General features: G+C 58.3%; 1 protein-coding gene and 1 long non-coding RNA gene across 4 annotated transcripts; one reads left to right on the top strand and one right to left on the bottom strand.

Annotated features, from left to right (window-relative positions):
* Positions 1-16,930: 16,930 nt before the first annotated feature.
* On the bottom strand, positions 16,931-60,443 carry ELFN2 (extracellular leucine rich repeat and fibronectin type III domain containing 2). 3 transcript variants are annotated; one of them, XM_060164785.1, is made up of 2 exons: positions 60,309-60,443; positions 16,931-20,091 (listed from the first exon to the last, which is right to left on the bottom strand). In XM_060164785.1, exon 2 carries the CDS (start codon positions 19,629-19,631, stop codon positions 17,175-17,177), a length of 2,457 nt encoding a protein of 818 aa, XP_060020768.1. In that variant the 5' UTR covers positions 19,632-20,091; positions 60,309-60,443; the 3' UTR covers positions 16,931-17,174. The 3 variants fall into 3 exon arrangements, with proteins under 3 accessions (XP_060020768.1, XP_060020769.1, XP_060020767.1); XM_060164786.1 differs by lacking the exon at positions 60,309-60,443 and adding an exon at positions 28,509-28,603; XM_060164784.1 differs by lacking the exon at positions 60,309-60,443 and adding an exon at positions 20,542-20,625.
* On the top strand, positions 24,590-34,700 carry LOC132528740 (uncharacterized). Its single transcript, XR_009543281.1, has 3 exons — positions 24,590-24,847; positions 25,172-25,447; positions 34,348-34,700. It is a non-coding gene; the product is annotated as an uncharacterized LOC132528740 (long non-coding RNA).
* Positions 60,444-70,222: the final 9,779 nt, after the last annotated feature.

Genomic DNA, 70,222 nt, shown 5'->3' with positions numbered 1-70,222 from the left:
TCTTTCTAATTCTCCACCAAAGTCCTGTCTCCAGCACGTGCTGTCCCGTCCTTCTCAGTTTTATCCAGTTTCTGCGACTGCTCTGGTGGGGACAGGGGGCGGGCACTAAGGTCCTCAAGGGGAGGGGAGGAGCAGAGCCCTCATGGGGTCTAGCCCAATAGTGGCACTTATGAAAAAACAACCAGGGCTTCCCTGGTGGCGCAGTGGTTGAGAGTCCGCCTGCCGATGCAGGGGACGCGGGTTCGTGCCCCGGTCCAGAAAGATCCCACATGCCGCGGAGCGGCTGGGCCCGTGAGCCATGGCCGCTGAGCCTGCGCGTCCGGAGCCTGTGCTCCGCAACGGGAGAGGCCACAACAGTGAGAGGCCCGCGTACCGCAAAAAAAGAAAAAACAACCAGACCTTTCACACTGCAGAGATTAACCTTCGGCCAAGGGTGTTCCTTATCCCATACCTTATTATCTAATGCTAAGAGTGGCTGTCACCTTCTCAGCCTTGAGCCGCTTTCAAAAAGTCTCCCTTCTATGACCTGAGCCTGGATGATACCCAGAAAAGGATGCAGCACTGTGAATGAAGGAAAAGCCACACAGTGGGAAAATATATTTGCAAGTAAGACTTCGTTACAAATCAATGAGAGAAAAGGAGATAACCTAATAGAAAAATGACAAATGACTTGAACAGGCATTTCACAACAGAGGATATCCAAAGGGTCAGTAAAGATATAAAAAAGTGCCCAACTTTATTTACTCAGGGAAATGCAAATTAAACTCGCAGTGATTACCAATTCATACACCCACCAGAGGGGCCAAAATGAAATCACTAGACCGCATCAAGGGTTGGTAAGGACTTCCACATACAGTTGGGGGACTTGTAAATTGGTGCAAGTACTTCAGCAGCTCTTTGGTCATATCTAGTAAAACTGATCATACACACACCCCCTACGGCAGAATGATCTAGTCCCAGGTACACACCCACCAGGAGGGAGTACAGATGCCACCGAAAGATGTGTGAAAGAATGTTCATACCAGCTTCATTCATCACAGTGCCAGACTGGAAACCACCCAAATGTCCGTCAACAGGAGAATGAGTAAAGAAATTAGAGTATATTGCACAGCAAGGGGAACAAACTATTGTGACACTCAGCAACACGAATGACTCTCACAGACACACCACTGAGGGAAAGAAGACAGACGTGAATGAATGAACGCATATACACAGACATACACACTGTGTGATTCCGTTTATACGAAGTTCAAAACAGGTTAGCCTCCAGGAGAGGCATTATCCTTGCAGGGCGGCGAGAGACTGGAAGGGGACATGAGGGGCCTCGTGGAATGCTGGTCATTTTCTTGGTGTTCATCTGGGGTGTCTGTGTCATGGGTGTGTTCACTTGGTGAAAAATCCATCATTTTCGTCTATGTACTTTGTGTGTGTGTACATATATATGTTAACTTTAATTACGGTTAACTTCAAATATATTAACTTTAAATAACTCTGCAGAAGGATTTAGAGTGAGGAGTATATTCACTCCCTACCCCACCTGACTTTGGAGTGTGACCTCCATAAATTTAGTTGGAATTTTAATGCATATGGGATTCCACTGTATCTTACTGGGTTGTTGTTTTTCATTTCATTACGGGGGTCCTCAGTCTTGGCACTATGGACGCCTTAGGCTGGATCCTGCTTTGTGGGGAGGGCAGTCCTGTGCCCTGTGGGATGTTTGGCCGCATCCTTGGCCTCTACCCACTAGTGCCCTCCTGCCAGTCGTGATAACCAGAAAAGTCTCCAGACACTGTCAAAGCCCCAAGGGTAGGGTTGCCAGATAAAATACAGTACATCCAGTTAGTATGCACGATCTGGGACTTTTTTATATACAAAAATTATCCACTGTTTACCTGAGATTCATATTTAACTGGGCATCCTGTATTTTTACTTACTTAATCTGGCAAGCTACCTGGGGACAGAATCATCCCTGGTTGAGAACCAGAAGTATCCCCTGTGGCTGGTTCCCTTCCTGGGTGTGAGGATCCCCTTCTTCTTTACAACGGCTCTACTGTGTTCCATAGCACAGAAGTGCCCTGATTTGTTAAGCCTTCCCTTCTGATAGACATTTTGCTTGTCCCTCTGAGGTTTCTTGCTGCAAGCAACAGAAACCCCTGCTCGATCTTGCTGTGACCACAAGTACATCCCTATTTCTGCGCAGCAGGAAGCCTGGAGTGAGCTTTGGGTTCCTGGACGCAGGAAGCAGCCTCTTCCCTCATTTTGCTGACCCCCATCTCATTGGCGTTGCAGATGTCACCCCCAAGCTGGCTGTGTCCATGGACTCCGCAGCAAGGTCCGCGCCACTTTCCCTGATGTTTCATTGGGTAGGGTTGGTCACCTGCCCACTCCTGACCTATCACCGGCAGAGGGTGTGGTCCCCCTTAGACCAATCAAGAGCAGCAGTGGTGGTGGTGGTGGTGGTGTTTCCTGAAGCACCTGTTGGAGGCGGAAGGAGCCAGAATGGGCATGGTTACCCCGAGGAAAAAGGCGGTATGGGTGCTTGTGGGCAGCAGAGGCTACTCTGCTGATTCTGAGTTTGCCTTGCTGCCACTAATACTCCCATCCGCTCCCCGAGCGACAAGCAGATCGTGGTGCTCCCTGCTTGAAGTCCCTCAGTCCATCCCTCTGCTCTTTCTTTTTTTTTTTTTTTTTTTTTTTTTGCGGTACGTGGGCCTCTCACTGTTGTGGCCTCTCCCGTTGCGGAGCACAGGCTCCGGACGCGCAGGCTCAGCGGCCATGGCTCACGGGCCCAGCCACTCCGCGGCATGTGGGATCTTTCTGGACCGGGGCACGAACCCGTGTCCCCTGCATCGGCAGGCGGACTCTCAACCACTGCGCCACCAGGGAAGTCCATCCCTCTGCTCTTAGAAGCTAGAAAACCTTCACCAGGGCCTGCTCCCATCTCTCTGCCAGCCAGCTCTTGTGCCTTCTACCCCTGTGGCTCCTCCCCAAACAGGTCAAACGCCACGCAGCCTCAGGGCCTTTGAATCTGCTCTTCCCCCACGCCTGGACCATGCGTCCTGGGCTCCTTCTCCTTGTCAGCTCTCTGCTCAGACATCTTCAGAGATGGGCCTCCCCGGAGCACCCCATCGTATGTAACCACCCTGGGATCTCCTTCCCCAGTGTTCCCAGAGGTCAGATCACCTTGTTTACCTACCTGTATTTATCGACTATTTCCTCCTGCTTGGATGTCAGCTCCTTGAGGGCAGGTCCTCAACGTGCTGGTCGCTGCTGTGTCCTCGGGGCCTTCTGAGAGCAGTCCATGGTCCCTGAACATTCTCCACTCACACTGACTGAACCGGGCATGAGCGCGCGCACCTTTGTGTACCAGGCAAGTACGGGCCGGTCCCTTATCCGCAGCCATAAACTCCCAGTGCTCGGCAAACCTTCTCTTTACCTATATGGCAGCAAACCTGAACCAAATTGATGTGAGGCCATTTAGAGTCTTTGTTTATCCCACTTACTATGAATATGTAGGCAGCTTGCTGAAGAAATACTGTGTTTCATTAGGGGGTTATCCTGGGCTGGGCTCCCCAAAAGCAGAGCCAGAGACAGGACTTGGGTGCTGGTGGTTTATTTGGAAGGTGATGCCAGGAAGCAGGTGGTGAGGACTGGAGAGAGTGAGCTAGGGACAGGGAGATACCAAAACAAGGGTCATTGTCAAGGTCACTGCAGAGGGGAGGTCAAGTCTTCTGGGACCTCACGAGCAGCCTGGACCTCATGCTCGCCTGAAGGATGGAGGCTGCTGGGCACTTACCCACCTGCCCCTGGGCTCTAGCTGAGGGTTGCCCCAAGGAGCATTCACTCCCCAGAACTTCCCAGCTGCACCTGAGGTGGAACCTTGTCTGCATGAGGCTGAAATCAAAAGTGGGCTGAAGACCCCAGCACGGGACACCCCCAGACCCTGCGGGAGAGTGACAAAGAATGTGGCATATGCACTAAATTACCTTCTTAAAATCTGGAACAAATCTGGCCCCAAGGATTTCAGGTTCCTAGAAGTAGAATTACTCCATTAGAGGGGACGCTTAGAAAGAGTCTTGCATGTACTTTTAAAGTTTTAATAGATACAACCAAGAGCCCTTTGGAATGGCTGTCTACATGTTACACTTCCTCCACCCAAGTCAACAGCAAATGTGACAGCTAAGTATCAATACTAAGGGCAGACACATTAGCACATGCACTTTTCTAAGAATTTATTTCTCACGATGACACTACAGACTAGTACTGTTTTTTGACAATCATTTTTTTCAGGTAAGGAAACACCTGAAAGAGTCATGAGGCACAGAGGTTACATACTTCATCCAGGTTTCCATAGCTGGTAAGTCCAAGGCAGGAGCCCAACCCAGGTGCGATATTAACCACAGGGCTACACTGTCTCCAGTGACATAATAATCATTTAATTCTTACCCATCTCATAAGTGGAAAGTGACAGTTCATTTCTTATTTTGCATTTCTCTATTGTCATTTTATCAGTTAGGATTAGGCATGGGTACAAATAACAGAGACCTAAGCCAGAAATGTATTGCTCAAGGAAAATCTTGAAGTTGGTAGTCTAGAGCTGGCATGGCAGCTCTACTCCACGGTGTCAATCACTCAGGCTCCTTCTCTTGTTACTTTGCTGTGTGTGATCTCTGTTCCCAAGATCTCTTCACAGTCCAATATGGCTGCTGGAGCCCCAACCATCATGTCCTGTCTTCCAGCCACAGGAAGAAAGAAGGGATAAAGAAAAAAGAGACAAAAAAGCACCTACCAGCTGTCTTTTCAGGAAGGTTCCCAGAATCTGCTACTTCTCATTGGCCAGAACTTGGGCACATGGCCTCACCTAGATGGGAGACAGGGGAATGCCTTTTTTTTTTTCTTTTTTTAATTAATTAATTTATTTATTTTTGGCTGTGTTGGGTCTTCATTTCTGTGCGAGGGCTTTCTCTAGTTGTGGCAAGCGGGGGCCACTCTTCATCGCGGTGCACGGGCCTCTCACTATCGCGGCCTCTCTTGTTGCGGAGCACAGGCTCCAGACGCGCAGGCTCAGTAGCTGTGGCTCACGGGCCTAGTTGCTCCGTGACATGTGGGATCTTCCCAGACCAGGGCTCGAACCCGTGTCCCCTGCATTGGCAGGCAGATTCTCAACCACTGCGCCACCAGGGAAGCCCAGGGGGGAATGTCTTTATTCTAGATGATCACGTGCCCAGCCAAAAACCCAAAGTTCTTCTCCTATGGAAGAAGGGAAGGTAGACTGGAGAACAGCCTGTGATCTCTGCCACACTGGAGGAGTATTTTTGCACGGGTTTCGTGGCCATTTTTAGTTCTTCACCTGAGAATTATCTTTTCATCCTCTTCTTTTTCTGTTGCATTGGTTGTTATTTTTAGTGATGCTTCTTGTGGGGAACTCACTACTGTAACAACGATGCTTGGCTCTAAGGATTTGTGTCCAAATCAAATGGGAGACACAGTGACGGGCCTAGCTCAGCACCTGACTCATCTTAGGCACCCCACAAATAGCGTCCTTCCCCTAAGTCAGGGGTCGCCCACGTTGGCGTGTATCACAGGCCCCTGGAGGGCTAAGAAGGCAGAGGCCGGGACTCATTGAAAGAAGACAGGGACTGGACCTTGTGGCTTAACCAAGTTCCCCGGGTGAGAATGATACCCGCCAAAGTTTGAGTTTGCCCTAAATTGTTAGCAAACCTCTTTCTGCTGTCATTCGCTTCCCCTTCATTGTCTGGAGCAGCACAAACATGGCCGGTGTCTCCTCCCTTCAGCAGCCCCGCACACATCTTGAACAGAGTAATGAGGCCTCCCCGAGCCTTCTCTTTGCCAGGCTAAAACCCCAATTTGCTCACGTGTCCCTTGTCTGACAGGATTTCCAAACCCTTCCAAATGGTATTATTCTCAGGAGATGGACCCCAGTGGGTCCTGGAATTGACCACAGCCTCTCCAGATGGGTTCTGGGCAGTACAGAAGAGCAGAGAACCCTCACTTCCCCCAGCCTGGACCCTATGTTTCTACGAATGTGGCCCATGGCCGCATCAGCCCTAGAAGCAGCTCTGTCACTCTGCGAACTTACACGGAGCCCAAATCTACCACAACCTCCGGAAGCAGGAGCTACACGTTGATGGTGTCTATCTGCATACGGCGGCAAGTCACACAAAATCCCTGCTCAAGCAAGTTCAAGCTAAAGAGACATCATCTCACGTGAGAAGCAGAGGCAGGCAGGTCCAGGCCCACTGCGATCCTCAGCTCCACCGTTTCTTCAAATATGACCTTTGTTCTCTTTCCATGTGGCCTTCCTCGTGTGTCAGCTTTGCTCCCAGAGAAGGCCCTCGCGGCCACGAGGCTGCAGTGGTTCCCGTATCCGCATCCCAGTAAGATTCAACAAGGGCATCCTGAGGAACACAGGAGACCCTTCCCCCCAAAGCTCCCTTATAGGTTTCCTTCCCTTGGTAGGAAGTGGGTCACGTGGCCATTCCTAAACCAATCACTGGCAAGGGGGGGTAGGGCCACCATGATTGGCTCAGCCCAATCCAGATTGGCCTGGAGCTGGGGGCAGGGCCATGTCCAGTGGTGTGTGTATGTGGGGAAAGCTCTCCTGAGCCTAATGAGGGTTCCTTCAGGGAAGGTAAAGGGGAAACATGGGGGTTCGGAGGGAAACCCCCAGCAGACAGAACAGCAGGTGCAAAGGCCCAGAGGCGTGATTGGATGAAGGGCTTTCTCAGCCTGGCTGAAGGAGGCGATGAGATTATTTAAACAGATGAGGAACACAACCACATGCATGCCCACCAAGGTCCCTTTGGCTGCTTCAAAGAGAGGGGCTGGGGGGGCTTCCCTGGTGGCGCAGTGGTTGGGAGTCCGCCTGCCGATGCAGGGGACGCGGGTTCGTGCCCCGGTCCGGGAGGATCCCGCGTGCCGCGGAGCGGCTGGGCCTGTGAGCCATGGCCGCTGAGCCTGCGCGTCCGGAGCCTGTTGCTCCGCAACGGGAGAGGCCACAGCGGTGAGAGGCCCGCGTATCGCAAAAAAAAAGGGCTTATGAGAAGGATTGCTGTGAATCCGAAATGCAATCTAGATGTTCTTCAAGAGAGCAGAGAGTGGCATTCCTCCTTCGTTGCTATTTGATGGTGGGGCTGTGCTGTTGGGAATGGTACTCACTTCAGAGACTGAGCCACATGAGGCCCCATTATCTACTAGGGTTACATTCCCAGTATTCACTCCTCACCTGAAGAATGTGAAAGGAACTTTATAAATAGTTAAGGGATAATCACATCCGGCAGCTCCCATGCTTGGCCCTGGCCAGTGTGCTCCTCCCAGGAGCCAGAGGCCATGTCTCCTTTAGGTTTCTCCACTGCAGATGCCAGCCAGGGCCAGGGCCCCAGACGGCACATAGAGCAAGGCTTGTGGGTCGACCCTCAGAGTAAGAAACTAGGAAAACCACCTGCGCTGGGGATTCTGCGGAGCTGCAGAAGAAGGAAGAAAAAATAGGTGTTTTACTCAGCTGATAAAGGCAAAGGGAGGACACACCCCAAATGCAAATGGCCTTTCTGACCTCCCCTTATCCCTGCCATCGCTCCTCCCCCAGAAGCCAGTTCCTTCATCCCCCCTCTCCTCCAGGAGGTCAAAGTCCAGCACCCCCCAACTCCTGGGCCCGAGCTGTGCCGTCTCTGCTCCCATCTCCTCCCCTCTTTGCAGTGTCATCTCCTCCTCTGTGACTGGCCTTCAAGCCCACCCTGCTCCGGCCCGGACACAAAAAAGCAAAACCATTTCCTCATCCAAAGCCATTTATTGAGCTTTTTCCTCCAAACAGTGGGTCCCTCCCCCAACCCTTCCCCGAGGGCTCCCTTAATCCTGAAGCCCAGCCCCTCCCCGCCCCTCCCCCAGTGCTTGCAAGACCTGGGCAAGCTCAAAGGGAAGCTCAAATACTGTAAGTCTAAATATTTAAGGGCCACATCAAGCTAAGAAATCATTAGCACATCCTCCTGCTTTGACAAACATGCCTCATAATGACCTACAACAGATCTGAATTCAAATTCTTGGACTCGTTGAACGCGGCAGCCCAGGGGAAGCAAGCCCCTGTTTTCTGGCCCACCGCACACCCCTTCTCTTCTCACTCCAGCGCTGTCCCACAACTTAAGGGGTCTCACGTGCATGCACGTAGCCCCCCAGCCCACACATCTAGGCTCTGCCCGCACTTCCCACACACGGCTACCCCTTGGCCTTCTCTTGTGCCCACATGGGTGGCCCTGTCCGCCCTTGGAAAGACAGATCCTGGAAGCAGACCTAAGGCCACCTGGGCAGACAGTCCTGGGGATCCCAGGTATTTTGAACAGGGTCTAGAAATGAGGAAGCCCTGGGCATGCACATGTCGGCCTTGCAGACTCATCGCCCTGCAGGGAGAAATGGGGGGCGGGGGCAGAAGCAGGTCAAAGTAGGCCCTCTGATGTGCACGGCCCAGGGCAGGGCCCCTCTTGACCCTGGTCCCGACCTCTGCCTCCTTTCCTTCCCATGTCTGGGGCCTAATCGAAATATTTTAAGGCCCGGCCTCCGTCCTCCCAGGTCATGCCACGCTCCCTATGACCGGAAAGGCTCTCCCCATTCCCCGTTTTCTGGACTTCATTTGTCTCATCTTGAAGTGAGGAATTTGTAACAGATAGCTTAGAAGTAGCCAGGATTTTAACAGCAAGAATCGGAATGCAGGGTCTGACAGAGCTTGGGACATCTTCACATAAGTCCGAGGCTCAGGACGGTCACAGGCCCTGGGCCTCTTTCAAAGCTGGCCTTCTGTCTGTTCTCTGCTGGACTACAGGTTGGGACATCCTGCCATGTCCTAACTGGGCCTCAGGCCTTTGGACATTGGCCTGAGGGGATGTCTGGAAGAAACCATCTAGAGGAACAGGTAAAGCATGGGAGTCAAATGGGGTGGCATTCCCTCCCAGCTGCCCCTGATGAGCAATGCCACTTCAGGGAAGTTCCTGTTGCTGACTCTGTTCCTCAAATGCAAAACAGAGCTAAATAAAGCACCTACTTCACAGGGTTGCTGTGGGAATCAGATGCAACTTGGTCTGTGTGATGGATACGTGGGATTGGCCCATCACCCTGCAGAGGTCCTCCTGGCACTGTGGACGCCAGAAAGCTAAAAATGGACCACCAAGCAAGACCCTCCTGAAGCTGAGTGTCGCAGGCGGTTTCGGGTCTGCAGATCGGTTACTCTTTGGAGAGACGCGGAAGGAGGCAATGAGGCCGAGGGTTTGCTTCTGTGACCATCCCCTGCCTTAGCAGAGGAACCTTCAGCCCATCACCAGCTTCCACGGGCATCCACTGGGCTCCTGTGGTCCTGGCGCCAGCAGCCCGGGTCCTGCCAATGGACCAAGGGGCAGCAGTCTGCTAGGTGGTCCAGATCTGCGCTGTTACTTAGAAAGTGAGTCCACAAAGCACAAGCCTGAGTCTGGGTCTTCAGCCCTCCAGATGAGTCTGTATGAATCCAGTCTGGGTCTGGGTCTTCAGCCCTCCAGATGAGTCTGTATGACTCTTGGTCCCCTCTCTAATCCTTCTGCAGCTCAATTAGCTATAGAGAATTCTGTTGTCTGCAACAGAGCCCAGGGCAGAGTCGATCAGTTCACAGCTATTGTGCCTCACTAATAGAGGGGGGCCAGAAATATTGTTTGCAAGAGCGACTGGAGGAAGGGGAGGATGGGCGGGTTCCTTACAGGTTCTGGTAGCTCTCCAAACGACAGGAAGGGGCAGTTGTTGGAGGAGGTCAGGAAAAGGGAAGGCAAGACTCTTGAGGACAAGGACTTTCAGAGGCTACAACTTCCCATGTCTCCAGCCGTCACCGTGACTCCCTCACACATGATCTTGCTTGGTTTGGCAAGAACCATGAGGACCCAAGACAAGCTGTCGGGGACTTTGGGGAGGGCCGTTTCAGCCCAAGAAAGGAGATTCGGGGCGGGGCTCCCAGTTCCCAGGGGAGCTAGGCAGGAATGGGTGTGGCAGACTTGGTACTGAGGAGAGAGGACAGACCAGCCGGGGTTCCAGGCCTAGCGGAAGAGAAAGGGGACCCAGGCCAGGCAGAGAGGCAGCCCTGGACCTCACGTGGAGGATGGACCGTGGAGATCCAGTCACAAACCCCTCCAGGCACCAGTGCGAGGGGATGCGGGTGAGCCCTGAGTTAACCAGAGACCCTGCCATCCAGGCTCACACATCAGGATGTCTTGGTGCCAAAGACAAGGGTGAAGGGGAGGACACTCCGAGAGCTAAGGGCCCGAGGAAGGAGACAGTAGCTGAGTTCCCCTAAGAGCAAGGCGGAAAGCAGAGCTAGGAATGGGGACCGGGTGAGCCACGGGAGGGCGAGGGGAGAACAATGAATGTGCACAGAACCTTTGCCTCTGACTTGCGTCAGGCACAAGGTCTCCTTTCCTGCAGGTAAAGAGCCCTGGGAAGGTGGCTCCTGGGGGCTGAGACCTTACCCTGCAGGAGGCTGCAAATGCAGGGCTGAGAAGCTGCACATTGGGACCCGTAACCCAAGGAAGCGGGGTGCGCTGGGGCCAAGAGAAAGTGCAGACTCAGAACCCCACATTCTGGAAAACATTGAGGAAAACACCTCAGCTGCTGTGAAATCACCTTAAGTACCCTACTGTCAGGGAGCAGAATTTGAAGGCTATCCTGGAAGAAGGGGTAGCAGACCCCCATCCTCACAACAATGGCATGGGGAGGCCTCATGGATGGCAAGGGGAAGGCAGCTGGGCTGGGTGAGCCTGAGCCTGAGCCAGGCTTGGGGACCCTAGGCCAGTCCCAACTGCAGGCCTGAGATGACAGAACTTGTGTGATTCCAATACCTGCTCCTCTGAACCTTCCCCCACAAACCTGCCCCCCACCCCACCACGGTGCAAGTTCACAGTGAAACTTCCCTCAGGAAGCAGGACACGAGCTGCTTGGGAAGAGCCAGTGAGCAGAGGGAGACCACGGCCCAGGCTGCGGCCAACTTGGGACAGCAGCACTGAGGCGGCTTGAGGGCAGCTTGGAGGGGACAGGAGGCCAGCTGAGGCTCCAGCCTGGGCCCTTCCAAGGAGCCCCTCCCCCCAGTCCACACCAACTCCCAGGGAGGCAAAAGGTATCAGGAAGGGTCCATGGGCCGAGAGCCACCAGGGCCACAGGGACTGCTGACCCCGGGGCGGGGCCTGCCGAATGCCTCCGTGTGGCATCACTCGCGGGGGAAGAGCTCAGTGCCTGGGAGGCCACTCCAAGTGCCCCTGTAGCAATCCGGGCTGAACCCAAGGGCTGCCCAGAGGAGGGTTTGCAGCAGTTGGAGAGCAGGGGTCTGGGAAGAGAGGGGGAGGGGCTCTGCCTCCTGGGAAGACACGGAGGCTGGGGCTTGGAGGTGGGCTCCAGGCTCCCCCCGCCCGAGCGAACGTTTGGCAGTTCAGCCTGAGGTCACTAGATGAGGGCCCGAGCTCCATGCCTGCCCAGAGAGACATCTCTGGATCCCTGAGAAGGCGCAGGGGTGGTTGACAGCTGTGGAGAAAAGGGCAGCAGACTGGTGGCGCGGGGAGGGCGGGGGACAGGCAGGTAAGGGGGCCCAGGTCGGGGGCCCAGCGAGGAAAGGACAGCAGACGGGCTGGAAGAGGCAGGCAGTCTGGAAGTTGTCCTCGGCAAGGCCAGGGGACCTGCTTAGGGTCCTCCCGCATCACCCCAACCCTCTGCGGGCAGTTAGAGGCAGGCGTATGAGAAACTGGGGCCCTCGGATACTGACTAGGTGGCGTAATCCCAGGAATCAGCTGAGACTTAAGTGATGCCCCAATGCCCCTCCACCCCTAAGGTCTGGATCCAGTGATGGAGGCCAGGACACCAGGAAGGGGAGCGGGGGCACATGGCATACGGGCTGCCAGGTTTCCAGCGTGGAGAGGCCACGAGGCCCCCCAGCCGGCTAGGCTTGGCGGTGAGAGGCACACTGACACTTCAGTTCCCTGCTGGCCCACCCTGTCTGGCGGACACACTTCTTTTTTCCTTGACCAGGGGCGGGCATTGCCATAACCCTGAGTGTGAGGCTCTGGTGAGAAAGGGAGACGGAAACCAGGCGCCAGAAACTGGAGGCGCTGAGACTCCAACTCGCAGAGGGAGGGGTCGGCATTCAACAAAGACCTTGGCCCTGTTGTTTTAAATAAGAAATTTATTGCAAATATAGAAATTGATTCTCTCCATACAGGAATCTCCGAGTTGAGGAAAACAATTTCGTGCCATTCGGTTTAAAACAGGAAATCGGGAGGAAGGGGAGGCAGATATAGGGAAGAGAAAATAAATGAAGTTCCCCCCCGACCCCAAAAAGAAGAAAAGGACAGTTCAGGCCCCACCGAGGGAGGAAGGGTCCACACACAGCTAGGGTTCACAGGTTCGTAGCCCGGGGCCAGGAGCCCAACTCTGCAGACCCAAACCAGGTGCCAGGCGGCAGGGCAGGGCCGAGGGGCTGGCGGCTCCTTGGGGAGGGAGGAACCAAGAGTGGGCCCCTCGGCCCTCCCCAGCCCTGTGCTTGTTTGGCGAGAGGCAGGGGAAGGAGAGGCCGCCCAGACCCTCTCCCCGCACCCCATTCGACCCCCCTTCCTCTCCCTACTGCTGGGCAGCACGGATGTACCTTTAACAGGGGGGACTCTGGAGCAGGCGTGAGAACAGGAGTCTAAACACTGGTTCTGCCTTAAAGGTGGGAGGATGGACAGGTGGCCGTGGAGCAGAAGTCTTGGCAGGGAGGAGATCAGCGTTGCGGTCAGGCGAGCCCCAACCTTCACACTGGCCTGGCGGGCAAGCTTCAGCCCTGCCCCTTAAGCCCCGTGGGGGCCGGACACCCCAGGGCTTCCCCATGCCTTGACCACCCAACCCCCCCCGGAAACAGAGCCCCACTCCCTCAGGAATGGGGTCGGATGCTGCTAAGCCGTGGGGTCCTCGCAGGGCAGGGCCAGGGGAGTGGGGGGCACCCGAGGAGGTACTTGGGGACACCCAGCTCCTCCTACCCTACTCCCTCCTGCTCCCGTCTCATCCTCCCACACCAGCAGTCTAGTCCTCAGACTCTGTCGTTCAGAGAGCTCGGCTGCCGGCCACCCCTGCCTGCCCTGAGGGCTCCCCAAGGTCCTCGCCCTCCGTCGCCCTATTTTAATTCTCCGTGCAGTGCCCAACACTGGGGAACAGTTTGAGGTTGTCCCGTCACTGCATGTAGGCCCCTTATAAGCCAGGACCTGTCGCTCTTGTCTCCCATGCCCGGGCCCCTTTCCTGGCCTCAGTCTGTCTTTAACTGGTTTCGAGACCTTAGAAGCTTTCTTTCCTTCCCCTTCCTGTGCCTCTGTTTCCCCCTCTGTTAAATGCCCAGGACGTGGAGTGGGGCAGGTGAGCGACTTCCTGCTGGGAACCATCAGAGCCCCTCGGCCAGGCCCAGCCTCTTCACCCTGCCTCTCTAGGGCTCTCCAGACCTACTCTCCCCAAGCGGGTCTTTCCACTCCCACTGCCCCGCACACAGTCCTTTCCTGGCCTGGACACACGCCACCACCGTCTTCCTGCTCTGTCCCCTAGGAGGGGTCAGAGGCGAGGGGCCTTCGGGTGGCCAATACAGGCCCCTCCTGCAGAGGGGAGAAACAAGCCTGGGACCCCCAAGGAGGCGGCCGCCCCAGACTAAGCTTTCTTCCTGCCAGACCTCCGCTTTTCACTTCTGGAAGGCCATTAGCTCCAACAGAGGGTTCGCGGCCCCTACCTGTGCTCTCCAGGACAGCATGGACCCACGGATGCCCCTTCCCAGGAACAGGCGCCCAGAAGGCTCGAGAGATTCTGTGATAAGGGATGGCAAGCCTGGGCACGACCCAAGGCAGGTCCCAGGAGGTCCAGGATGCGGCACTCACATCTCCTCCAGCTGGCTCGCCCCCTCCACTCCACCAGGTTCCTCGTTCCTCCTCCCCGGTACCTTCCCTTCTCTCCTGGTTACCTGCCCTCCTGGCCCGCCCAGGCCATGGCCCAGGTCCACCGTGCTCACCTCCATTGCAAACACAGGACCGGGGCCAGCCAGACTCCTTGACATAAATGTTCATTTGACTTTCGTGACTATTTCGCCCTGCCCGCCCCCCGAGGAAAAATTATCCTGAACAGGACACAGGACACAGACGCAGGAAGGCCTCCAGGGTGAGCTACAGTGCAGTGGCCCCCTCCCCAGAGCTACGGCCTGGCCTGGGCAGCTGGGGGACCGTCTTCGTCCTCAAAGATCTGTACGACCTGGGCTGTGAATGTCGGTTCACCTCCTGGGAGTGGAAGACCCTTGTGGTTAAGATGGAGATCTATCCTTTAGAGCGCCCTGAAGCCGGCCTGTCCGAGGTTTTTATAGGTCATCTTCAACCAGGAATGATGGGGGAACGAAGGCGGCTCTGTCTCCGGTGAGGCCAGGCCAACGTCACGGGGGGACCCCTCCGCCTATAGGTTCCTCCCTCAGGGCCCCAAACCTCCCCGTAGGGCCACCCATGAAGCCCGAAGCTCTGGGCTTCCTGTACTCAGCAGTGTGCCTGACCCTCCCCACCCGGCAGCCAAATCACCAGACCCCCTCCCTCTTCGGGGGCCCCGACTTCCTCATCTGCAAAATGGGAGCAAGTGGGACAGAGGAGAGGTCCCCCCACGCCCCCTTGCCCGGGGCTGTCCTTCCCGAGCAAGGAAGAGGCCAAGGGGCGGGGCCACGTGGGAGGAGAGGAGGCGGCACTTGTGGGCCCAACATCCGGAAAGGTAGGAGGCGGGTGTGGGGCGGGGGCTGCGTTTCGCTGGTACCTGTTTTGGGTCTTTTGCAGAGCTGGCCCGTCCCCACGTTTCAAGAGCTGCTTGTCAGATCACAACAGAGGACTGTGGGAACGGAGGGGGCGGGGAGGGCGCAAGGGAGTCTGGGCAAACTGGCACGAACACGACAGATGTTTGCTCAGAAAAATACAGTAAAATCGTCATGCAAATATAACAGCGAATCTGCTTCCTCACATCAGCGGCTTCTCGGCCTGCTCTTCTGTTTTCCCAATCCGGTCTGAGGAGGGGCTGGGGGGCAGGATTTGGGGAGCCGGGGGAGGTCTGCCCTGCACATCCATGCTGGCGCCCTCCCCTCCACTCCCCAGGAGAACAGTCCTTTCCTTGCAAACGTCACCCCCAAAGTGAGCCCCGGGCTTGGTCCGTGCCCCAAGTAGGTGTGAGAGGGGCTGGGTTGAGCCCTGAGGTCCCCTCGCCCTCCACGGTCCTCCCCCAGATCCTACGGGAACGGCACTATAGCTTCCCTGTCAGAATGCCCCCCGCAGTGCAGGTCTGGTCCCCTCCCAGCAACCACCCTCACCCCACGGTCACACTCCCCAAATCTCAAGAAACCCACTGGGTGACAGGCCAAAGGCAGGAGGGTGGGGAGAGCCAAGTGGGCTCCATCCCCGCCTGCGGTGGGTGAGGCAGCAAGGGGCACACTGGCAGGTGGGCAAAGCTACAGTGTCTCCGCCCCCCACGGGCCCACCTCCCATCCACAGGGGAAGGGACGGCCGACTCCAGCCCCTCAGCACCCTGACAGTGTTCAAGACCCCACGGTCTCAGGAACCCAGACCCACCCCCTTACAGCGCCCCAGGAAGCCCCTAGCTCTTGAGAAAGGCAGCCACCCCCTCTGGCCCTGCCCTCTCTCACCGCCCTCTACCACCCACACTGAGAGAGAGAACCCCCAAGAGGCCAACGGTCCCAACTGCCAGGCTCTGGGTTGCCATGGCGACAGAGGCTGGCCAGGGACGGGAGGGGCCCCGGGAATCCAGCCTGCTCCTTCCCAGCAGGGGTGAGGTGGGAGTGCTCACCATTTGTGCTTTGTTCGATGTAGGATGGGGGTCAGCAAGGGAGGAGTGGCCATTTTCAGGGAAACATGGGAGCCCCTCAGGCCAGGGGGGGTGGGGCAGGGATGGGCAGCCAAGAGGGGGTGAGTGGAAAAGCTCCGGAAAGCCTCCTTCCTCTGGGCAGGCTGAGATGCTGCCCCGAGGGCCCGTGGCGGGGAGGGGGGGGGGGATCGGGCCGGTGGGAGGCCAGGATGCGGGGGCAGAGGCAGGAAGGCCCCCGTTAGATCCCACCTCCCCACTGCTCCCAGGCATCACAGTTTACTGCTGCCCTTCTGGGACGAGCAGGGCTCCTGGAGGCCCAGAGAGGCTGGGGGGCCAGGGCATGGGGCCTGCACCTGAGACGCGGTGGCTGCTGGCTCAGCCGCTCTCCTCAGACCCCATCGGCAGCTCTCAGGCTACTTGGAAGACACTTGAAGGGGGCCGGTGGACCGTCCCCGTATCTGCTCCTCCCCTGTCCACAGGACCTCCCACCTCTCCTGGGTGCTGGCGGCGGGGGTTGGGGGGAGTGTGTATGGCGCAGAGGCCCCTGTACGTGATGAATCACAGCTCCACGCTCGGGAAGGGGGGGACATGGCCATGGGGCTTTCTAGAAAGGGAAAGCACCCGCCTGATTCTCACGTGCCACAGCCCCAGGAGACCACAGCTCTAGAACAGGTAGTGGGTGAACAGAAGGTGAGGCCCCGGGAGAGCTCCTGGGGCTGGGGGATTGCACTGGGCCGGGAAGTTGGGAGACTGACTCTCACCCGCCACGTGACCCTGGGGTTAGCAATTCCCTTCTCTGGGCCTCGGTTTCCCCATCCACAAAGGACGGAAACGATGCCCACTGTCCATCTTCTACTAAACCTCCAAGTGACCTGTCCCCCAGCCGGGGGGACCCGCTCCCTGCCCCAGGGGGGCTTTGGCCCATCCCCGCCCCGGGCTCCTTTGCCCCCAAACCTGTCCCTAGTCCCAGAGCCCCAGACCCCACACCCTCTTTTGGCTTCCTCGCCTGCCCGCCGGCCCCACCCAGCACGCACACCCCGGCAGAGTCCCTGGGCAGCACAGTAGAGACGACTGGTTTCAGTATCAGTGTGTAAACTTTAAGGTGAACATGTCTTTGTTTTCCCGTCCGGTATTGTCGGGTGGTGGTGGTTCACAGTCAGGTGGTGGTCAGGTGTGTGCGTGGGTGCGTGCGTGCGGGTGTGCGTGTACGTCCACTCCTTGGCCTCGGCCCCCAGCGCGCCCCGCCCGGCCGCCCGGGCCCTTCCCCGCGTGCCCCTGGCCCTCCCCCTCCAACCTCACCAGGGAGGAGAGGGTCACAGCTTCTGCTGGGCCGAGACCCCCTTCCAGTAATCGAGGATGTCGTGCAGGTCCTCGTCCTTGGCGAACTGGACCTTCTTGCGCAGGGCGTGGCCGGCGGCCATGTACACCTCCTCCCGGTGGTGCTTCTTGTAGGGCCGGAAGCGCTCCCAGATCTTGTGCGTGCTTTCGGATGAGTACTCAGGGCTGGAGGAGTAACCTGAGTAGTAGTGTCTGGGGGAGAGCTGCGAGTAGGTGGAGTCCCGCTTGGTGCGGGTCAGCGGCTTGAGGAAGGACACGCGCTGGCTCAGGCTGTCGGCGCCCTCCTCGTAGTACAGGGCCGGGAAGCTGTGCCGGTGCTCGCTGCAGTGGTAGGCGGGTTTCACCTCCAGGTGGTGGATGCCGCCGCCGCCGCCCCCGCTGCTGCTCGCCGGCACCAGCGGGAGCCGGTCCAGCGGGCTGTTTAGGGGGCTGCCCTTCTCGATGTACTTGGAGTCGCCCTTGGCCAGCCCCGCGGCGGCCGGATGATCCGGAACGTCCAGGCTGAAGACCTTGGCGCTCTTGACGGAGCCGCTGGAGGAGACGCTGCAGGTCTTGCGGGCCACCGCGGCATCAGCGCTCAGCTGGCGCTGCAGCGGGTGATGGGAACTCTCCTTGTAGGGAGGTGAGAGGAAGCTGGGCCGCTCCAGCCCCCCAGGGGTGGCAGTCGAGGAGGTGGTGGAGGCCGCAGGGAGGGACTGGCATTCGAAGGCCATCTCAGGGTCCCCGCCACCGCTGCCACTCCCCAGGAAAGAGGCCGAGTCCAACTTGAGGGCATCGATGCAATTGTTAATGATCTGGTTGACCTTGTCCACCTCCTTGGCGATGGTGGAGATCTCGGCGGCCGAGCCCTGGCCATTCTCCAGCTCCGGGAGGTCATCCTCGGGCCGGGCCAGGCCATCGCCGCCCGTGCCCGTGCGCACCTCGATGTAGTTGCCCTTGGTGGCCACCTTGGGCGTGTCCAGCCCAGCTTCCAGCCCCTTGGAGGTGGTGGGCTTCTCCCCGATCATGGAGGGGATGGAGGACATTCGGGACACGGGCAGCACAGGGGGCTCGCCCAGCTTCTGGGCGGCGTGGACGACGGAGCCGGCATCCACGTCAGCCCCGTAGCGCATCTCCAGGATGGTTTTCTTGACCTTGACCGACTTCTGCTTCTCCTCCTGCATGCGCCGCTTGCGCAGGCAGTAGTAGACGGCTCCCAGCACGATGACCATGCCGAAGAGGCAGCCCAGGATGGTCATGATGTAATGGGTGGTGGTGGAGGTGCTGGGCGCCAGGTCGCCCGGGACCGGGTCCCTGGTGGTGAAGGTCAGGCAGGTGTGGTTGAAGCGGCGGCTGTTGCGCAGCGAGGTCACGCAGAAGGTGTACTCGGTGTGCGCCCGCAGCTTGTCCAGCGTCACGATCTCCTTCTTGTTCTTGAGCGTCATGACGTCGGAGAAGTAGCTGTTGTTGTACTGAACCAGGACGTACATCTTGCTGTAGGGGTGCGGGATGATGACCACCAGGGTGGCCGAGGTGAAGGTGACGTGGTGCAGCTTGATGGCCGGCCCCGCCGAGGCGTCCGTGGTGGACGAGGCCGGTGGCTCCACCGAAAGGATCTCGTCGGGGCTGAAGCCCGAGTTCTCGTCGGGCTCCCTCTGGGCGTCGGTGGAGTAGGGCGTGGGGTGGCTGGCGGGCCGGGCGGGCAGCGAGCCGTTGCGGCACTTGGCCTGCAGCACGGTGATGGCGTTGAGGCTGTGGTAGGGCCGGGGCACCAGCAGCGGGTAGCCGGCGAACTCGCGCGGAGACTCGCACTGCAGGCGGTCGTAGTTCTTCGTGACGTTGTTGAAGACCACGAGCCAGGCCAGGAAGCCGAAGAGGTCGCACTCGCAGTTGAAGGGGTTGCCGGCCAGCTCGCACACCATGAGGCTGGCCAGGCTGGCGAAGGTGGCGCCGTCGAGGCGGCTGAGGCGGTTGGAGGACAGGTCGATGCTGATGAGGCTCGGGCACTCGGAGAAGGCGGCGGGCGTCACCACCTCGATGAGGTTGTGCTGCACGAAGAGGAACTGCAGGCGGCCCATGCCGCGCAGCATGCCCTCGGTCAGGTTGCTCAGCTTGTTGTAGCCCAGCTGCAGCACCTGCAGGCTCGACTGGCCCAGGAAGGCACCGTCCTCGATGTAGGAGATCTCGTTCTTGGTGAGGTTGAGGTCGGTGAGGTTCCCGAAGCGGTTGAGCGAGGAGTAGAGCACGGCCTTGAGCTTGTTCTCGTTGAGCCGCAGGTCGTGCACGGTGCTGTTGATGTGCTGCGGGATGGTCTCGTAGGGCGGCTGGTTCTGGCTGCAGATGGCCAGCCACACGTAGCCCTTGTCACCCTCGATGAGCCAGCAGTCGGCGCGCACGGCGCCCGGCCGGCACACGCACAGCAGCGCGGCCGCGCACAGCCCCAGGCGCAGCATGGCTCCGGCCGCGGCCTCCTCACAGGCCGGGCTTGGGGTCGGGGGTCGGGGCGCAGGTGGCCTAGCGGCCAGAGGCTGGGGCCGGCAGCACAGTCCTCCCTGGGGCCGCCACCATCTTGGGGGCGACCCCCAGCTTGGGGGCCCCAAGCGAGGCAGGCAGAGCCGGTGCCAACTGTCGGGGGCCTGCCGGGGTGCTACCCGCAGGAGCCGGGCGCCACAGCCAGGCCAGGGCCACGGGGGCTACAGGCCCCACAGTCTGCTTCCCCGAGGTGCTCCTCTCCTGCCGGGAGGGTGCCCGGGCTCTCAAGGCTTGCCTTCCTCTCCCTCCTCCTCCTCTTCCCCCTGGGGTTCTGGGCTCAGAACTTCAGATGATTCCCGCGGGAGGCTGGAGACTGGAGCTCTGAGGGGGGAGCGCGAGAGACGGGGACAGGAAGGAAGAGACCCATCTGTCACCTGGTTCCTGAAAGGCAGCACCAAGAGGGGGTGAGAGATCAGTGTGAAGGCTCAGAGCAACCCCACTATGCTCCAGTGCAGGCCCCCAGTCCCTTTTCCACCCCCTCCCGGGGGCTCCTGCGCCAACAGCACTCTGGGTCCCTGTTACATAAAAGAAGGGGGGGTGGGTGGCAAGAGGGGGAGGAGGGGGCCGCAGGACATGGAAGGAGGGAGACCAAAGAAACAAGGGAGGGGGAGGGAGGAGGGGATAGAGTCTGGAGCCAGTGGGCAAAGAAGGGAGACTGGAGAGTTAACAGGCCAGGTGCATACACACACATGCGTGCACACACACACAAACACGCCCCAGCACGCTGGTGTCCACACTCGTCCACCTGCCTGCACAAAGACCCACAGGCCCCCACATGAGCCAGAACTCCACGGCATGCTCACGTCGACAGGTGTATACACACACGCACACCTACAGTCTTGTGTACGACAACAGGCCCACACACGCGTGGCCACGTACCCAAGCAGCCACCCTCCAATCCAGAGAAGAATTAAGATGCCCAGCAAAATGCCTCCTCTCCTCCAGGCCCAAAGATAAATCATTCATTTGTTGTGTAACTGCTGCTGTTCCAAAAATAATTCCCTTGTCTCGGCTTCCATGGGGGAGGGGGAGCAGAGCATCATGGCTGTGGGACCCCAGGCAGGGGGATGCATAGAGGCTGGGGTCTCCCGCAGTGGGAGGTCACAAGATGAGCTCATCCTGCAGGCGAGAGCAGAGCCAAGGTAAAGAGAGGGTGAGAGTCTGGGAATCCAGACACACCCTCCACAGCCCCTCCGCAAAGTGCTTTCCGGTAGGGGGCGCGGATCCTGCAGGGGACGCCTCAGGCAGAAGAAGCCAGAGGCCTCCGGAATCCTGTGACCGAAGCCCGGCAACCCCTCAGTGGCTGGGAGAGTCAGAGGCCCAGAGAGGAGCAGTGACTTGCCTAGAGACACACACCACAGCCTGGGCCAGGATGAAGGCTCCCGAGCCAGCAGGAATCCGGAGGCCTGGAGCCCCGCCCACCCTGCCTGATTGGCCAGGTGGAGCACACCACCCCTGAGTCTGTTTCCACAACTATAAAGTAGGGGACCAAGCCCCTGCCTGGCCATCTGATGGGGGGAGAAGTAAGGTGAGCCATGCTGCCCGTGCTCAAGATGAAGAGGGTCAGGGGAGGCAGTGCAGGGCTCCCAGCCCACAGACCCTCATTTTCCAAGTGGGGAAACTGAATTTCAGTCTGGGGTGGGCTTGCCCCGGTCACTCAGCAAGCCAGACACAGCCCCTCATCCAGATCAGTTTCTAACTCACACCCAGTGCTCTCCTGACCGCGAGAAGAACTCGGTCCTCCCTCCCTCCGCCCTGGGCACTGGCCAGGGATGTGAAGATTAGGCCAGAGAAATCCATGTTTGGATAAAGAAAGCAGAAGACTGTTCACAAGGCCCACCTCTGCGTCCTGCTCCTCCTCCCGGGAAACTCCAGGAAAAAAGCACTTTAAGAAAAAATGTGAAACCTCTGCTGTTAAAGGGAAACCAATTTACAGCCCTGAGTCCCAGAGGGCTGGAACAGAGGAAAGGGAAGTGGAGAGGGAGAGAAGTCCCCAAAGAAGCCCAGGCAGGCAGTTTTTGTTGAGGTGGCAAGTGAACAGGGCGTCCAGGTGACCCCTCGGGTGAAAGGCTGATGCAGCGTCAGAGGCTGTGACGATCAGGACCTCCAGGGGGGCCCGCCTCACACCTCCCCATCCCCTGCAGGACCAGCTTAGGCTGAGAGGCCGGACGGGGGCAGGGAAGGGGGCAACCACGAGGCTGTCGGCCAAGAAGGGGGCAAGGACAGGCAGCAGAGAGCGTTTCTGTCCTTGGCTGTGCCACGAAAATTCTCAGGGCTGGAGTCGGGAGACCAGGGCTCCCATCCGAGGTGGCCGCTGGCTCCCAGGGGGCCTCAGGCCAGACCTACCCCTCCGGTGGCTTCAGTTCCCCTCCCCCTCAGGCAGCGAGGCTGTAATGGAAGAGGCTGAGTTGCCAAGTTTGCCCTATCAGAGAACCCTCCGTCTGCCCCTCCTCTGGCTGGGAATGTCTGGGGACCGCATTTGTTTGCAGGTGACGCGCAGGTGTGCGCTGGCTCAGAGCACTGGAGCAGGGGCGTGCTGACGTGTACAAGTAGACGGGTGTGCAGGCCGGCGGCTGTGCACACATATGCCCGTGTGCACAGGATGTGTGCCTGCCTGGCCAGCTACAGGAGTGAACGTAGGAGTGAACGAGGGCGTGCCTGTGTGTGGAGGGATGGGAAGGGATGCATGTGGAGCGTCTCTGGGGAACACAGGCCCGCACCTGCCTGTATGTCGACATGTTAAGCACACGTGTGGCCCACACGAGTGCGTATGTATGTATACGCACATGAGGAACTTGAGCCGCATCGAGCCCCCTCATCCTCAGATCTGAGTTGCTCAAACCATCACCCGCTCGGCCAGACCCAGCAGCTGTCAGGCTAAGCTGAGCTGGCCAGACTCTTGGAAAGCCCAGCCCATGCTGAGGGTGTAAGAAGAGGCGAAGGGGAAGGGAGGGGAGTAGGAGAAGGCGCCCAGACTTGGAGAGGCTGCACTAGTCCAGTCCTGCCTCTTCCCTTCCCAAACAGTTCAGGGGGTACAGTGGCCCCCACGCCCCTAACCTAGTCCCTCTGAGCGCTGCCCAACTGGGTTCTCAAGGTGACCCCGCCCTCTCTCCGGCTCCCCCCACTCCCCCCCCATGACTCAGAGTGGGGAGGAGGCTCCCCCTCTCCCCATCCCGTGTGCGTCAGCCGCCTGTCCCTGTCCCTGGGCTGCCTGCCCACCACCTGTCGAGGCCTGACGCATCCAGGGACGGGGGACAGCAAGGCCGCAAAGGCGCTGACAGCAGCACTTGGCCCCCCGCCCGGCTGCACACCCACTCCAGGTGTGGGGAGGGGCGAGCCGGCCGCCGAGCTATCAGACCTGGGGCTGAGGGTCCTGGGGGTCAGGCCTTCCCCTGCTCCCACGGGAGTGATGCCCCAGCCCAGACACCAGTGGCAAGAACAGGGCCCTACCCACCGCAGCACACCTGGGGGCTGGGGAGAGAGAGAAAGGAGGTGAGGGAGCTGCAGACAGGAGGCGAGGGCTGAGGAGGAGGGAAAAGCCAAAATCTGGAGAGAGCTGAGCAGGGAGAGGCAGAGGAACAGAGATAAACGGAGAGGGCGCGTCGGAGACAAAGGAATCGATCGGCAGAAAAGCACAGCAAAGCACAGCGAGATGACAAATACGGGGGGTGCGAGGGAGGGGACACAGTGCCTGCCGCCCCCCGCCCCATCCAGGGGTCAGATGAGCACTGGGTCTGGCTGAGCCACCGAAGTGCGGCCTGTGAGCAGCCCAGGAAGGGGGTGGGGAGCGGCTGGGAGCAGGTGCTGGAAGCAGAGGCCTTTTCTGCCTAGGACCCAAACGGTGCTAAACCCGGGAGGGTGTGGCCACCCGGAAGCAGGCTGTGGGCCAGTGGCCAGGGCACCAGGGCGTGAGGGGGCAAAGAGCAGCGCTCCCAGGGGACCTGACCTCAACGGACCCCTCCCCCAAGTGTCAGGTACTGAGTGAACTCTGGCCAGAGCGGGGGCAGGCCCAAAGTGCCCAACCAGCACCTTTCCAAGGGTCCCCCTCTCCTGCCACCACAGAGAGGAGGAATGTGGTGAAGTTGGGGGGCAGCGTGCCGTCGAGGGATCCCCGTCTAGCAGGCTACACACCGCATGATGTCCACTCTCATGGGGACACCCTTGGACAGAAAGGAGGGAGAAGAGTGGGCAAGACCATACGGGTCTGAGGGGCAGAGCTGACGGGAGGTCTCTGTTCAGAGCTCGGTACAGCCAAGGGAAGTCTGAGTCACTCTGGGCAAAGGCCTTCCCTCTCTGGGTTTCATACCCGCCCCCTGACATCACCGGTCGATCCCGTTGGATTCTGCACCCTCCTCCAGCGGCCACGAGGTTCAGGGCCCCTCCGTGGACTCAGAGCCTCAGAGCAGCAGGGACGAGGAGCCCTGGCTCTAGCCCAATCCCAGCCACTGTCAGAGGGGCAACCGAGGCCAGCACTGGGGAAGGGACACGTCCAGCTGGTGGGAGGTCAGCTCAGGGGCCAGGGTGGCAGCGACAGATCCTGATCTGCCAAACTCGAGTGCCCTCTGGGAGCTGACTGCCCCGGACACGGCCCACTCAGCCACCCCAGGACACTGGGCACAAGCCTCCTTCTTTGCCGAGGAAGTGGGCCAAACGATCCCTACCCGCGAGGCTGCAGTGAGCTGACGTGGCGGGTGCGGACGCAAGGCCTGGCACGTAGCAGGCAGCATCAGAAAACGTCAGCTACCGTTGTTCATGAGGTTTTTCTCATTATTTCCTCACAACCATCATCACCTAAGAGTAGGGCTCCCCGGGACTCAGACTCCCTAACCCCCTGGGCCACAGACCCCTCCACTGCAGGCTGACCCCCAAGCTCCCCAGTCAGAGGGGAGCCTTGACCTCTCCGCCCCAGGCTGTGGGGCTGTGAGGGCCAGGGGGTCATGGGGCTGCTCCCCCTGCCTGGGCTGGGAGAGAGGATGGACAGGGTGAGGTCTGCCTGTGTGTCCCCCGGCTGAGGGCAGATGGCATGGGGAGTGGGGAGGCAGAGGTCAGCAGGGAAGATGCGGGGCCGGCCGGCTCTGAGACCTTGGGTGAGTTGCAGGCCCCCTCCAAACCTCAGTTTCTCCACCTGTGTGGCAAGGTGAGTGCCTCCCATCGCCCGGGGCTCCCACGAAATCCCAGAACATAGTGGAGACAAACACGCTCTGTATAGGGCAGGAGGCCCGGCAAATGCACGGCTCCCGCTCATAAGGTCCTACTCCCGCAGGATGCTCGCAGGGTCCAGGGAGTGGATGGGGGAGGTGAGGCCCGTGTTCTGACCTCCCAGGAGTGGGACATGAGGCTTAGCCAGGGAAATCTCATTTGCAGCAGCTGATCAGCCCTGGCATGGGCTCCTCCCTGGGCCAGGCTGGCCAAGGCTCTCTAAGGTGCCATTGACCCTGTCCGTGTCAATGCCATTACCCAGGATTACGAGGACCGAGGACTCCTGGGTTCCAGCCAGAACTCGACAGGCGGGCAGCCACCTCACCTCTGCTGGAAGCGCAGCACCAGGCCAGGGGTTCCAGAGATGGGCTGCCACCACTCCACCCTCCGGGACAAAGCCTGCCACCCCCTGGGAACTGGATGCCGGGTCTTGTAGCTGCCTCCACCTCACCAGGGCTCCTCGGGCAGACTGCTCTGGGCCTCGGTTCCTCATCTGTAAAATGGGATAATTATACCTTCACCGCTGAACTACTGTATGGTAAGTGAACCATTTGGATTTCAGGTGCAAAGAGCTCCAGCTGCAGGACAGAGAGAAAAAAGCATGGATGTTGGAGACAAAGGGTCCTGGTATCGAATGCTGAGCTGTGTGACATAGAGCACATTAATCAACCTCTCAGGACTTCAGTCTCCTTGTCCATAAGATAGTCGCAGCTACCCTTTACTCAATGGCTCATTTGTGTCTGACATTTTACATTCCTTGAATCTTATATCAGCCCTGCATGGTGAGTGCTGTTGGCTTCATTTTACAGATGAGAAAACTGAGGCCCCCTCCTTCCCCAGCTTCCTCCAAAGAGCTGGGTCCGTTGCAGGGACTGGACATGCACAGGCCACCTTGTGAGTTTCCTGCCCCTTGGGTAGGCACCTCCCTCCCTATCAGGAAAGTGTACAAGAGTGGACCACCCATAAACCGAGAGAGAATTCAATTCTACCATCAGTCAGGAAGTACTCAGTCCAGGTCAGCTGTGTTCCTCAAATATCCCCAGGCACACTCCTACCTCAGGGCCTTTGCACATGCTACTGTCTCCTCTTGGAATGCTCTTCCCCCAATATCTGCACAACCCACTACCTCACTTCATTCAGATCGCTGTTCAACTGCTCCCCACAACCCCACCTTCCCTGACGCCAAATCTGAGAGGACTCACTGGTCACTCCACCCTGGCTTTGGCCCCTTCTGATCCCTCAACAATACTAGACATCACTTCGTTCCTTATAAACCCCTCCCTGCCCCCATAATAAAGTCAAAGTAGGCTTTATCTCGAGCTAAACTGCAACCTCCATACCTGGAACAGGCTCAGACATTTAGCAGGTGCCCAGAACATGATGGGTGGAATGAGAGCTCAGGGCTACGGATGGGGATGGGGCACAGAGGGAGATCCTGGGGTCCGTGACTCCACCGAATCAGGACTTTATATAACTATCAGAGGGAGGGCCCCCACCACTGATGAGGTGCTCACGGTGTGCAAGAAATGTGCTGAGCCTTCTTCTTTTTAGCCCCATGACCCACACTTCCCATTTTTCAGATGAGGAAACTGAGGCTCAGAGAGGGGCTGTGATCTGCCCAAGACCACACAGCCAGGAACTTGAACTGGCCTGAGCTCTTAGAACTACCAGGCTTTCCAGGATCCCTGCAGATGTGACTTCCCCCAACTTGCATACCTCCAGTGACAGGGATCTCAGCACCCATCTGAGGCTTATTCCCTTCCTGAACAGCTCTGATTATTAGAGACTTCTTTATATTACAAAGCCAAACCTAGCTCCTGTACCCGTGTTCATTCATTGGTCCCAACCTGCCACTGGCCAGACACGGCCTGTCTGGAGACACTGCAGCCAAGAGTCCTCCGCAAAGGTCCTTCTGATATTTGTTCATCAGTTATCTCATGCCCCTGCAATCCGCGTATCCAGGATGAACAGCCTCACGTCCTCTACTGCTCTTCCAAAGCCACGGTGTCAAGTCCCACACCCTTGGGTCCAGCTGCCCCGGGTCATGCTTGCTGTCAAGATGCCTCCTAAAAGGTGTCACCTGGAGCTGAGCCTCAGCGCCAACATGGTCCGAGCAGTGAGCGGCACCGGGGGCCCTCTGCTTCCCTTGTTCGGGCGCCACACTTCCGTGAGAGCAGCGTGGATATGCAGAGCAGTGTGTCCTCACCTTGACCTAGATGTCAACCAAAGCCCCGGGCCCCTTCACATCCTGCCAGGCAGCCCCGATGCCCTCAGAACGTCCTCAGGCAGCTCTGGGAAGTATCTCTTTGGGTTTCACCCGAGGTGCTAGGTTTCCGTCCACTCCCATTCCATCACGTCTTGTTAGTCTCAGCCCTCCGTGCCAGGTGCTCCACATCTCAGGGGGGCTGGCTCCTGCCCCTTGATACTACGGCACCCGCTCCCAGCTCTGTGCCATCCTGCGCTGGGTGAGCAGGCCGTGGCTGCATCCGTGTCACGGGCCTGCAGCTCACCACTGGGGCAGGCCGAGCACGCTGTGCCACCAGCCACACGCTCACCTGCGCTCCTCACACATCCGCAGGTATTTACTGCACACCTACTGTGCGCCTATGATGTGCGGTATTGCAGACAGATGCACCCTGTCTTCACCGAGTTTCTGACTTACCCAAAAGAGCTTACTAAGAACATGGCCACGTCGACAGCAGCAACAGCTGACAGTTATTGGGGGTTAATTGGGTTGGCAAGGCCCCGACGTACTGGGCATCTGTCTCCAAGCCAAATAACCTTGGCCAGAGAAGGGGGCTGGGCTAGTCTGCTGTGCCACGAGCTGTTATGACACACAGAGGGCTGGCTCACTGTGTGACCTTGGGCAGGTCAGCACCTTGCCCCCTCTGGGCCTCAGTTTCCTCATCTATTTAGGGGGAGAACAGCTGAGCACCTGTGTCTCTCTGGTTTGCTGGGGCCAGCCCCAAGCCCTCTGTAACTGCTCACTGGGTCATCTCCCAGGAACTCAACTGATGCCTGGGCCTCCCCTGCTCCCAGGGGCGTTGGATCTGTCATTAGCACCTGCGCTGTGTCCAGGCCTCAGAGGAAGGAGGTAGGGAGGAGGACGGAAGGGTTTTTAGCAGAAGGTCTTGGCCCTGGGAAACCACCCAGCGGCCTGGCAGGAGAAGCCCCAACACTGGCTCTGGGGGCAGCTCTTCACAGACGGCCCCCTCACACGGCCCACTCCCTGGTACCCACTCCCCAGCCCTAAGCAACCCAGCATCCACCCCACCCACCGCCGGCGCCGTGTAGAGCATGGGACCCTCCTGCTCATGGCCAAGAATGATCTGTATTAAAAGTCCATCTCCTAGTCCCACCCCAGGAGTTATCTCTGGCTTTCCCAGAATCCTCCAGGCTATTCAAGGGACTGCCTCCTCCATCTGACCCCTGACTTCTCCCACCTGACCCCTGCATCCCCACCTTGCCCCTCTCCCCCGACACGACCCCTGCCCTCCCCCACCTGGCTCTGCCTCCCCCACCTGACCCCTGCTGGTCCCTTGGCCTTGGCTTCGGCAAACCCCAGGCCCCACTCAGCTGCAGCCCCGGGCACTACTCACCAGTCTCCACGGGACCCGCTCTTTCACCAGTGCCTGCGCACACGCGGCTGCCTCTGCCTGCATGGCCTCCATTCATTCATTCAATAAACATTTATGGAGCACCTACTATGTGCCAGGCGCCGGCTAGGCCTCCCTCCCAGCTCTGCTCCCTCTCCAGGGCCCCAAGGGGTGAACGTTTCCCTGCCTTCCCACACCCTCAGGGCTAGCCCAAGGCAGAGTGGTGTGTCTGGAGCCCACGGGGAGCCTTGGGGGCTCCCGGTGGCAAAGCGCGCAGCCCACACGGAGGCAGCCTGGCAGGGGAGGGACGGGCAGCGTGGGGCAAGATGAAAACAGAGTCATGGGCTGACACGGGCTAGGCCTAAGCATTTCTCATGTTAACTCACTGAATCCTCTGCACAACCTCACGAGTCGATGCTGCTGTTCCCACTTTACAGAGGAGGAAACTGAGCTTTCACAACTACTACATAGTGGTTTTGACCCTCCATGGCACCAGGCTCTGGGTCAAGAGATGCTGTGGGATCCTGTTTCATCTGGACAATCGTTTTTTAAAAAAATTTTAATTAGTTGCCAATGATGATAGCTCTGGAGATTTTATTTTTAAAATCCTCATTTCTGGAATCCACTGAAAAACCTGGAAGAACTGGCTGCCCAGGTTCTGCATCCCTGCAGAGACAGAGCAGGTGGCACAGGTCTAGGTGGACCCATCCTCCTCCCCGCCTCTCTGGCTGAGGCTCCCACTGACCCCTGGGCAACAGAGGGAACCCCAGAGTGGCGACAGTTAGAATCCGGACCTGTGGGGGGAATCCCATGAGACTCCCGGTTGGGACCCGAGGGCGCCACGGTACCTGCCTCCCTGGTTCTGTGGCTCTGGGACACTCTAATGGCACGGGTTGTTTTCTTTGGGCGGGGGGAGGTCTCTAATTATGAATTTGGGATGCAGGAGTTCTACAGTGTTTCTACAAATCCCTTGATCCTAAAAGTCTACTGAGTCTTGGCCTCTGTGACACCAGTTCTACAGGACTTTTAGCTGCTCTGGCCCATCCACAACCCCTGCTTGCCTCCAAGCAGGCCCACTGGAGTGGGGACCCCAAACCAGGAGAGCACCCATACAGCCTCCGAGACCTGCCTGTCAACCCGTGGGGTCCCTGGCTCCCCAACCATGCTGCTTGGGTTGCCGGGTCAAGTTTGGGGCTCCTGTTGGGGTTTGAGGCTTACTTGCTCCCAAACAGGATTCCCACTCCGTAAAACGCTGCCAGCCAGGCTGCGCTGAGGTTCCAGCCAAGGCCGCTGTGAACATCAGGAGGCCTAAGGCCTTGGCGGCTGAAGCCACACCCCGGAGGACGGCCTGCGGCAAAGGGCTCCCTGGCCTTCTGGAATGGCCCCTTGCTCTTGCCCCTCCCCACAGACCTCAGGATCCCCTCACTCTGCTCACCTGGGACTCCTGCCCACCCTCCCCACTGCCTCTCCCAGGCCCCAGCACCCGGGGCCCCATAGCCAGCCAGCCAGGGCCAGGCTGAGACCCCTCCCAGGGCCGCAGCCCATCACAACCCCAAACCAGGCGGTCGTATGGGGTCCCTCTTCTGGCCCTGAGACTAGCTTCTCTGGTGCGGATGGCGGTGGGGGGGAGCTTGCAGGGGCCTGCAGCTGTGGCATCAGAGAACAAGGAAGCCCTGTTGGTGCAGAAGGAGCCCCGGAAATGCCCGGGGTGGGGGGGGCTACCCCATGGACTGCCGGCTGCGCTGAGACCACAGCCCAGGACATGTGGCCACCAAGCCCGCATGGCCAACCCATGGGGACCGGCCCTCCCTAGCGTTCTCCTAGAAGGACAGGCCACATTCAACTCAAATCCTGGCTCTGCCACTGAACGAAGAGCATGGCCCTGGCAGGCAATTTCTTTCCTCTGAGTCTCAGTCTCCGCTTCTGTAAAATGGGACTAGAAGGGCACTACGTCAGAGGGTGGGAGAATGAAAGCTTCAGAGCAGGGTATGGCACATAGTAAGTGCTCAATAAAGTTAGCTGCCTCTAGAATGGTTATGGTGGCCCGGCTCACAGGCGTGGCACAGTGCCCGGCACACAGCGGGTCCCCGTCACCCACTGCTGCAACAGTGGTGGCAAGGAAGGGATGAGGCCTGGCCCCTGACAGTGTCTGCCTTCCTGCCTGTTCCTGCCCCCCAAAGGCTCCCACCCCTGCCTTTGGCCTGTTCCTCAGCCTCGGTTTCTCTCCCATTGCCAAAGCACAATGGCTGTTATAATTCACAGATTATCTCAGTGCGACAGCTGTGGTCCTTTGAAAATTGGGTTGAATGACAAGATCCCGGCGGATGGTAATTTCTTTTCATCCCCTGCTCCCTCTTTCTCTCTCCCTCGCTTCAGCCTTGCTCCACACGCAAATGTTTTTTCCCCTTTCCCTCCTTCCCAAACACCTTCCTCCTCAGAGCCTCCTCCTCGGGATGGCAGGGGACAGACTACGGTTCTGCTTCCCAGCGAAAGCCAGGTGGGAACTGACCCTCCTGGGCCCCTCTGTGAGCCTGGCCCTGGGCAAAGTGCCCGACACAGGTGACTTCTGTCATCTCCCGGCAGACCTAAGTCCCTATACCTCGGGATTCCTCCTACCTGCCAGGCCGCTCCCCCTTGGGCTACTTTGCAGTGACCTTCTCTGAGGTCCTGGTTCCGGTCCTCTGCTCTGCCCAAACCTGCTTCCCCACTCCCACCCCCCAGCATCTCCATCCCTCTCAGGGTCTCTGTTATCCCCTTGGTACTGACCGCCAGCTGCCTTTTGGACCCCTCCCTGGCACCTGAACCCCACAACTGGACTTGCCTCCCACTGCCCACATGCTCCCCAGCCCTGCTTCTCTGCCCGGTCCCTGAGCCAGCTCGAAGCAGCCCCAGCTGCCCACATCTGGAAGGCCTTTGTACCCTCCCACCGCTCCTGCCCTGTCTCAGCCTCCTTCCTCACCCCAAATGAGTTTCTCAATCAGCATCCTCACTGGGCTCCCGGCCTCCGATATTCCCGTGCTCAAAAGCCTTCCCTGGCTCCCTACTGATCTGGGAAATTTCCAACAGACATCTGAAGCCCAGCCCCTGGGGTCCTGCGGAGCTGGTTCCTGCTTTCCTCTCCTGCCCTCCGGCCTGCCCTCACCAGTTTAAATGGTCTGCTTGGGGTCCCTCCTGTGGGTTCCCACAGCCCCCTGGGCTTCTTCCATCACAACCGAACCAAAACTGCTGCTCTTACTCCTGAACTGAGTCCTCCAAGGAAGGGTCTGAGTCTCCATCAAAGCCCAGCACCAGGAACCCGGCAGGTGCTGAACGAACGTCTGTTAATGACTGAATGAAAGAGGCCTGCGCTCTCCCTTTATAGACAAGGAAACTGAGGCTCAGAGTAATTAATGACTTGCTCACAAAGATCACACTGTTTGTGCGAGACAAAAGCAGGATTTGAACCCAGGTCTGTGATTCCATGCCAGTCTTTTCCACTGCCTGCGGAGGGCTGTGTGGGTCAGCTTCGGCACAGATCTCGGAGGATTTGAACCTCCCTCCAGCCTCAGCTGGATGATAAGAAAATGGTGCTCCCTGCCCAGGCTGTCATTGCCTCGACCTTGGACCCCCAGGGCCTCAGTCTGCTCATCTGTAAAGTGGGAAGGAGCCCCGCCTCACCCGCATCTCAGAGGGTGGCCGCAGGGGCAGAAGCTCAGGCCTTGGAAAAACCCCGTCCTGCTAACAACATCTGAGGGTTTGCCCACCCTCACCTCCAAACTCAACTGTGTTCCCCTTGGTAGGTACTCCTCAGAGCTTGGGGGTTCCTAGCATGGCAGGTGTAACACAGGACAGAGACCCGCCCCCCTCCCAACAGTGACAGCTAGTGGAAGAAGCATGGGGGAGCTGGGAGTCAGATCATAACAGGCAAAAGCTTCCCTCTCAGCCTCGGTGTCCTCATCTGTGAACTGGGCCCAGTAATGCCCACTTTACGGGGTTGCCATGGGGACTAATGTGTAACACGTCTAGGAAGGTACAGGCACCACCATGGCCACATGTTCTACGGGAACGTGATGGTCAAGTGTACCCAGGAGAGAGGGGAAGTGAAGGGGGTGGCACAAAGCAGGACCACTGTTCCTCACTCTCCATCCTCAACAGCTCACAGAATAGAGCTCACACCCCGACATGCAGCCCTTGGGCCCCTCCCTCCCTCTCTAAACTCATACCCCACGACACCCCGTCACAACCTATGGAGTTGCAGAGACACCCCTCTGCATGTCCCCTGGGCCTTTGCTCATGCTCTTCCTGAGCCTGGGGTACCATTTCCACCTTCCCCAGCCCCTGCAGCCCAGACCTCATGCCTCCTTCTCCAAGAAGCCTTCAGAGATTTCCTTTCCACAGGGAGAGTGTGGGCCTCTCTACTCTGCCCCTGTGCCCTGATTCCATCCCCATGGACTCCTGGAAGGATCCTAGAGATTGTCTCACCCCACCTCCCTTCCCCCCATTTTACAGATGGGGAAACTGAGGCACAGGCGAGGGACAGCAGCTCTCCAGGGATGTACTTGAACCTAGGTACCTCTGCTGCTTCCAGCCCTACAGGCAGCCTCTCTCCTGGAGCTGAGCTGTCATTGCTTAGCCCTGGCCTGTCTTCTCCACGCCCCCCAGCCTGGAGCTACCTGAGGATGGGACTCCGTCTTCCTCTCTGTGCCCCCACCCCAGTGCCTAGCCTAAGGCCTGGCGCATAGTAGGCACTCAGTAAATGTCTGTTGAATTGAATTGCGCTCAGGGCGGCCAGTCGTCTCTGCTCTGTAAGAGAAGCATAGAGTTAGTGGAGCCGTTCCCGTGGCGACAGGGGTGGGAACCAAGCTGGTGGGGTGAGGAGGCGGCCTGCCCCAAGGACCCTGAGGGGCTCTGGAAAGGATAAGGGGTCTGGGAAGCTGGAACGTTCGGACTTAGATGAGTCCGAAATCCTGCCCCAACAGGCAGTGTGGCCCTGGCAAGTCACGCCGCCCCTAGGGCCTCGGTGGCCTCATCTATCCAATGGAGATGACACTCCAGTCCCTAGGAGCTCTGAGGACAGCTTGTGATGAGGACCAGAAGAGACGTGAGGAGGGTAAACAGTGACTCCAGCTCACAAGCATTGAGGGCTCAGTGCCTGAGACACCAAGTCGCGTGGGAATTATGGCCCATTCTACAGATGAGGAGACTGAGGCTCGGACCCCGAGGTCACATAGCCCAAGTGCTTGAGCCCATGCTGTACTCACAGTCTCCCTGCAGAGGACGGAAGCGAGGAATAACAAACCCCAAAGACACAGAACCCACCAAAGGGTGGCCAGAGCCCAGGCCCAGGCTGGCGAAAAAACTCCAGGCCCAGCGTGAGCCCCGGGGCTGTGCTGGTTCAAAGCCATCCTCAGATCCAGAGGCTGCAAAGGCCTGGGCAGGCCCTGGTGTTAATATAGATCAGCAGAGACTATAAATACACAGCCAGGCTGGGCACTGCAGGGCCAAGCCCGAGGAGCAGCCCAGCGGGGGCTCTAAGCCCAGCCCTGCCCCACAGGCCCCTCCCCGGTGTCCCCGTCTGTCAACAGCAGGCTACGCCACGGCGACGGCGACGACGGCTCAGGTTCTTTACCCAACAACCTTCAGTTCTGTGACCCAGCCAGGCCAGCAGGGGGGCCTTGCAGCCCAGGCTAGAGACCCAGGAAGGAACAGAAAAGGATGTTAGAGAGGCTGCCCTCATCCACCTGGGACAACCCAGGGAGGGCTTGGCCGGGCCTCTGCTCCCTGGCCTGGAGCCCAGGAGAGGCAGGGAAAGGGGCCTAGATACCAGCCATTCCCTCATTCACTCCCTCATTCATTCCAACAGCCATTCTCTGACCATCTCCTGCTGGGAGCAGAGGACTCACAGCCAAAAGACACAGCCTCAGGCAGAAGCTCCAGCGGGGAAGACAGCAAGATAAACAAGCACCTCTCTCCGCAATCCATGTCTGGGCCCAGAGGCCGTCCTCTGGCTTGCATGCCCCATCCGAGCTTGCCTCACCAGACACTCGCTTCACACTCGCCTTGTGCCTGGACCAGGACCTTGTCAAGGACAGGGATGGGGAAGGTGATCTCACTCACCCTGTAAACCCAGAGACCAACACAGCACCCAGGAAGCGCTACATAAATGTTCACAAAAGGATAAAAGAATGAATAAAACACCACAGAGATTCAAAGAAAGGACGCCCATACACAAGGCCATGACATGGGCGCAGGGGGAGGTGGGGCAGCCGGAGGGAGCCCGCACACTTAATATATCACTTGCCCACTTGAAGGATGGGGAGACTGAGGCTGAGAGAGGCTAGGGGATGTGCCCAAGGACCCAAAGCTACAAGAGTGGCCGAGGACCCACAGCTCCCCGCACACAAGACACCAGACACAAGGGCTGGTGCACACAAACTCCTGGTACAGCTGCTGCAAGCATCAGAGCGATAATGTTTGCAGAGTCTGGGACTCCCCAAAGGCTGAGCACAGGTGAGGGTGCAGTGTCCCATTTTATCCCCAAAGCCTTAAAACAGCTCTGAGTGGCAGACAGATCCTCACACTACAGAGAAACTGAGGCTCTGAGAGGGCACGTGGGATCTCCCAACCCCGGGCCCAACAAACACCCTGAAGGCCCTTCCTGGTCAGTGCATCGGCGGGACCCTCCTGCCAGCCGGCAGTCCCACCTCCATCCCCTCTGAAATTCACTGGCAAGGGGTGTAGACCTGGGCCCAGGCCTGACTCTGCCTCTGCCGACTGGGTGACTTGAGCAGGGACCAGCCCTCTCTGAGCCTCAGCTTCCCCAAGACCCATCTCCTCTGCCCCACGCAGCTGCTTCAAGGAGCAGATGAGAGACCAACCCCCCTACAAACTGTAAAGTGCTAGCCATATTCGAGGGAGTTTCATTATTACTGTTATACTTTCCTTGTCCTTCCTCAACCACTCCTCTGCCATCCTTTCTAACAAGGCTGTGACAGTTTTTATCAGATGCCCGCACTATGCCTGCCCCTGGTGCTAAGGAGCTGTCATGAATTTCATCCTCAGGATACTAGGAATCGGGTACTATTTTTATGCCCGTTCTGCAGATGAGGACATGGAACCTCAGAGAAGTTAAGTGACTTGCTCAAGACCACACAGCAAGAAATGAGAGCACTTAGCCATGACCCTGTATATCTGCCCCCAAGTATCCGTATATTCAGCCCTTTGTAGCCACATATTCAGCCCTTTGTGGCCACTAGAGTCTTCTGGTTCATTAATGCCCACCTGCTCCCTGGTTTAACCAACTTCGCAGATGTATGCAATATTCATATTTCCATCAGCAGCAGCTCACACACCCCTCTCCAAGGCCTTCGGGAGCCCCATTAATCATTCAGACACACCTGCATATTCATTAACTTCCGAATTAATACAGGCCCCTTATTACTTCGGGCCTGCTGCCTGCATTTAAGATACTTCAACTTCATTCATTATTAAACTCCCCTGATAAATGATCACATCCTTCCTTCACAGAGTGGGGCAACGCCCAGGCCCCCAAGCTGGTAGGTCTGCACCAGCTGCTGTGTGACCTTGAGCCAGGCCCTCACCCTCTCTGGGCCTCCTGCATAAAATCAGGCAAAGGACAGTCTCTAAGCACCGCCTGGGTTTGTCAAAGTCGGCCCGTCCCATCCTCTGCAGACTCCTTCGACCCCTCCCTGCACCTATGCGTCTTTCTTGGACTCACATGACCCTCTGTTCTTCACAAAACAGGAACCAGTCCTCTCTGTAGTTTTCCTTATCCTCCCCCACCAGCAGCCTCTCTCATACCCGGGCCTGGGCCTGGGCTTTGTAGCCAGCATCATCCGTCCCTGAGCTAAGCTGGCTTGGCAGACCACATGTCCCAAATCAGAGAGGCTAACTGACCCTCGGGGCCAGCAAGGGTGGACTCCAGCTACCACAAAACAATAATGACAACAACAACAATAATCATAAGAGCGCCCGGCATTTCCGGAGCACATACCACGCCCCAGGGCTTGGGCGAAGTCCTGTACTGCCTCATCCTTCTTAGAACCCCCTCCGCTTTACAGATGGGAAAATCAAGGCCAGTGAGGTCATGGCCGTCTCCCCATCTCACCGGGGGTCCCCAGTTCCTCACCGTCACTCAGGTCGGCCACCACCTTGCCTTGGCCCCATCCTTCCCTGACTGGTTCCTCTATACGCCAATCCCTGCCTAATGGGCTGCAGGCAGCACGGAGTGGAACCTCATTCCCTGGCAGATGCCCTGATCGATCTCCATCACGCCTGGCACAGAGCAGAGGCCATGAACGCAGCGGGAGGACGCCGCTCCACTGCCCTCCCCTCTGCTCCACGGGCGTCTCTGTGGGGGGCCGCCGCCAAGGCAGCAGGCCAGGCCGCTGCCTCGTACGAATGCCGGGCCTGAGGCTTCACTCCCTGGCTGTGAGGCTGGGGGCCCATTACCAAACCTCTCTGTGCCTCGGTCTCATTATCTGAATCACGCCTGACTCCACCCTCTTCCTCATCCCTCATCTCCAATCCACCCTGACGCCTGCCCGGGCCACACATCTGTGTGCCCAAGCCACTGACGGCCCTCATCTGGATGGCAACACTGCCTTCCAGCATCTCCAAGTGTCCCCTGGGTTCCTCCCCTACCCTCTGCTTAGCTGCCAGAGAGCCTCTCAAAATAGCCTGCTTATTGTGGACCCACTGAGGGCCCTCCCTTAAGGCCCTTCCAGAAAATTCCATGGCTCCAGGCTAAAGCCAAAAGTCCTCCTAAAGGTCAAGGCCCTATGAGGCCTGGCCCAACCGCCCACTCCAGACCCTCCCTCCTGCGTTCCTCCCAAGGCAGCTCTCCACTCCGCCGCAGTGACTCTCCCGTCTCCTGTCTGACCCTGTGATGGTGTCTGCCCCTCCCACATCGCCCAGCCAGTGAGCACAGGGTGCTCTCCGCTGCAGCTCCAGCCCCCCGCACAGGGAGCCCGGCAGTGCTGTAGGCTGAACGAACACCTCCGTCAAGACGGCAAACCCACGGGGCTGCATCAGTGTCAACAGGGAACCCGGGAAGACCCGGTGAAGGCCTCGCCACTCTTTTGTCTGCATGCAGACACAGCCCCCACCCAACAGGATGACGAGGTAAATGTCATCACACCCATTTCTCAAGTGAGAAAACGAGGTTCAGAAAGACAAAGTGGGCTCCTGGGTCACCACTAGTAAGTGGTGGGGCCAGGATCAACCCCTGCTGCCCGGGCCTGAGCGCCACACACTAACTACACGCCAGACCTTAGTGAGGTTTTACATTAACTCATTCAACCCTCCCCACAGCCCTGCGAGACGGGCATGACTATATACCCATTTGAGAGATGAAGAAACTGAGGCCCAGAGCAGCGAAGCCACTCGCCCAAGGGCACACAGCTAGGAAGTGGAAGAGCCCGGGACACACCACGTTGTGGCCGTGGAGCTAGTCTGTTCCTCCAGCTCTGCTCACATCTCCCCAGGCCTCCGCTGCCAGAGCTGCCCTGGGTGAGCAGCCCATTGTGGCTCCCTCATCTGGAAGAGGGTGACAAGACAACCCAGGTGTCCCTTCATCAGCGGCACCTGATCCACACGCCTAAGGGCCTACAACGCACCAGGCCCTGAGCTAGCAAAACCAGTCTCTGGCCCGCAGGGGATCGCCAGGGGGTGGGGGCCTCATTCAGGGTTCAGGGGCAACAGGGTACAAGTGCCGGCCTGCTGCCACCGAGAGCACCACAAAGCCCACAGGAGGGCAGAAGAGAAGCTGATGGTTAACCGGGAGGGCTCAGGACCTCTGAGGGATCCCCGAAGCGGCTGCACCCTGCCAACTAGACATTCCACGTCTAACGAGCGCCTGCTGTGCGCCTGGACTAGGATGGCGCACGGTGGAAGAAGCAAAGATGGGCAAGGAAGTCAGGGGCCAGTAGGGGACCCACCAGCAAAGGGACACCCGGCACCCGTGCCCGGGGAACTTCTGCTATTTAATGAAACCCTCCTGCAAACTAGTTCGGAAAACAGAGAACCAGCCTCCAATTTCTCTCATGAAGAATCTGAATTTTCACAGATCAGGGTTGCTCAAAGCAGGGTAACACTCGTGGATTTCCAGGTGCTTCCTCACTGCACTCTCCGTGTGAGCGCTGAGGGTTTGGGGACCACGGCCAGGGTCCGCTCTCCGCCCCAGGCCCCATCTTAGGGGTCTGCACGCAGAAGGTGCTCAGTAATTCTGGCCAAAGCAAACTGTTAGTGCATAAGTTCCGGACCCCGGTACCAAGGCGGCACCACGTGTCGCTCTGTGCCCCCAGTACCAACAAGAGGCCTGGCACAGAGGAGGTGCCTGGGGCATAGGGAATTGAAAAAGCACAAGAACCACACAGCCCCCAGGCATGGCATCCCCAGCTGGCCACTGCCCCCACCCACCTGCCCACCGCCCCCCTCGCTGAGTGGGCCCATTACTACTAATGACGACAACAGGGCCTCCCAGCTCCTTATCATCAATAATATGGCCACTGGGGCCTTGACCAGTGCTGAGGTTCCCACGTACACTCTGACCCCAGCCCGCTCAGGGCAGTGTGGTCAGGCAGGGGCGGAGGAACACGGGAAGAGAGGGAATGTGAATGGAGCCCCTACTGGGAGCCTCACCTGGGCCAGGGGGCTGACACAGCTGAACTTGAAGGAGGCCCAGAAGCTCTTATCTGGGCACATGGGGCCTCTGCTTACAGACGAGGAGACTGAGGCTACGAGGGCAAAAGCAGCTGATCTGGGGCCTCACGGCCAGTGGCAGCCGAGTTAGGGATCAGAGCCTGACTCCTGCCTACTCTCCTTTCACCTGATCCAGGAGCTCTCGAAGCCGAAGGAAGGGAGCGATTTTTCACCCAGTGTCCAGGGCTGTCACAGGCATTCCAGGAGGCCACAGGCACTGAGGACAGAGAATCAAGACCGGGGTCCCAAACAACCTGGATTCAGACCCTTGCTCTGTATCCCTCCCAGCTGTGTGGCCTCAGGCAGGCTGAAGAGCTTCTCTGAGCCGATTTCTCATCTTTCCCCGGAGATGGGAGGCTGCCCTGCGGGCCTGCTGTGAATGTTAAATGAGACTGAAATGACCACAGCCAATAACTACAGAGCATCTCCCAGGCTGGGCAGCAGGTGGATTAACTCCCCTAAGCCTCGCAATGACCCCACAAGAGTCAGGTTCTAACAATATCCCCATTTTACAGACAACTAAATGAAGGCACAAAGGACCTACCCGAAGCCTTGCGGCTGTACATGAGGAGCTGGGCGTGCAGCCCTGGGCAGAGAAGGATCGCCCCGGGGCGGGGGGTTGGGGAGGTCCTCAATAATGATATTCCTTTCTTTCAAAGGCATTCTGAATAGACTGGTCTCTCCCACCTCCACTGCAGCCACCTGCTGTGTCCTCCTCCCCACCCCCACAGAGCCGAACCCTCTCACCATCTCCAGCCCGGATCAAATGCCACCTCTTCCACTGAGCCTTCCCTGAGCTCTGCCACACTCCCTCCACTCCATGCCAGCCGGTAAAGCTCCCCGGACCAGACGGGTGCAGCAGTCTCCTAAGGAGATGCCCGGACGACCCTGCCTCTGCCCAGCCTCTGCACAGCTGCCGGAGGAAACGTCCCGAAGCAGGCTCATGGGGCACGGCTCTGCTTGGAAGCCTCCGGTGCCTCCCTAGTCCTTATCCCGCATTCAAGATCGGGCTTGGCCCTGTCTCTGCAAATCTGTCCTCCAACACGCCTCCTGTAATGAGGGTACAGTCAGAACAAACGGCGCCCCACTCTGCACACACATGCCCCTCCCACCACCCTGCTCTGGGCCACCCTGTCCTGTGACTCCTCCCTTACTTGTGTCTCTCCCTCGACCCCTCCTCTACCACCACTAGCCTCCCAGCCCTCAACCCGACCCCAGAACAGAGAACCTCTGAGAACTCCCCTCCCCAGTTCCTCAGCTCTTGCCACTCCCTCAGTCCTGGATGGCATCATGTGCAACCCTGTTTCTAAAGCCCCGGCGTGAGCCCTGCTGCTGGAAGACGCACAGCCTGGACTCCTTCCCCTGGCCTGCAGGGAGCTCACAGGCCTTGCCCTCCTCCCCAGACTCCTGCGTCCTCCTTCCCCACGCTCAGGCCCTAGCACGGGAGCGTCACCCTTCTCACCCAATACCTCTGGCCTTTCCCCTTGAAATTCCCACAACCTGGTATGCCCTACCCCCACCTCCTGAATGCTACTCCTCAGACTCAAAGCTGCCTCCTACAGGAAGCCCTCCAGCCTACCCAGGCATCAGTCAGCCTACTCTGCCTTCCCCTTGGTTGTGGGATCCCTGAAGGCAGGGACTCTTCTCATTCACCCCCAATCCCCCAGAACCCTGCAGGATGCTTGGCCCACACCAGATGCTTGAGAACCGTCTGCCGAAAAAACACGCTGCTTCCCTCCTGAGCCTTCCCAGAGCTCCTGGCGGCAGAGGGAACAAGTTCATTAGCCAAGCGCGACCAGTGTGAACCCGCCCGCTTCTCCCCACCTCCACTGGCCTCCAGCTGCACACCTGAGCTACCGCAGTGGCCATCACCTTCCTCCCTGCCGACACGCTCCCCTGCCTGCTGACTCCCATCACATCTGAATAAAATCCACAGCCCTCCCTGACTTCACGTCTTCACCTCTCTCCTCACTCACGTGCTCGCCCCACCAAAGGCCACCCTGCTCCTCTTGGGTGAATGAAAGAACGAGGATTTGCAGCTTCCTGATCCCTGACCCTCACTGTGTCTGAATGCAGCCTCAAAGCCCCTGGAGGGCAGGACCCTGTCCTACTCCTTATAAGAAACTCCATACCCAGCACAGAGAAGGAGTTCAGAAGTTTCCATGAAAAAAAAACAAATGAATGAGTGCTGGGTTCAAATCCTGACGCTCCTGCCTGGGCGGGGGAGCGGGAAAGGGACCGTGGGGATCAAAAGGTAGAGATCAAATGACAGCAGCAGCCTGAAAGTGTTTTAAAACCACGAATCACTACACACCTGGAAGGGACTTTTCATTCCAAAGCAGTGAGAACAAGGCTGAGGTTAAGTATTTCACCCACTCATTCATTTAGTACCAGGTCTCAAGCCCTGGGGCAGGAGCAGGGCCTCGCAGTGACCAAGACACAGGTGGCTCAGCCCTGAGGAAGTCCACAGCTCAAAGGCAGTAGTGCAGGAGACCAGTTATTTGGGGGAGAAAGTGGGGGTGCCGTGGGGCTTCAAGAAAAGGTGGCCAAGGCCCATGGGGGGTGTCTGGGAAGGCCTCCTAGAGAAAGGATCAGCTAGCTCTCAGTTCATGCAGCTCCACCGGAAACCAAGGGACCCGAAGAGCCATGTCAACTAGCAAAGGGGGCAGACCATCCCCACAAGCCGATGTCATCTCAGATGAGCATGTACTGCTACTGTCCCCATTTCACAGATGAGGAAACTGAGGCCCAGAGAGCTAAAGTTGGGTCCCCCAGCTCTTGGGCAGCAAAGCTGGTGGTCCCTGGGCCTCCCGAACCTTCTGTAGCCCCTGGAGAGGCTGGAAACCGTATCTAGAATATTCAGCCTCTGAACGAAGGGCCAGGCCGCTCTGACGGCATCCAGGTCAGCTGCTCCCAAACACAGCAAGGACAGCCACAGCTGCAGAAGGCTAGTGCCAGGCACACAGTAGGCCATCCAGAAACAGGTGGATCTGAAGAAATCACAGAAAATAGCCAAAACAAATCCTCCTTACGTGGGAGCAGCTTCCTGTGGGCTGAGGGTCAGCTGCCCTGGGAGGCTGGTGAGGTTCCAGGTACAACACTGGGCCCAGGGAACCCTCCCTTTAATGCATGCAAATGAACGGCATAAATTTCTGCTTACTTAACTTCACAAATGTTAACAAGCTCACAAAAAACGTTATTCTTCCTCAGCCCCACGACACCTTTCATCTGTTTAATTCCGTTTTCCTCCCTCTCCCAGCCTCCTATGAGAGAAACAAAAAGCCACAGATTTGGGTGCTTCTGTGCCAAGCAGATCTGCCCCCCCCCCCGCCCCCACCACTCTGCCCCCATGAGGCCGGAGGGGAAAACCCCCAATAAGGAATCCAAAGTCCCAGGGTGGGCCCTGCTCCCTCCCCCACAGCTGTGTGACCTTGGGCTCTGACTTAACCTCTCTGGTTTAACTGGCTCATCCACAAAGCAGGAATTGCACTTGCGCCCTGCGGCCCTCCGGGTCCCTTGGTGTGAGGATCAAACATGGTAATCCGAGTGAAGTGTTGAGTTTGCTCCTGGCACAGAGGAAGCCCTCAATAAATGTTAGCCCTTGTTCTCATGTAAAGTAGAGTTAAATATCCCCCTCCCAGTTAATCCATTTGTAGAGCCTGCCTTCTGGGGCAAGCCGGCAGCTCCAAACGCAGCCCGCAGATCACTTCTGTTGGCAGTCTCGGTATTGATACAAATCCGAGTTTGATGCCATTAGGCAGAGCCTGAGCGCGGGCGTTTACCACGGCCCCGCCTCACCCTATTGCCTTCCTCTGCCCGGATGCACACTTTTCGTGACCCGGCCCCTGTGGGCATCTGAGTTTGCCACCCCTCGTTTTTGCCTCTCAAAAGCTTTTAGGGACTTCCCTGGTGGTGCAGCGGTTAAGAATCCGCCTGGCAGAACACTCTATGACATAAATCACAGCAAGATCCTTTTTGACCCACCTCCTAGAGTAATGGAAATAAAAACAAAATTAAACAAATGGGACCTAATGAAACTTAAAAGCCTTTGCACAGCAAAGGAAACCATAAACAAGATGAAAAGACGGCCCTCAGAATGGGAGAAAATATTTGCAAACGAAGCAACTGACAAAGGATTAATCTCCAAAATATACAAGCAGCTCATGCAGCTCAGTATCAAAAAAACAAACAACCCAATCCAAAAATGGGCAGAAGACCTAAATAGACATTTCTCCAAAGAAGACTTACAGATGGCCAACAAACACATGAAAGGATGCTCAACATCACTAATCATTAGAGAAATGCAAATCAAAACCACAATGAGGTATCACCTCACACAGGTCAGAATGGCCATCATCAAAAAATCTACAAACAATAAATGCTGGAGAAGGTGTGGAGAAAAGCGAACCCTCTTGCACTGTTGGTGGGAATGTAAATTGATACAGCCACTATGGAGAACAGGATGGAGGTTCCTTAAAAAACTAAAAATAGAACTGCCATATGACCCAGCAATCCCACTACTGGGCATATACCCTGAGAAAACCATGATTCAAAAAGATACATCTACCACATTGCATTGCAGCAATGTTCATTGCAGCACTATTTGCAATAGCCAGGACATGGAAGCAACTTAAATGTCCATCAACAGATGAATGGATAAAGAAGATGTGGCACATATATACAATGGAATATTACTCAGCCATAAAAAGAAATGAAATTGAGTTATTTGTAGTGAGGTAGATGGGCCTAGAGTCTGTCATACAGAGTGAAGCACGTCAGAAAGAGAAAAACAAATACCGTATGCTAACGCATATATACGGAATCTAGAAAAATGGTACTGATGAACCTAGTGGTAGGGCACGAATAAAGATGCAGACTTTGAGGACACCGTGGGGAAGGGGAGGCTAAGACATAGTGAAAGAGTAGCACAGACATACATACACTACCAAAGGTAAAATGGATGGCTGGCGGGAAGCTGCTGCACAGCACAGGGAGATCAGCTCGGTGCTTTCTGACCACCTAGAGGGATGGGACAGGGAGGGCGGAAGGGAGACGCAAGAGAGAGGGGCTATGCGGATATGTGTGTGCTTACGGCTGATTCACTTTGCTGTACGGCAGAAACTAACACAACATTGTGAAGCAATTATACTCCAATAAAGATGTATGAAAAAAATAAAATAAAGAACCTGCCTGCCAATGCAGGGTACATGGGTTCGATCCCTGGTCCGGGAAGATCCCACATGCTAAGGAGCAACTAATCCCACGCCACAACTACTGAACCCCACGCACCTAGAGCCCATGCTCTGCAACAAGAGAAGCCACTGCAGTGAGAAGCACGTGCACAGCAACGAAGAGTAGCCCCCGCTCGTCGCAACTAAAGCCTGTGCGCAGCAGCAAAGACCCAACGCAGCCAAAATAAATAAATGAATAGATTAAAAAAAATTTTTTTTAAAAAGCTTTTACAACAGGTGTGATCATTGATTGCATCATTAGGCCCAGCTCACAGATGAGGAAACTGAGGCTCAGGAGGGGCAGCAAGTTACCCACAGTGCCTGAGGAAGGGGCCGTGGAGCCAAGGAGAGGTCCATCACCAGTCCTGGCCATTTTCTCTCCAGAGCCCCTGCCCCACCATGCCAGCTTGAGAGACGCCTCCCTGGCACACAGAGGAGCAAATGGCCTATTAGACAGATGATGGGAGACCCAGCACTCAGCCTCCACAGGCTTAGGACCAGGTGGGAGGCCGAGCAGGAGCCAGGGCCTGCCCTGGGCCTCATCCCAGCTCACCGCTGAGTTTGCCAAGCTCGGCAGAGTCCAGAACGGGGGACTCCAAAAGATGGGGGCTGGGGGTGAGAGCTGGCATCTTCCTCTCAGGTTCCCTCTATATCCTCCACCTTGACAGCACCGCCAGGAATGGCCCTGGCCAGACACTGCACCTCGTCTGCCCACACTGGCCCCCTTCTGCTAGCACAAAGCCTAAAAAGCCATGACTCCAACCTGCTTCAGTCAGAGTTACCACCAGCTACACCCCCATGATCTCCCATTTCACAGAAGAGAAAACTGAGGCCCAAGCAAGAGAAGCACATTCCCTACGGTTACAACAGAGGGAGACTCAAGCTCCGGCTTTCAAAGACCTGGCTTGTGCTACCCTCCAGCCAGCACCAGCCAGCAAGATCCAGAAAACAGGGCCACGCTAGAAAGGTCAGCCCCTGAAGCACCAGCTACAACTGCCACCCCCCCACACCCCACGCCGGCCTTGATTTCCCCATCTGCAATGCCCTACGGCTGAGCCTGACACGGTGAGCTGGTCCTAGAGAGAAGAGTGGTAGGGCTGGGAGCCTCAACGACCCAACAGTGTGGCCATGGTCACGACCCTCGACTTCCCCGAGAGGAAGGTGGGACTACTGTCCCCTGTGCTCCCCACAGCCCCTCTCACAGGGCACCCCCTGGCCTCCGGCCAGCAGCGGCACAGAAGCAACCGGGTGGTTAGCACAGACTAAACACCACGCAGGGGGCTTTCCACGGCTCCCTAGGTGCGGGCTCCTAGGCCCATTTGTCAGACAAGGAATTGGAAGCACAGAGACGCTAAGTAACTTGCTCAGGGTCACCCAGGAAGAGACAGAGTGGGGTGGACTGGTGGACAGACCAACAGACAAGGATGGAGAACACGACCCTGGTTGCTGGTGTCCAGCCAGAGGGGTGCAGGCTCAGAGGATGAAAGGAAGGTTGAGATGGAGGAGGGGGAACTGAGTCAGAACCTGTGGCCAGGGGAGGCGGCCCCATTACTGCCGTCAACTGCAGCTGTAACAGTTCCTGTCACTGGACACCTGCTCCTGCAGCCCTGCACACCCACTGCTGGTCTCAATGGTATCGCCAGTTCAGGCCACTTTCATTCTTCCTCTCTCACACATCTCTCAAATCCCCCGGTGGTGCCCCTCCCCAGGTAAGTAGAGTCATAGCGTGGTTCCCAGTGGTTCAGGGCCTTGCCCACGCTCCCACGCTCCCACGCTCCCAAGAGTGGCTGAGTGGGTTCTTGAACCCAGTTCTTAGATATCCCTACCCTCTCCGTCCTCGACTTTGGAAGAGTCTCCCAGGACACCAGGGCACCACCAGCTGCTGGTGGGGGAGAGGGTGGGGCCAAAGCCTTGAGGGGTGGGGCCAAGAGAGGCAGGGCGGGGCCTGGCAGGCAGGGGCGGGGCCTGGCAGGCGGGGGCGGGCTGGACGGAGAAGATTGGATCCCAGTTGCCCGGGCAACAGGATTAATTAATTCCAACTCTGGCTCTATCTGTGCCTTGGCTGGATGGGTGGTTTGGGCTCGCGGGTGTTTGTTTTGAAGGAAGGGGAGAGAAGCTGGAGGAGCCGGGGAGGCTGTGATCTCGGGGGCTAGCGAAGGACTGACACCCCCCCCCCCGACACAACGTTCACATGTAGCATCTCCACCCCCTACAGGAAGAGACGGGCTCCGGCATCCAGAGGCAACCTCGGACCTCCTCTCCCAAGGTGGCAGCGGCTCATCCCAGCCCAAACACCGCCTGGCTCAGACAGCAGACAACAGAGCCTGCAGTGTGCGCACACGTGCACACACACGCGTACAGACGGGGGAGAACACGGGCTCCATGGCGAGCGACTTGGGTTCAGACGCCAGCTTAGCTTTTTGAGTCTCAGCTTCCCCATCTGCAAAATGAGCAGCACTGCTCCCCTCCAAGGGTTCTTAGGAGAATTAGAAGGTGTCCCCAGTGCAGAGGCACCTGAGGGGTCTCATCTATCCTGGGGTCAAGGAACGTTTTGCTGAGGGTGATCCTGGTGATCAAACTGCCTACGCAGCACCCAGAAGACAGCACTTTTGAGAAACTGGAACGAGGCCAGGAGACGGGATAATGGTATGTGAGAGGGGCAGGGAGAGGGAGCCCAGAGGCAGGAGCCCCATGGCTGGGCCGAGTCCAACAGGTCCCAGAATCCAGCTGATTCTGACTGGTACAATTACCAATCGAGTACCATAACTATACAACGCTGCAATTCTATGGCCTCCTCACTTAAAAAGCCAGAATCACCTGTATCATAAATAACCCAATCTCCTGGATTTCAGCCCCAGGACAACAGGAAGCAGTGACATGCTAGGGAGCCCAGGACAACAGAAGGGTGTGGAATGAATTGGAGGCGGGGAGAGCTGGCCTTTGAGGAGGCTGCTGCAATGCTCCAGGCTCTCGATGGTGACTCAATGCAGGTGAGGGCAGCGGAGTGGACAGGTGATGGGACAAGAACAGGACTTGGTGACCTACAGGATGAAGATGGGAGACCAGGGGTGGAGTTCGGGGATGACTTCCAGGTCCAGATGGGTGGCCGAATGACGGTAGTGCCCACCCTGGAACGGGGAGCCTCAGAGAAGGAGCAAATGGGCTGATATGCAGGAGGAGAGAGGAAGAGTCCTGCGTTGGACAAGTTGAGATTTCAGGGCCAGAGGGACACCCCGAAAGACATGTCCAGTCATCAGGTGGCCACACCCAATGCCCAACAGCCAGAGGCAGGGCACAGTGGAGGACGGAAACTTAGGCATCCCCGCACACGGCTGATAAGAGGAGCCAAGGAAGTGGAGGATCAGGCCAGGAGGATCACCCCTGAGGGACGGACACAGCTGGGAGCAGACGCTTGTGCCCAGGAGCCTGCCGCACGGCTGCACTTGGACCCAGACCACCTGGGTTCAAATCCCGGCCCCTTCACCTCACCAGCTGTGAGATCCTGGGTAAGTCATTTCACCTCTCTGAGCCTCAACTTCCCCACCTGTAAAATGGAAATAAAAGTAATACCTACCCCACAGGATATTATGAGGAGGGCTGTCCTCCCTGGACCACTCAGCTAAGCCCCAGAGACACAGGATCTCCAGGAACCAGCCCTTGCAGGAAGGGTGCAGGCCACTAACCTTTGTTGAGCACCTGCCATGTGGCAGGCACCTCACAGGGGTTATACACCACATGGAGTGGCAGTCAAGGAGGAAGGGCCTGGAGTCAGACGGCTCCCGGCTAAATCCTGGGTCCCCAACTTACGAACCGGGACTGGGGCAGGCTCCTTACCTCCCAGATCCTTGGCTTCTGTGAATGTGAAATGGGGTAATAAGGGTGTCTACCCAGAGCTCCCGGGATTGCTGCGAGGATGAAATATGAAAACATGTAGAGCATCTGTCACCTGCCTGGCACACAGCAAGCACTCAACCAATCATCACCGTTGCCATTATCACAGTTGTTGTTACTCCTCCTCCCAACGGCCTGAGAAGGTGGATGGACTGATCCCCATGTAACCGACAAGAAGGACAAGGCCTCAACAACCCTAGTGTCCAGGACCTGGCCTGGCCACCACCTGGTCACAGGCTCCCCTTTCTCCCAGCCCAGGGCAGGGCCTCGGGAGACCGCCGGGGTCTGAACCCTGCCCTGACCACTCCGACCTTAGATCAGTCACCTAGCTCTCTGAGCCTTAGATTCCTCCCCTAAGAAATGAGGGTCCCATACCTGCACCATCGTCTGAGGACTGAGCAAGGCAATACGCGAACGGCATCCAGCCCAGGGAATGCACACAGCACGTGCTCAATAAATGACAGCAGTTATGATTCGCGATTGGATGCGAAGACCGGAAGGAATGAACGAATGCAGAGCGCTCACAGTGGCGTCCCAGGTGTGATGCCCTCCCAGAGCCATGCAACCACACCCCCAGAGGGCTGCAGCCTGGGGACCTGCCCGCGGGCGCTCCTGCCCTGGCATTCCTCCACCAGGCCGCCCCCCACCTGGGTGCCCCCCAACCTGCCACCCCCTGCAGCGAGCACACAGCCATGCGTGCCCCCACCCAGCCCTGGGACCAACCCAGCAGCCCCTCCCCCTCCCCCACTCTACATCTGCTCAATTAGACAAACTGGGGAGTGAGGAAAACAAAGACTTAACTTCTGAGCTAATCAGCCTGCCTCATACTAATTACCAACTTCCCGTGCATTAGGGCAGACTTCCTGGCGGAGGCGGAGGGGGAGCCTGGTCCCCAGAAATGACACCCCTTCCCCCAAAGCCTCAGACAGCCCAGTGATGGGGGCAGGGATCAGGCTTGGGCAGGTGGGCTGTCAAGGTGGGACTGGGTGGATGTGGCCAGAAGAAGGGGACACAGAGAATCCACTGGGCATAGCGCAGGGAATGCACCTGGGGCGGGGGGTGGGCGGGGGGATTCACTTGGGCAGGCTGCACCCTCCCAGGTTCCCCTACCAGGACCCCTGCCCCTTCCTGGGGGCAGCCTCAGGCTGTGGGGGAGGCCCCAGAGCAGGTGCCTCCGTAGGTGTCCAGCCCACGGCCTTGGCAGAGAGATGGACAGATGGACACTTTTAAGCTAGAAAATTGAGCAATGATCAGCGTGAAGCTTCTGAATCATGGCGTAGAGTGTGTGCATTTGTGTGTGTGCGCACGGCTGTCTCTGTGTGTTACATATGTTCACAAACGCACAGAGGGCTCAGGGCTGGGAGCCAGGAGGCCTGGCTTCAGTGCCCGGCTCGGCCCTGGGCAGCTCTCTACCCGTCTGAAATTCAGACTTTCCCACGACAGAGTCAGAGGGGATGTTTCCTAAGGTCGCTTATTCCTCAACCAATGCTCATTGAGCACCTACTGTGTACGCACTAGGCTCTGTGCTGGGGACACAGGTTGAGCTGTGAGCGGACAGACAAGGTCCCAGTCCTCACGGCTTCCACTGTGGTAGACGAGCCAGGAAACAAGCCAGGAAGTCGCACGTAAGCTGGTCAACAGACCAGCAAAAATGCCCGGCAGGGCATGGACCCTGCAGAATGTGGGCCACTGTGGCCGGGACAGGGCCGCTGTAGGCAGGGCTGTTGCTGCATTTCTTGGAAAAGGCCCCGCCCACCAATGAAATTTCAGATAATCTGAACTCACTGTGGGTCCCAGTACAAATCTCTTCCCCACTCCGGGCCTCAGTTTCCCACTTGCAACAACGAGGGAGCAGGGTGAGACGGTATCCAGGGTTCGTCCTAGCCCTCACACGCAAGGCTGCTCAGCTGCTTCTCCACTGTGCGTGTGTCTATGTGTGTCCCAGCCTCGAGCCCGGCTGCACCAGATGGACAGGGAGTCCATCACAGGCTCCCAGGGGCACACACTGCCCTCTGCTGGCATGGGGCACCCCTTAAGCTGCCTCCCTCTCCCCCTGCCATGGGGCCATCACAGCTGCCCACCACGTGCTGAGTGCCCCGCACACCACATCGCACCAAATTCTCACAACGGTCCTGCCAGGCAGGTACTGTTACCTTGTTTTACACATGGGGAGACTGAGGCTCAGCTAGGTCAAGTGACTTAGTAAGTGACAAGCTAGGGACTCAAATCTGGCCTGATCCCAAGCTGCCACGCCTACCGTGTGCCAAGACCACCTTCCTGGCCCACCGTCAAGGCTCAGACCAAGGGACCAGGCTGGCCCAGGCCCGGCCCAAGCACCACCCTCCACAGACTACCACGGGCACGCAACACAGCAAGATGGCTGGGACAGCCCAGGGAGCCAGACGGCCCAGGTTCAAATCCCGATCACATCACTGGCTCGCTGTGTGGCTGTGGGCAGGATCCTTAAGCTCTCAGCACCTTGGTTTCCCAATCTGTAAAATGGGGATAGTGATATTTTGTGAGGATTTAATTTCTGTAAAGTTCTTAGAACAGTGCCTGGCACTTGGTAAGTGTTATACAGATGTTGTTAAATAGAAAGAATAAATGACTCCCTTAGATTCTACAGGCCGCCTGAGAACTGGGTCCCACAGAGGGTTAAGGGTAGAGCTGACACTCAGACCCCGAGCCCAGGTCTCTCCCAACGGCAGCAAGGTGCCTCCAACTCAAGCGAGAGAACGAAGAAGTCCTGGGACTGACCAGACTCAGGCCCCAGCGGGTGAGAGTGCAGGCTGGGGGCCAGGCCTCCGGACCCTGCCCCAGACTCCTGTACCTCCTCCTTCTGTGGTTGTCACTCACCCGCCCTCCTCCACCCCCAGCTCCAGAAGGCATCAGGCACTCTTGTGCCATTCAGGGGCCCTGGGCAGCCAGGTGGTGAAGCAGCTCCCCCTGGCACCGATGGCCCAAGGCCCACTGGTCCTGGGACCCAGAGAGTGGGGATGGCACGGGGCAGCGGGGCCCCCCGGCATCCTGCTCCAGGGGCAGCCAGGGGCTTCCCGGCCCAGGCCCCCCACACCTCACCCCTCCCCAGGCCCCAGGGAGTCCCACAGGCAGGAATCCCATCCAGAATGGGGGTCCCACCTAAAACCCTCAGCCCAGAGCTGCAAGGGGAGTCCAGACGTCCACACTCAGCCCCGGCAGCAGACGCCCACAAACAAGCCCACCCCTGTCACAGGGCGGCCCGTGTGGGTCAGAGGGGTGAGGATTTGAAGTCGTGCACTACTGGTGAAAGTGGAAAAACTGTGACCAACCCAGCCGTCCACAACACAGACACAGCCATGCGAGGAGATGAGGTGGATGAGGATGGGCCCCGTTGTGCCCTGAGGGGAGGTGCCTGGAGAGCAGAGTCAGGGCCTCCTGGGTAGAGGCCGCGAAGCAAATCCCATGGGGAAGAAAACATGCCGTACAGGTATCCGCCGGTGCCCAGAAACATGGGGAAGGGCCCCCAGTGACAGGGAAGGGGCAGCAGCCTATCCCTATTTTACACACAGAGAGCATGTGTCAGGCCCCTAGTTAGAAAGGGGGTGCACACCCTCCAACACACAACAAACACACAAAACCACCCGGGGCACATGTGCTCACACCCACGCACACCCGGCTTTGGTCCCTCCACCTCCCTCAGGTGGCTGAGGGAGGGACACGAAGGCTGCCATAAACAGACGGGGCCAGGCTGTTTGCAGGGCGGGCACAGGCCAGAGGGTGGGCAGAAGGAGACAGAGAGGGAGACAGAGGCAGAGCTAAGAAAGCTGAGCCCAGGCCCTGGGTGACCCTGTCCAGACACAGCCACTTCATCCTGGCCCAGGGGCCATGGAAAGTGAGTGCCTAAGCTAGAAGCTACCAGAACACATTCCACCTTCAGCCCAGCCAGTCAGGGCAGGGTAACCACGGGCCAGGACCTCTCTGGGCATCAGCATGCCCGTGAGCACAGACCCTGCTGGCTGGGACTCTCCAGTGCTCTGGGGTCCTGATCCCCCATCAAAGCCCAGCTCCCAGACTTCCCTGGTGGCACAGTAGTTAAGAATCTGCCTGCCAACACGGGGGACACCGGTTCGATCCCTGGTCTGGGAAGATCCCACATGCCGCGGAGCAACTAAGCCCATGTGCCACAACTACTGAGCCTGTGCTCTAGAGCCCACAACCACTGAGCCTGTGCTCTACAGCCCGCGAGCCACAACTACTGAGCCCATGTGCCACAAGGACTGAGCCCACATGCCACAACTACTGAGCCTGCGTACCTAGAGCCCATGCTCCGCAACAAGAGAAGCCACCGCAATGAGAAGCCCACACACCGCAACTAAGAGGAGCCCCCGCCCGCTGCAGCTAGAGAAAGCCCGCGTGCAGCAACAAAGACCCAATGCAGCCAAAAATAAAATTAAATAAATTAATTAATTGTTTTAAAAAAAGCCCAGCTCCCAACCCTCCCCAGGTCCCTCAGCATCTGCAGCTGCCCTGGAGGCCCAGATGGTCCCCGAGGACAGCCCCCACCCCAAGCTCCCTCCTGAATCCAGGACAGAGCTTCTGGGTCAGCTGCCATCTCAACCAGGCTGGGAACTCCGTCTCCAAAGCCCCTTCCCTGCCAGCAACCTCAGCACCACATCAGAGAGGGGAAGAGCAGAGCAGTTACAGGAGACAGTAGGTACCAACACTCATCCGTACAGAAGGAGCAGATGGGTCCTGCCTTCCTGTATCCTCTCACTTAATCCTCATGAAGGCCCTTGATCCCATTTCATAGATGAAGACACGGAGGTTCAGAAAATGATTTGCTCAGAGCCAGGCAGCAAGGGGATGAATGAGCTGGGATGGAACCCACGCTGCCTACTCCGAAATGCATTGGCTCTTTCCACAGCATCTTGTTCAGCAGGCACTGGGGAGAGTGGGAAGAGCCACAGTGGCAGACAGCCCCACATTTCCTGGCCCAGCACCCCAGGCTATGGGATTCCGTAAGCCACAGCCTGTCCTCAACAGCCTAAAAGGTGGTGGCTGGAAAGGCCGTGAAGCCCTGCCTGCCTGCTCCCACCACCAGAAGCAGAGTCAGCATCTATTGAGCACTCACTGTACGCCAGGTGCAGTGCCAAGCACTTTATAGTTTCCACCTTATGAGGTGGGTACTATTTTTACTCCCATTCTACAGATGAGGATACTGAGGCACTTGTTATGGGCAGAATCAGGAGTTGACCCCAGGCCTGGGCCCACATGCTTGACCACTGTGTCACCCCCTTTTACAGCCCCAGGAGTTTCTCTGCTCTGACCCGCTGTCCCCAACCCAGCACCCCAGAGTGTCTGGCAGAGGCAGGAAAGGCCTTGCTCCCCAGGCCCTGCCTAGCTCCAGGGCCCCTGAGCCACCATCGTCTGGGGTACCTGTTCTGCTTTGCTGACCCCTCTGTGTAGTCTGTCTCTTGCTAGGATGCTCGGGGTCCTTGGCAGGCCCCAACTGCACCCCTGAGGACCAGAGAGAGTGAGGGACTTGGCAGGGTCACACAGCAAGTTGGAGGCAAGAAGGAGCCCTTGTGTCCACCTCACAGCTCAGCCCAGAGTCTGCCCTCCCTCCTATGCTGGTCAAGATTGAAGCTGGGTTAGTTGAGCTGTGACCCCAGGTGGAGGCAGGGGGTGGGGGCATGGGCCTTCGTCAGCTTCTGGAACTCCTCAGGCCTTACTAACCATGCAGCCCCCGACAGCCCTGTGGGCCTACTGTCTACAGGTACTCCTCCCTCCAAGCCTATCTCATCCCATCCCCTCCAGGTGCCCAGCAGTGTCCCCATTTCACAGATGAGCAAACTGAGATTCAGGTGCACATGACCACTCAGAATCAGGATCTAACCCACCGGGCCTTCCTTCCAACCACAGAACGGGCCCTCCTGTAGGTGCTGCCTTGAATCCAACCCCTTCCCAGTCCTCAGGGACTGCCTCTTCCAGGAAGGCTTCCCAGAACTCAGGGAGACTCCACTCAGTGGGACCATCCCCTCCTCCTGCACTCAGAAAGCAGATGGAGCCCAGGACACCCACAGTGCCTCCGCCCTCAGACTGGGGCTCCTGGGAGTCGAGGCTCTATCTCCCCTCAGACGGGGCACTCCCCGGAGTCAGGCTGTGTCTCCCTCAAACAAGGATCCTGATGGCTCGGTCTCTCCCCACCTCCCCTAACACCTGGGGCTCCCTCAGGACAGAGCGACATGCTCTCCTTCCTTCAGACCAGGAGTCATGAGAGTGGGACTCCCACCCCCCTCCTCCTGCACCTCCATCCACACAGCCCCCCCCCCAAGACTCTGCCCCAGGCAGGACCCCAGGCCACGCCCCAGCCCCCTCCTCTCACTCCCTCCTGGCCCTCCTCCAGGCCTGGCCCGTACCAGGCAGGCTACCCCCGCCCCGGCCCTGTCCATGAATCCCACCTCTGTTGGGCACCACAAACCCCCCTTTCTCCTCCCCAAACAAATGGGGTCTTGACTGAGACACTGGGATAACCGCACACAAGGCCAGATCTATTCCAGGGGCTAGTGAGGCTGCCAGCAGTTGGGGTGGGGGGAGCCAGGCTGGTGGGAGCGGTCTGCCCATCCGCAACCCCTCAAGGTCCAGCCTCTGAAATCGGGGCCACTCTAAGCTCCATCCTGGTGGGGCTGAGACGAATAGCTCACTCCCTGGGTAACCCCAGAGCAGACCCATCCCGGGCACCTCCATCACTCTCTCCCCTCTTATGAGACAGAGCAGACAGGAGCCTCCGAGCCTAGGTCCAAATCCCTGCTCTGTGCCCCATGGAGAATTTCCGCAAGCCTGAGTCCGGTCATTTGTAAAATGGGCATAACGAATATACTCTGCAGGGGCTGCTGTGACTGTGAAAGGGGATACAAATAAGAATGGCTCTGGTGCATAGTAGGTGCTCAATTAAAACCTTCTCTCTCCTCTCTGATCTTCTCTCTTTCTTTAAGGGAGGTGGGGGTGGGGTAGGATAAGAGAGCCCAGGCTGCTAGGGCAGAAAATGGCCTGTCCCAAGCACTTAAAATATCCCCCATTCAGAAGTCAAAATCTCAAATCCCTCAGGGCCGGCAGTGAGCCCCCCCCCCCCCCCCCCCCCCCCGGACCAGGGTGATTCAGCAGATGCTGTTCTTTCCACCCTGGGGAGGGGGACTTGAAGCCAAGGCTGCAAATCAAAGGTCAAAGCCCACTGCCTCCCAGAAGCCAGCCCAGATCAGCCAAGATAGAATCCCCATTTTATAGACATGTAAACTGAGACACAGAGTGGTTAAGTAATTTGCCTAAGGCCACACAGGTAGTGAGCAGCTGAACTGATTCAAGATAGTATCCCCATTTTATAGACATGTAAACTGAGACACAGAGTGATTAAGTAATTTGCCTAAGGCCACACAGGTAGTGAGCAGCTGAACTGATTCAAGATAGTACCCCATTTTATAGACATGTAAACTGAGACACAGAGTCGTTAAGTAATTTGCCTAAGGCCACACAGGTAGTGAGCAGCTGAACTCATTTCTTTTGACAATTCTGGCTGCTAACATAAGGTTTTCCTTCAGGCAGGAGTCCTCCCTACTTAAAAGCCTTTCTGTGATTCTGCCTCTGTGTTCAGAGTAAAGTCTAAACTCTCTAACCTAAAACGCAAAGCTCCCGGGCAAGGCGGTGTAGCGCAGCAGGAAAAGCACTTGACCCGTAACCAGCCCAATCTGGGGTCAAACGCCAGGTCTGCCACCTACTTCCAGCTGCGTGTTCACAGGCAGTTTACCAAGCTTCCCTAGAGCCACTTTCCATATGTGTAAAATGGGAATGATGAGATGACTTCCCAGGGTAGCTGGCAGGGTTAGCCCACGCCTTCACCACATATCTACTGAGCATTTACTATGTGCCAGACCCCATTCAAGGCCCTTAGGATGGAGCAGGGAACAAGACGGAAAAAGCTCCTGCCTTCACAGAGCTGATACTCTAAGCTCTCACGGTAGGAGCGTGGATAATAAACAAGCAAATAAACAAAATAGCATAGGTCGTGGTAGGGGCTAGAAGGAAACAAAGAGAGAGGGAAGGACGAGAGCAATGAACGGTGTGGTCAGGGAGGGCCTCCCTGAGGAGGTGACAGCGAGACAGAACAGGAGACAGCCACGCACGCCACAAGCCCGCGGAGCAGCAACAGGCACAGAAGGAACGGCCACTCCTGTAGAAGGAACAGCAAGTGCAAAGGCTGGGGAATTCAGTGACACCCGGAGCATGTGGGAAAATGCCTGGCCCGTAGCAGAAAATCAGTAAACAGCAGGTACTGGTATTACTGCTACAAGCCCCTTAAGCTCCTTGCATCTTGCTTTTTTTCCTCTTCTGGAAAATGAGATGCTGTGAGGATTCAAGGGAATCCTAGGTCTCTTCCACTTACGTGAATTCATTTAAAGTACCCCTTGTTCTTGGGACTTCCCTGGTGGCGCAGTGGTTAAGAATCCGCTTGCCAATGCAGGGGACACGAGTTTGAGCCCTGGTCCGGGAAGATCCCACATGCCATGGAGCAGCTAAGCCCATGAGCCACAACTACTAAGCCTGCGCTCTAGAGCCCGCAAGCCATAACTACTGAAGCCCGTGCACCTAGAGCCCATGCTCTGCAACAAGAGAAGCCACTGCAATGAGAAGCCCGTGCACCACAACAAAGAGTATGCCCGCTCGCCACAACTAGAGAAAGCCTGCGCACAGCAACGAAGACCCAATGCAGCCAGAAATAAATTAATTAGTTAATTTTTTTAAAATTTTAAAATAAAATTAAAATCTAACTTAAAAATATATATATATAATTTAAAAAACAAAGTAACCCTTGTTCCATTATTATTCCTCCAATTTTGCAGGTGGGGAAACTGAGGCTCCCAAGATCCCACAGCCCATAAAGGGCAACATTAGGACGTGAACCTGGGTCTTGTAATCCCAAACTCTGTGCTCCTGCCAGCCTTCTGTGGTCTCACTGTACTTAGAGTGCTCAGAACCTCCTTCTCTCTATCCCAAGACAGCTCTGTTAGAAAGTCTCTTGTGATGAACTGAGGCCTATGCCTGCTTGGTCCCACTTCTGCCATTTGGGACCACCCAGGACTGCTCTCTATCTTCTCTTACCCAAGTCAGCCAGAAAGGTGAGAAGGCTGACAGGTTAGAGAGAGCAGCTGCCGCTGCAGGAAACTCCTCCCCAGGCACCAGGCCCAGTGCTTTAACTTCATTCCCCTGCCTCACATTGGCAAGGTGAGGTAAGGATTCTTATCATACCCATTATACAGATGAAGAAACTGAGGTCCAGGGACTTCCCTGGTGGTCCAGTGGTTAAAAATCCGTCTTGCAACGCAGGGGACACCGGTTTGATCCCTGGTCAGGGGACTAACATCCCACATGCTGCGGGCTGTGTGCCACAATTAGAGAGCCCTCGCACCGCAACTAATGACCCTGCATGCCACAACTAGAGAGAAGCCTGCGCACTGCAATGAAGAGCTCACGTGCTGCACCCAAAAATCTTGGGTGCCTCAGCTAAGACCCAATGCAGCCAAAAAGTATACAATTAAATATATATATATATATATATTTTTTAATTTAAAAAAAAAAGAAACTGAGGTCCAGAAAGGTAGAGAAACGTGGCTAGGGCCATCCACCTAGACAGTGGCGGAGGCAGGATCTGAACTCAGATCTCTGTCACTCAAAAGACATCCTGCTTGTCACTCCGCAAATCCCTAAAAAGTCCTCTTTGGATATCCTTTTCAGTCCCTTGCCTGGCTTGTCCCCTGGTGGTGCCAAGGTTGACAGGACAGACTTCCCCTGATACTCCCAGGGTACCACCAGCCAGGGCTGGCTGAGCTGGCAGAACACTGGGCCCTTGGGGAGGAAGCCAGGAGGCTGGGGGCTCAGGCACAGCTCGGGGGACAAGGCCCACATGATTAAAGTGCACACCCAGGCCCCTGGAGCTAGCAGGCAGGGAGCACCGGACAGGGAGCCAGCCACACCTAGTTCCGTCCTGGCTCCACGACCAAGGTGCTGCATGACCCTCCTCTTCTCCAAGCCCCGCCTCCTGCTTCCTTGATGTCAGGTCAATACCTCCGCTGCTCAGTGAACACAGGAAAGGAAAAATGAGGCAGATCTCTGGTGAGAAGGCACCTTGTCCACCCCAGACATGTCAGAAAATCATTTTTTAAAGAAAGTAACGATGATGGTGGTGGTTACCACTTACTGAGAGTCTACTCGGTGCCAGGAACCAGAGCATCAGATATTATCCCAAGTGACAGCAACCTCGAGAGGCATGTGCATCATCTCCATTTTACAGAAGGGGAAACTGAGGCACAGAGTCATACAGCTGTAAGTGACAGAGCCAGGATTCAAACCCCGAACTCTGTGCTCTTCCACGCTGCCTCCTACTGTTACCAAAATGAAATGAATACCTGGGGACTGAGGGAAGAGAGACAACTCTGAACAGCGGGAGGCAGGGTGGGGGGGCCGGAGTCCTGGGGGAGGAGTTAGGCCTGGTGAGTTGAATATTTGGGGAGGCAGGCACCCAGGGTCAAATCCCAGGCCCAGCACATGTATGCTGTGTGACCTTGGGCAAGTCACTTCCCCTGTCTGATACCTCAAAGGCAGGCATCAATGCCAGGCTTCCCAGAGCTCAGCAAACACGAAGGATGGGGACGAAGTCATTTGGGGACAAGGAGGGAACATGCGTCCAGATGGTGGGCTAGTATGCTCCAAGTCCCCGAGGAGGGAGAGGGCTCAAGGAACAGAGGCAGGAGAGCTTGGCCACGAAGTGGGAGGGGAGGACAGGCAACAGAAGGCCATGGGAGGAGGGATGCCAGTGGTGCAGCAGGGGCCCCGGTCTGGCCTGGACAGGGCAGGATGCGCAATGTAAGTGGGGAGCAGAGCTCAGACCCACCCAGTGTGCCTCACTGCCCCCACCGAAGAACCCTGCTTCAGCCTGTGCCAGCAATACCGAGTCCACAGCAGTAGCCCCTGCCCCATCACCCCCCACCCCATCCTCCATGGAGCACCCATCACCAGCCCTCCCCCAGAGAACCCCAACACCTTGGCAGCCACGGCCCCTCCACATGGGGACCACCACATCTTAGAAACGGCATCTCCCTCTCCTTAGCAACCACCAACAGCAAGCCCAGACAGCCAGCCTCCTCCCTCTGTTTCCTCCTCTCTCCATGGAGACCACAATGCCACAGAGGCGGCTCCCTCGCCAGGGCAACGGCAACCACCGTCACTCAGCGCCCCGCCTGGACAACAGCTCCCTCCACGTGGCCACCACCAACACAGCCACAGTGACAGCGACAGCCTCGGCCTCTCCTCTCCAGGGCAGCCACCAGCCCCAGCCTGGACAGCTCCTGCCAGTGGCCGGCCTGCCTGCCTGCGGCCTCCTAGTGTCAGACTGCTCCCCTGCCTCCTCCCAAATTCAATGACACTGGATCAGGCCTGGTATTGACTCTGCCGGCACTACCCCTGCTCCCCGCTCACTCCCGGCCCCTCCGTCCGCCCCTCTCTACGTGGAAAGGCCCCACCCGAGACAGAAGAGGCCATGTTCTTCCAGGGCAACCCCTGGAGGCTGGTCCTGCCACCCCCAGCTGGGGCACAGATGCCCCCTGCCCTGCTGGGGTGCAGGCAGGCCAGGCTCTGGCTCTCAGCCGGGCAAAGGGGCAGGAGTGGGGTCTCTGAGCCAACAGGGGCTGCCTCCCTCCCCTCCCCAGTGGACCTGTTCCAGCCCCCCAAAGGCCCACCACTCTGCCAGCTGCCTCAGAGGCCCTGTGGAAGGGAAGCCGGGGGGGGGGAGCAGAGTTGGGGTGCCGGCAGCTGGGGGCAGGGGTGAGGCAGGGCAGGAAGGGACAAACAGGAGGCAGAGGCTGGGCTACATCACGGGTTTTCAAGGCCAGGTCACGTGGGCCGTGCTCACAACAGCCACACTCACACGCCGTCAGAAGGACCCTGTCCTTACCAGATCTCTGCGGGCAGAGGGAGCCCCTGCGGCCAGCGAAGCCCTGTCCCTGGCCTGGTCTCAGCAGCGGCGGCAGCGATGGAGTCTCAGGTCCTGGTCCAGCTCGGGCGGCAGCAGCTCCTCACCCAAGTCCTCTCCTTCTGCGGGGAGGAGGCGAGGGGGAGAACGGGGAGGGAGGGGGGGGACAGCAGGAGGGAGGGAGGAGGGAAAAATGCTGAAGTCTTGAAGGGTACACTCACTTTTTTCTTAGGTTTCCCATGGTAACCGAATATACCACAAATGAATATCACTGTGAGAGAGAGGAGGGAGGCAGAGGGAGGGGAGGAATGGAGGGAGATGCAGAGAGATGGAGACAGAAAGATGATGGGGCAGGAAAGAGGGAAGGGAAGGGCCTCAAGACCCAGAAGGAAGGCTGGGGACTCCCCACCCTACCCCCCAGGGTTCTCGGGTGAGGAGAGGGGAGGAGCCAGGGGCCGCAGGGCTTCTTCCAATCCCTCCACGGCCCCTGGGCAGGAGGTGCAAGCAACAGATGGAGAGATTTTCTGGGAGCTAAAGGGCCCCCACTCCCACCCACCTCATCCCATCCGTGCTCTTCAGCCCCTGCTGGGCCTCTCAGCCTGGACGGTCCTCCCAAGTCACTGTCCCAGCCCCACACCTCACTCCCGGTCACAGACACACACTCAGGTGGGGATGGCCACACACACCCTCACGCTGACCTGATGCCCGGCACCCCCACACACCCCTCCAGCCACGCCGCCCTCCTCTCGGTCACCCCAACACCCGCTCTCGGCCCACTCCCTCCTACAGCTGGGCCCCATCCCCTCTGCTGCAGGGAACCAGCACCCCTCTCCCCCCAGCACATCTCTTACTCAAAACTTTGCAAGGACTGGCACCCACCCCTGGGGCCCCCCGCCCGTGTGCCACCAGGGGTAACACCTCGGCCCCACCACCCGCCATGTGTGTACATGCTCACACACCCTTAGAGCACCATACCTGCCTGACCTCCACGTGCGCAGACACACAGACTCCCAGACTGACGTGCCTCGGCCGAACCTGCCCTCCATCTGTGCGCACACGTGCACACACACACACACTCATCCCCTTCCCGCGGAGGCCCCTCTCTCTGTCTGGCCCCGCACCCCATCAGCCCAGATGGTACTCCTGGCCCTCCCCCGCAGGCAGGGGCTCACACCTCGGCCCCCTCGACATTGCCATTCACAAACATATGTATACCCACCGAGTGCTGGCAGCCAGGGGCAGCGACAAAACAGAAACACACTCTCGGCCACCCCCCAACCCGCCCCCCATCACGCCATACCTCAATCCACCACCCACACCCAGAGGCAGAGGAGGAGGAAGCAGCCAGCTTGCTCCAGGTCCAGGTCCGGAGGGACACCCTCCCCCTAGCTACCCGGCTCCCACTTGACCCCGAGCCCAGCGGCAGCAGGGATGGGACGCACCCCAGGCTGCACACTATATGCCCCCCACACACACACACACACCAGCAGCCACAGGGCACACCCAGACAGCAACCAACACACCAGAATTTCACACTCCCTCCGACACACGTGTGCACACAGACTCAGATGCACTGTACCCAGCTGCCCACAGAACCCAGACACAGGGGTGTCTGCTCCAACTTGCAGACCAGCACATGTGCCAACACGCCTGGGGACACTGCACAGACACATGTCAACACACCCACAGAAATACACAGGCGCCCACTCACTGGGGACGGGCCCCCAACACACACACACACACACACACACAGTTTTCACCATACACACCCAGACAAACATGCCCACGGGCACAGGGGTCCCTGAAAAGACTCACAGGCCAACACATACATGCTCCAAGCTAGCTCCCAAAGCGGGGTACGGCTCCGGACACACATGGCCACGCCTGCGCACCCGCCCCAGCTCTCCCAGGGCAGCTCACGGCGGCGCCCCGCCCCCCCGCCGTCCACACCCACCTGACCCACACACCCCCTCGCCAACGACTCGGCTGGTCCTCGTTTCCGTAAGCCCCTCCGTCCCCTTCCCCGGAGGCGCGCGGGCCGGTTTAAGATCCCGAGCACCGCGCCGAGCCCAGAGGCCGTGAAATTGGCTTCGAGCGCCAGGGGATGCGGCTGCAAATTCTAAGCACAGGGAAGTAAGGCGGAAACCCAGCCGGGCCTGCCGCGCGGGGCGGGGGCGCAGCAGAGCGGCGGCCGGCGGGTCTGGGACCCCGCGGGGCCTCGCTGCCGCGCGGGCTGGAGGCTGGGGGCCCGGGGCGGAGGCTGTATGCGAGCTCCCGCCCACCCCGCCGCCGCGCACGTGCCCAGCGGGGGGCTGCGCCCGCGTGCACCAGCCCGGGACGCGCACCGGGGACGGATGCTCCCCGCCGCCCGCCAGACCCGGATCTGCCGCGGCCAGAGCGCCCACCGGATGAACAGCCTCTGGCCACCGTTACGGGACTCTGCGTCGCCGCCTCCTCCGGGACGCCTTCCTGGCTCTCCGCCTTCCTCCAGGCTTCTCTGCTCCCCCCTCCACCCCCGCCTCTGGCCTCTGCTCACACGCACAGCCGCAGGCTCAGCTCCACCCGCGCCCTCGCACCAAAGGAAGGGAGACGTAGGGCATCAGGGCATCGCTCTGTCCAAGATGCTGAGGGAGGCCCTCTCCAGCCTCACCTCATCCCCACCGCACTTCAGGCCTTTCCCAGCAGTGAGGCCTTGAACTGTGACCGCACACCCTGCCTCCGTTTCTCCTCTGTGCAACAGGGATGATGCAGAGGGTCGTTCTGAGGATTTACTGAAGGACTTCTTGAGCTTAGAACATCAGTCAGTGAACACGAAGATTATTAGTATTAGTCAGTGTCGGTCTCGGTCTTGCTGCTGTGTCACCCAAGGCAGGGCACCTCACTTCCTTGAGCTCAGGCTCCTCTGGAAACCGGGTTGCTGCCTCCCAGACTGCGTGGGAGGAGTCCGGAGATCCCCGGGAACACGCAGCAGCCCCCTCAGCTGCTATCCACCCAGCAAACATGGGCGAATTCACCTTCTAAAATGCACTAAAAATGCAGGTTCCTGGGCTCCACATCCAACGTACTGAATCCAACTCTCAGCAGGCAGGGCCCGAGGATCTGCATTTTAACAAACACCCAGAGCCTCTGACACGCTCTGGCAAAGAGGACAATGCTGGATTTCTTCGTCCAGATTTCAGGGTCATTTAGGTTGTTGCGTGGTTGATCCCCAAACTACATGTCCAGACTCACCTTCCCAAAATCCACTCCGGGCTTTCCTACCTCCAGACCTCGGCTCACATGGTCTCCACCTGGCATGCCCCTACCCAGAGGCCGGCTGGACCTCTTCCACAGTACTCCAGCCAAGATTAAACAGGATAATAGAGAGTGCTTCGCCCTATGCCTGGCATGTAGCAGGTGTGCAATCATGGGGGCTCTACAGTGCCCAGAGCAGAAGTCGTCCCAACCTCTCCAGCCCTGCTTACAAGGCTGGCTCAGGCCACAGGCTAACAGGGACCCCCTGTCAAGGAAGCCCTACTGTGTGCAGGCCCCACGCCCGGCACCTGGCAGATGGTCCAGGTATCTCCCGTCTCCTCGGGACAGGAGCTCATCTCTGGGGGTTTCCACCTGAGTCCTGGGCATAGCAGTTATCCTTGGGTGAGACGTGCTTATAATTGTGTGTGTGTGTGTGTGTGTGTGTGTGTGTGTGTGTGTGTGGACTGAATACAAAATACATCAGCCCATCCTCCATAGCACGTAAATGAAAGAAAGTTGTTCAATAAGTATTCTTTGAGGGCCCACTAGTCTCTACCCATTTGGAGCTGACACGCTGCAGGAGAGACAGACAGGAGACCCCCCCACAGGTAATGAGAAGGGCAAGGAAGGGAGGCTGGCAGGCAGGCTGAGCCCACAGCCTGTGTCTCCCCAAGTTCCAAGAGGAAGAGAAAAGATAGAAACAGGCCAAGGAGGGAAACTGAGTCAGGCTTGAGCCACGAGGTTGGGCCCTTGAGAATGGCTCCCCGCTTGCCCCTGAGAGAGGTGGTGACCAGTGTGCACACACACGCATAGACACACCCACAAAGCATGCCCTGCCGCCCCCAACCCCTCTTCACGCTCCAGCTGTGGGGTACGCAGCTCCCAGGCCCTTCTCATGCTTCCTTGGGCCCCCCAAGAAAGAGGCCCCCAAGAAAGAGGCCTGGCTCCAAGAAAGAGTTTCTATGCATTTCAGGGGATGAAAGTGGAGGCTAAAAAGAGAGGGAAGGATGGACACACACACAGACTCGCAGCCCAAGCCCCATTCCAGGGAACCAGGAATGCATAAAGGACACAGATGGGAAGGGGGAGGGAAATCATCTAACTGACACCTACTATGCGCCAGACACGGTGCCACACGCTTGTCGTTCTCTCATATAACTAACCCGGCAGAGTTAGAGACTCGGCACCACTACCCTCACTTTCCATTGAGGAAACAGAACCTTCCGGAAGTGAATTCTCTTGCCCAGGACACGCATCCAGGATGAAAAGAGGCAGAACTTGGGCCCTGAGCCCCTCCCTGCTCTTCCACAAGCGAGACAGGGAGAGTGTGGCCGAGTGGCCAGGGGCCCCCGGCTGAGGCCACGACAGACTCAGGCCTGGGGAACATACTGATCCTGGAGCAGCAGCCCCTCCACCTCTGAGGGGAGCCCCCACCGAGCACCCCCTGTACTCCCAGCGCTGTGGGAGAACCGGGGAGCAAGGAGCTACCTTCGGGAACGTCACAGGTCACTATGGAGGGGGGGCGCACAGGAGGAATGCAGAGAGAACTGAGACCCAGCAGCCTTTCTGCTCCTCTCTGCCTGCAGCCACACCCACTGCCTCCCTACACTGCCCCCATTTACAGATAAGCAAAGCAAGGCCCTGAGAGGTCCCTCAGAGAGAGGGGCACCCCAAGATGCCCAGGGTTCCCTAGCAAAAGGGTTCATCCATTAACAATTAATGATGCAAAGAGTCCACCCGTGGGGCTTCCAGTCCTCATTCCACTGCTGTGTGGCTCTGAGCTGGTCTGGAACCTCTCTGTTTCTTATCTGGAAAATGAGGAATAATAGCTCTACTACAGAAGGCTTTGTGGGATTAAATGAGTGCCCCTAAAAGAGCTTCCCACCAGGCCTGGCTCTCAGTACACACTCAATGAATATTAGCTAATATCATTATTATTATCACTATAATTGCTGCCGTCAGAAGCATCATGCAGCCAGCGCCCTTCCTTTGGCACCCTGAATGTAAGCTTGCCCAGGTGGCTCGCCAGCCCTCAGGGGCTCTCTGGGGACTGTCTGCAGAGCTGGGAGGAGGAGGAGGGGGTTCTAGCATTCCAACCCCCACCCCCACCCCGCCGACACCATCCCCAGTACTAACGGCAGCGCCTCTGCCCCAGGTGCTAATTGAGTCAGGAGAAGGTTAATTTAATAGAGGATTGGGCTGGGACAGCAGGAGACAGGACTGAGTTAACCTGGACTATTAACGCTGTCCCCGAAGAGGCCTGACTTGTTAAGGAGTCTTGGGCTTCAAGGCAGTCTGCTTCCTGGCTGTCGTGTCTGCACAGCGCACTGTCCTAGCAGAGTTGGTGGGGGGCAGGTGGCAGGAGAGAGGACCTGGCTCAGGGGCACCGGAGCTGAAGCGGTGAGAGTAGCTGTGATGGGCGCACTCCCGACCCTGCACGGGGTGCCACACTCGCGCAGCAAAGCCCACAAGGCAAGATGCTACCGCCTCGGGCACAGACAGGAGAGCTGACCCCCGCGTCACACACGGCCAGCACACAGCAGAGGTGTCACCGGCACGGGGTCTGCTTCCACAGCAGCCACCCCACCAGATATCGGGGACAAGGGAGCCACACCGGGGAGCAGGCACAGAGCCTCCCGTGAGCACCCCTGGCTGACCTCACTAGAGGCGGCTACAGCTGGATGCGGCCATTTCTATCAGCCGGGCCATCTCGGAATCTCATGGGGCAGAACAAGCAGACACTGGACCGAGTCAGGAGGCAGCCTGTACTGCAGCCACTGACCGCTCCACCTTGGGCCCCTCACCCTGGCGCCTCCCACTCCTTGCCCCCCCCCGCGCAGAGCGCCCTGTCCCTCCATTAAATGAGAGTGCCCTGCCAATCCAACGGGTCTCCCCCCACCCACCAAGCAGGGGAGTTCTCACTAAGGAATGAAACGACCACAGCTTACTTTACCCTCTGGACCTCAGTTTGCTCATCTGTCAAATGGCCACATAATATTGCCAGCCTACCAGCCTCACAGGACTGCTGTGAGGATCCAAGGAGAGAAGAGAAAGTTGTTTACAAAGCCAGACTTAAAGCAAAACAGGGGAGCAGCTTCTGGGCTGGGGGAAAGGAGGCTAGGGGATGGGGCTCACGTGGACTGACCTTCTATCATGTGCTGGGCATCTGGCCCCCCAGAAGCCCATGAACTCCTGTAATCCCCCCTCGCCTCCCTGACCACTTTCCAGGTGACAGACAAGAAACTGAGGCCCAGAGAAGTGACAGGAATGCCTAAACCACAAAACACTGAGAGGCAACATGGGATTAGAACCTAAGGTCTCTGGCTCCCTCGCTGTGGCCGTTTTCTGTTGTCACCTGCACTTATACATACATTCACTCACCAGAACACAGTCACCGAAGGGTCTGTGCAACCCCGTTGGGATGGGGTCGAGAACAGGAACTGGCGGGGTCCAGGCAGGGGAGGGGGAGGGGGGACACCATGGGTCGGGGGGTAGGCAACAGAGATGTGCTATTGGGGGGGCAGGCCTTACGGAAAGGGGTCCCACGTCCACTCAGGAAATGGGACCTCTTGGGAGGGACTGCTCACCCCAAGGCTCCATCCCTCTCCCCTCCTCACCCCTCACAACACAGGGGATGTGACCACACTGAGCCCCACACCCTCACCATGACACCTCCCTCACCCTCCCACTGACATCACCCGGTCCTTGGGGGTGACCCCTCACACTGCTGTCCCAGTGACGTCACCGGCAACCTGGAGCTGATGTCACACCCAGAGGTTCTCACTGACGTCACACACACACACACACACACACACACACACACACACACACACACACACACAGCTCCCTGATACCCCCTTCAACTACTCCTATTTCTTCCTGCCCAGGGGCCGATGGCCCAGAGGTTCCCACCCATGTACACAGCTCATTCAGGACAGGCATCTACGGACGGTGCCTGTGTGTGTGCGCGCGTGTGCGCACGCGAGTGCGCAGACATTCCTCTCCTAGGACACACGTTTACACACATGTGCAGGTCCCCATGCCCTGCTGATGGCCTAGACACGACACGTCCCACAGGTGCCCACAGGCCCTGAGAACAGGTGTTCGAGCCAGGCACACACACATACACATGCAAATTACTCCCCTGGTGAGGCAGATAAAAATGTCCCTCAGTAACTAAATCTGGCAGCCTGGGGCCTACAGCTTCCACCACATTCCTCCAGGTGCTGCCAGCACCTCCCTCCTCCCCCCAGCTTCTCTCCTCCAACAGCCGCAGCCCGGACACACACACACACACACACACACACACACACGCACACACAAACACACACACACTCCGGTCCAACACCTGTGTCTCAGCAACGGGATCGAAGCGCCCTCCAGAGGCAACCCCTGGGGTGTGAGGGGTCCAGGTGGACGGAACACAGCAGGGAGCCCAGAGCTGCAGAAAGTGCCCTCAAGTACCACGTTTCTCCATTTCTCCCAAGCTGAGCCCAGAGAGGTGAATGCCACCATCCCCCCGTCGTCTCCTTCCTTGGGCACGGCTGACACACCACAGCCTGGCCGCCTCTGTCCTGGACACGAGCTCCCCGAGCGCACACACAAACACACCAGCACTCTCCCCTCCAAACACTCCGAGGAAACCCTGCTGAGCCACGAAGAGAGTGTGTGTGTGTGGGGAGGGTACAGACAGAGAGCACGGGGTCCACTCCTGCACACAGCCCCGTGTGCACACACAGCACACACATCCTTCCCCACGTGCACACACTGCCTCACCAGCCAACACACCCACCCCCCTGCCCCTCTCTTCTGCCAGTTGCTGGAGCCCACACATGCACACACACACACACACGCACACGCACACGCACACACACACACACACACACACACCGGCAGTGGCCCCGGCCCTGCCAGAGCTGCAGTCTGCAGATTTCTGCCGATTTCTGCCGCCTCCCTGGGCCGCCTCCCTGCTTGCCCCACACCAGCGCCACCAGAAAAAGGGGCAAAGCGTTTGCAAGGGTTCCCACCCCCTGGGAGCCTCCACTCCCCAATTCCGGTCCTCTTACCAAACCCATCGCCCTCCTGCGGGGAAGCAGGGGGAAAGCCCCACCCTGGCCCCCTCCCGCTGGAGCTGTCATCCCGCACCAATCAAACCCCCCTTACCAGCTACGAAGATGAATCCCTTGACCCGGCAGCACTCCGTGAAAGAGGGGAGCGAGGGCCCCCGATTCGCAAAGATGGGGGCAGAGAGGTGCGCTGTGGCACTGGCTGGCACGACCATCCACCACCAAGCCTCTGCACCACCCCCCGAAACTGCTCACCTCACCGACCGTCCTCCTCGTCCTCCCACCCCGCCTCCGCCCACCACCACCACCGCCCCCCCCCGCCGCCCCGCATAGGGTGGTCCTCCGGGGGTCTCACGGGGATGCCCAGACCCAGGAGGCGCCGCGGGTGGCTTTCCCCGTCTCATCCTCCCCTGGCTGTGTCCCCCTCCCAAGCCCCACCCCCCTGGCGGAGGGGGTGTCCTCCGGTCCCAGCGCCCACTCCCACCGTCTCCGCCGGCCGCGGGCGCTCGGATCTGGAGGAATTCACTCACCTCCAGCCCCAGCCGGGCTCCTGGCCGAGCGCCGCCTCCGGCCGCGGCGGCTGCGGGGCCTGCGCGCGAGGGCGAGTGCGAGTGCGAGCGCGGAGCGATGCGCGCGGCGCCCGGCGGGCTTGGCGCGCCGGCCGCGGCTCGGTGCGTGGCGTGTGTCTGTGGCGCGGCCGGTGTGTGTCTGTGAGCCTCCGTGTGCGCGCAGACCCCGCCGCCGCCCGCCGCGCCTCTGCCTCGCCGGGACCCGCGCCCGGGAGGGGGCCGGAGCGCAGCGTGCGTCAGGGGCCGCGGCCGCGGCCGCGGTCTGTCCGCCGCCCTAGCCGCCCGAGCCCTCCGCGCCCTCCGCAGGCCTCTCCGCAGCGAGACCCCTCCCGCCCCCTCTCCCGGCTCGAGGCCGCCACGGACACACGCACAATCGCAGACACACGCCCGCCGGGCGGGGGCCGCGCCTCGCTCCTCAGCTGCACCCGCGGCCCCGCGGACGGCTGAGCCCCCGGCACGCCCCGGCCCCCAGCCCCGCTCACCCCGCGGGGACCGGGTCCCGCCGCCGCCGGCGCGTTCAACAGCTGGAGGCAAACTTGCTGCGGGGCGGGCCGCCGGAGGTGCGCAGCGCCCCCCAGCGCCCGCCCGAAGACGCCCGAGCCCCCTGGCCTTCCCACTACAGGTGGATCCCCCACCCCACCCCATCCCCGGCAGCCGTCCGGCTCGCCCGTCCGGTGCTCAACCGCTGACAACCGGAGAACTGTGGCTGCTGCGTTCCCATTTTACAGGCGAGACAACTGAGGCTCGGTGAGCGCAGTGACTCCTCCAAGGTCACACAGCGTGCTTGATAGCAGAGACAGTAGTAGACTCCGGGTCTCTCTACCCTTGGGCTAGGGCTCTGGGCTGCCGCTCACTACCTTTCCCCACCCCTCACGGAGTATGCCCAGGGGCACACTGGTCTCCGCTGCAGCCCGGAGACGCTTCCTAAGACCTTTGAGCCCTAGCCTCTCTCTGGCCACCGCCCCCCACGTAAACACACACAGAGGTGGGAGATGCAGAAAGAAGCTCTGACATCCGGGGCCTATAC

The sequence above is a fragment of the Lagenorhynchus albirostris genome, chromosome 11 (genome assembly GCF_949774975.1).
Source record: "Lagenorhynchus albirostris chromosome 11, mLagAlb1.1, whole genome shotgun sequence".
Taxonomy (NCBI): Eukaryota; Metazoa; Chordata; class Mammalia; order Artiodactyla; family Delphinidae; genus Lagenorhynchus; species Lagenorhynchus albirostris.
Note: the sequence above shows the minus strand (reverse complement) of the source record. Positions and strands in the feature narration are given on the sequence as shown.

What these genes read in the sequence shown, in the direction of transcription:
- ELFN2 (XM_060164785.1), bottom strand. Translation starts at nt 19,631, where the DNA reads ATGCTGCGCCTGGGGCTGTGCGCGGCCGCGCTGCTGTGCGTGTGCCGG.